The sequence below is a fragment of the Talpa occidentalis genome, unplaced genomic scaffold, assembly GCF_014898055.3.
Source record: "Talpa occidentalis isolate TD23 unplaced genomic scaffold, MPIMG_talOcc4v2.1 talOcc4.2, whole genome shotgun sequence".
Classification (NCBI taxonomy): domain Eukaryota; kingdom Metazoa; phylum Chordata; class Mammalia; order Eulipotyphla; family Talpidae; genus Talpa; species Talpa occidentalis.
This window is the reverse complement of record NW_023602073.1, coordinates 131,799,818-131,871,906: the sequence shown is the minus strand read 5'-3', so window position 1 is coordinate 131,871,906 and position 72,089 is coordinate 131,799,818. Positions and strand designations below refer to the sequence as shown.

At 38.9% G+C, this 72,089-nt stretch overlaps 1 protein-coding gene and 2 long non-coding RNA genes across 6 annotated transcripts; all 3 read left to right on the top strand.

Moving 5' to 3' along the window:
- The first annotated feature begins 25,406 nt into the window (after positions 1-25,406).
- LOC119253464 (RNA polymerase II subunit A C-terminal domain phosphatase SSU72-like) lies at positions 25,407-29,237 on the top strand. The gene is made up of 2 exons (XM_037520996.2): positions 25,407-25,434; positions 26,619-29,237. Exon 2 carries the CDS (start codon positions 26,749-26,751, stop codon positions 27,469-27,471), a length of 723 nt encoding a protein of 240 aa, XP_037376893.1. The 5' UTR covers positions 25,407-25,434; positions 26,619-26,748; the 3' UTR covers positions 27,472-29,237.
- Positions 29,238-44,048: 14,811 nt separating this feature from the next.
- Positions 44,049-63,047, top strand: LOC119253463 (uncharacterized). 4 transcript variants are annotated; one of them, XR_008552787.1, is made up of 6 exons: positions 44,049-44,121; positions 48,255-48,377; positions 49,272-49,349; positions 59,116-59,226; positions 61,550-61,621; positions 62,717-63,047. It is a non-coding gene; the product is annotated as an uncharacterized LOC119253463 (long non-coding RNA). The 4 variants fall into 4 exon arrangements; XR_005127084.2 differs by lacking the exon at positions 59,116-59,226; XR_008552786.1 differs by lacking the exon at positions 59,116-59,226 and having other exon boundaries at positions 44,049-44,125.
- A 3,372-nt stretch (positions 63,048-66,419) lies between these two features.
- LOC129146244 (uncharacterized) lies at positions 66,420-71,639 on the top strand. The gene is made up of 3 exons (XR_008552788.1): positions 66,420-66,459; positions 66,799-66,847; positions 71,309-71,639. It is a non-coding gene; the product is annotated as an uncharacterized LOC129146244 (long non-coding RNA).
- Positions 71,640-72,089: the final 450 nt, after the last annotated feature.

The window sequence follows — 72,089 nt, the reverse complement described above, 5'->3', positions numbered from 1 at the left end:
TTTTATACTGACGATGTGGGGTCAGGGAATCTGTGGGAAGGAGACAGATGAGCTTTCACCTCAAGGGAAAATGTTTAGTCATGATTGTTCTAGGTCCCCATTTGTTCTAATGTATATTTCTTTGAAAAAGCCCTACCATTTTGTTGGTGGACACCCATTTTGACTCCTCCATGCTTGCCCTTTGCCACTTGAAAGTAATCTCAGAAAAGGTAGTGAACTGGTGGAGACCAAAAGCATAAGAAGAGTAAAGAAAAATAAAAGCTGGATTCCATGCCTCTGGATTCCTGAATTACATGAGAAACAAGGACAGTCTCTGTTCTGGCCAGAAGAATGTTGTGAGCTATTTGGGTTTTTTTTTTATTTTTTATTTATTTTTTTTTTTTGACGTTCTGTCAGAGAAAAAAGCCAGTCACAACAAAGTCGTAAGATCTGACATTCAACAGATCTTATGGAGGAATATCTTAAATAAATTGTTCGTTTTTATTAGAAATAAAATAGGCATTGCTGCATTTTAAAAGTTACAAGGAACAAGTATGAGTCATAGTTGACAAATATTAGTTTTGAAGTTCTGCATTTTGTAACAGAGTTGCCCATTTGCAAGATTTTGTCCTTGATGGGCTAAGATCAGCTTTCAATTGTAAATAAGGGATTGCAGCAATATAGGCACAAAGTCTTTCTATTGAGGTGTGTATATATATATATATATATATATCCCACTTATATATAATAATTTATGTATAATTTATATATATATTATATATAATTTTATATACATATAATTTTCTTTCTATATAATATAATAATATACAACAATTTTCTTAAAAGAGATAGAACTAAATTTTGATTCCTTATGATCACACTAACCTGCTGTGACAAAGAGATTCTCCCAGTACAGTGATTCTAAAAAGGTAGTAATTTATCTTTCTATCAGAATAACTGTGAGGTAAGGGGCCCAGGTCTATGAACAGTCCTGCTCCAATCAGGTTCAAACACTCAGCATTTCCCTCCCTTTCCCCCCATTCCCCATCATTCAACACCCCTTGGGCATGCTTATTATGGTTGAAGCTGGGTCACCACTAGAGCATATGGGTATAGCAGCCACTGTCTACAGTTCCAGAGCCAGAGATGGGAGACATCACATTGTTTCACATTCACTGGGGAGAATGTGGTCACATCTAACTGCAAGAGAGCCTTGGAGATGACCAAGAAAAAGAGTGAAGGAATTTGAGGAGATAACCAGAAGTCTGCTTCATGCTGTATTCCTAATCATGGGATTTCATAATTCAGTGTAATATACTTGAAACAGCTTGGGAAAATGAATAGGAAATACCTCTAAGCAGCTATTGAACCACCCAGTTTCCTGATTGCTTCCTACAGAAGAGGTTAATTTCTCTAAATTTAGAAGAATGGATTAAGACCTATGTTAAAATAATTCACCATCTTGAAGCACAATCCTAGACTTAATAACATACTAAATAAATGATATTGAAAACTAACAGTCCTATCTGATAACTTTCAGACCACACTCTGGCATCCTGCAGGTTGAGAGAGAGGCTCCAACGTAGTTCATTAGAATTGCACAATCTATAACTCTTATTGAAAAAAAATGGAAATTTAGACAAAAATACTGTACTGTCATTTCTACCGGCTGGCATTCAACTGAGATAGATGCAAGACTCACCAGTCTCCAGCACAACATCTATCCTATAACCAAACTGCTCTGGCTTGGACTGCAATTACATTTTTTAAGTTCTGGGTTAGACACAAAATAACCAGCCACTAAAATCTAGCTTAACTTTAGTTGCAATGACAAGAAGCTTGCTGTAGGCAAGTGGGGACATTACTCCAATATAATTCACCTTTTCCCAGGCTTGCTGCCACCTTAAATGTGGATTTCTCCTTCATTGAATATTCTAACCAATTTTTACTTTACACATTTAAATTCTATTTACTATAATTTCTACTAAGTATTGGGTTCTCAATTTGCACAAAAACCTAGATTCATTGAGACTGGTACTTTGCATCAACATTAAAGATGACAACTGTTTCTGCTGTAGAATAACATGAAGTCAGACTTCAGGACAAGAAGTAAACTAGGGAAATTGGAGCAATTTTTACCTTCTCTGAAGTCAGTTTTTAGCAGTGTGGTTTTCTTGATTCATTAAAATGAAATTTTGCATGATAAATTCCCATAATATCAGATCATATTTGGAGCTCACATTCAGCTCACTATCAGAGCTAAAACACAAAAGAACACTTTCAAATCAAAGGCAAATCATTTGCACTTCTTAAGTCTCACTGGTCCTTCCATTATCACAGATTGCAATCAATCAATCAGAAGGTAAAATCCCAGGCCTCTCTGGTGGCGCAAGGGGTTAAGTACCACACTATGAAGCAATCAGAAGCCTCTGCAGCACGAGTTCAATCCTTAGCTGGTCAGGAAGCAAACCACATGGCACAGCAGACCTCTCCTGTCTCGCCCGCTGCTCCCCTCAGCAGTGTACTTCAGTCAGTCTGCCTGTTCTGTTCCCCACTCTGTCTCTGGTGAATCCTCTCACCCCCCTGCATCTCTGGCCTGTACCTCAGCTCTTGTATGTATAAATAAATAAATCTTAAAAAAAAAAAGAAGGTAAAATTCCATCACTCTCATGTTCTCATCACCATATTTTTAACATCAAACTAAATAAGGTTTTCAAGAATGATTAAAACTTAATGCAATTAGATGAATCATTAAATAATAAACTATGTATCTGGTGAGTTTAGTGTTATGAACTTGAAGGATTCTTCAGAGACACAGGTGAATTGTTGACAAGGAGGAAAAGGGACCCAATATTTGGAAATACAGTAAAAAAATATTTTTGCTATTAGAAAAAATTCTGGGAGTTTTAAACATTTTTAAAAATAAATTCACTGAAAAAAAATGAATCCATGATGAAATTTGAAGAAAGAAAGAATAGAAATGGAAATCCAGAAAACAAATACTGGAAAGGAGGGGAACAGGCTGATCTATGTGCCTAAAAAGATACATTTTTTTCTTTATTGTTTCTTTTTCTTGATCTTGTTTTATGTAAGCAATTTATTTAATTTTCCTGAGTGAAAAGGCAGACTGAGTTGTAACATAAGTCAATCAGCTGGTCCAAAGAGTAGTATTCTAAGACCAAATCTTTTGCAAATGTACCATATGCACAAATTCTCCAGAGCTCAGTCCAGATCCCACTGGTTAAAAATTATATTGGATGAGGTATCGAATCTCTGCTCTCCCTGCATGGCCAGAATCCATCCTTTGCCCTGATAAATGTGAGTTGGTGTCTGGTTTTATTTGGGAAGAGAAATAAATAACATAACAAAACCCACAAAGGGGAACTCTACCATGGCTATCATTAATGTGCTAAATTATTTCTAATACCTATCAGCCTCCTAACTCCATGACTGCAAATGCTTTGCACAGCAGTAAAACTGTCTTTATCTACTGAGATGGAGCAAAGAGACAAACATTTACATTTAACTTCTGCTGATAAAAATGCAACATTAAGAATGCTATTTGGCAAGTACGCAAAAGCACAGAAGAGCAAAGCCTTATTCTTTTTTAGATGTAGTCCTTTACAGAGTCTTCTTAAGAGTGCTCAGTAGGGTGTGACCATATTGCTCCCCGTGGTCATCATATGGTTTGCCCACGCAGACACCGAATTGTTTGGTGGGTGTGAAATATTGTATGTTCCCCCAGAGCCATGGAGCCAGTGGAGCCAGGAGCTGTTGTTGAGACTGACAGTTACATTGTGTTACTGAATAGTGAATCGGCAGAATCAAAAACACAAATGGACCCAGACAGAATGTCCTGACCTTTAAGAAAAAGACTGATTGGATATGGTGTAAGCTTGCCTTCATCTCCCTCCATAATCCATTACACCTTTCTCAGCCCACTTTCTCAGGGTTGGCGGCTCATAGATGAGCTTCTCTTAGATTCTTTATGTGAAATTATTTATGGGGAGGGGGGGAGAACCCAAGAGCACTGCAGTAAGTAGCTACCTCTCCCCCCATATAATTTATTCTTGATAGGTATTTTGTATTAATGTGGTTCAAAGACAACATTAATCACAAATAGTGTTATTTTCATTAATTTAAGCATATTGATATTTATGACTGTACTTAAATTAAAAAATGAAGACAGATGCCCAGATCTGGGAATGGGTATATAATCAATGCTTCCAAACTAATGTCATTTAAATGTCTTTAATTTCATAAATTATGGTTTGCATCACTACTCGCCATATTGCCAACTTCTTCAAATGATCTACATAGAAAATTGAAAATGCACAGAAGGGTGAAAGTTGTTAATTTCTCATTTCTCTCTCTATAGATTTTTTTCTACTGAATAAAGTTCTTTATGATTAAAGTCATCAACTAATTGCTAAATGGTGACAAAATTATATTAAATATATACTATCTCTTAATATAGTATACATTTTAATACATTTATGTTTCAAGTTTATGTGAAACTATTAATTGTCACATTTAAAGGGTTGATTCTGTTCACATGTGAATATATATTTAATATGTAATTAAATCAACTGTCCTACACTATCTGATACAAGCACCGAACTATGCAAGTTGGGATAAGAGTGTTACAGAACAACTGAGATAATTAGTATAACAAGATATTACAGTTTAAATATATTTATTTCTCTAACTAGAAATGGACAGCAAAATGAAACTTGACCACCAGGAAATGTTGAACTTAAATATTCAAATAAACTAGTCCAGATGTATATTGGTAGCAATAATAATAATAACTCCTCTTTATGCTCACTAGAAGATTGATACATCTTCTTTGCATCTATTTGATAACAATTTTTTCCCTTAGAACAACACCTAATGACACACAGCAACCTTTTTAAGGCTTCTGTCTTTTTCTTTCTCTCTGCTGTTCTCTTCTTGATTTCTTGACTGCCCTTCTGCTAACAAAATCTCTGTACATTTAGAACTAGCAGATTTACAATCAATGATTTAAAATATTTATATAATTACATTTACTGGATAGTTAGTCTGTCTCATCAGATACAGGGACTTCTCATCCTATTTTTAATTCAGAACTTCTGAAAGCCTGATGATTGCACTGGTTATTTCTTGCATCTCTGTTATACAAGAGGAAAGCATCTTCTAACTCAATTAGCATGCTAAAGAATGAGTTTGGTTTTGTGCTCCATTAAAGTCAACTAAATGGAAGCGCTGCATGTCTTTATTTCAAAAATAAAGCTGAACAATTAAATCCCATGTCTCTTTGCTCAGCTTTTGATTCCACACAAAGCTTTCCCACTTGCTGCCTTTGGATGTAATGTTAACAAAGTCACTTAACATCAAGCACTGCAGTAACAGGCATGGCAGAATTCCTTGTTTTTGCTCAATCAGTCTGTGTTCAAACTATCAGTTTGATTTATTTGTCCACATTGACCCTTATTCACCACTTAATTATCCTCGTATAATGTTTCAAGAGGCTCCTGACACAAGGAGAAAGACAATTGCCGATGTTCTGTGAAGCAACTGTTGACCTGATGGGCCCAAAGGAAGACCATGGGTCGAAGGTTGTTTGCTTTTGGAAGAACCCACTTCTCATGCCTGAGAGCCGGGGCCAGAGCCGCTCCCTGTGGGTGCAGAGGGCTGTCCGGTCAAGCTGTTAATCAGGTTCTCAGAGTGTGCGCTGACCATCGCCGCGGGGCGTTGCAGCGTTTCGCTCCATCAGTCCCTCCGCATTCCCAGATTTGGGGTAATATTACAGCTAAGAAGGAAAACAAAACAACACACACACACACACACACACACACACACTGCACTTCATTGTCAGCAACAGCCTTATAACTATGCGGTTACTGTTGTGACTAAAACCAGATTTTCTCACTTTTGCGTGAACGGGAAGGATTTCAGCATCACAGAGGTGATAGGAGAATAGTATTAGAAACCCTGAACTGCTTCATGTTGTGGCTGATCTCCAAGTCCGTGCTAAGAAGTCAGATGAGTTACTGGAACACAAACACTTAACTGACTTTTAACCTGGCCAGCAATGCCAGATATAGCGATACGTTTAATATGAAATTAAAGACAGTCATTCAGTATTTTTGAAATCTGACAATTCTACATTCATAATCATTCCAAATTCAAACATAAAAAAAATGGTAGTTGAAAACACAGACAACAAATATCAAAATTTATAGAAAAATGGCCCATATAAATATAAAAGAATAATTTTATATTTATGAAGTGGTTTTCTATAAAAATTCAAAATTCTTTTCTGGCATGTGGAACCCATGTTTCATCTGGCCCATCACAGTTATATAAATGGTCTTTACAAGACTCTCCCCACCTCTGTTTATTATTTTAATTTTTCACACATTTTCCTCTTTAGTTTGGTGTGTTCTCCATCTTATTAAATTTTGATTTTCATAGTTGCCAGTGTAAGCTGGCAGCATAATCATTTTTCATGATTTAACAATGTCCATAAACACCCTGGAAGCGTAGTACTAGCAGATCACCCTGGATCTCATGATCTGCACAGTCTCCATTTGTCAAGGATGCGCATCCTTTTGTGTCTTGACTTTTCCTTCTCTGTAATGGGCATGTGATGACAAATGTTGCCACACAGAAAGAGTATCATAAGAATTAGATAAGTTATAGGAAATATTTTCAAAGTGAAAAATCTCAAATATTTCTAACATCTTCTTCTTGGAACTTCTAACTGTGATGATTGTTCCCAAAATGCCTGAAGCAGCATCGGAAGCTGGGTATCCAGTGTGAACACCATCAGAATGTAGTCTTACACAGCCCAGAACCCTGAAGCCCTACTCCCTCAGCCAGAGGAAGGCTGAAACGCCAGCAGAGTCTCATGGTCAATGTCCTTCTACCTAATTCTGGACAGAGGAGCCTGAGTGGTCAGGAGGCCAACAGTGTGACCTGGGCATCCCTCTCAGACTTGTTTGCGCTTCAGCCAGCACTTTCTGCCATCTGGGGACATTCCCAGGAGCCCCGCTGGTGCTCACCTGTGCATGTGTCTGAGCAGATGCCCTGGGGTGGGCATGTCAGCAGCAGCTCTGCCCCACTGGCTTTGACCCCAGTGGATCTTCTTTTTTCAGTTCTTGTCTGCATAAGACTTTTCTTCAGAACAAAGGATTCCATGAACTTGAAAGAGTTTTCACAAGGACAAGAAAAGAAACAAACAAACAAAAAACCTCTGAATGCAGAAGACTTCCAGTTCTGGGATTACATCGTTTGGGAAGTAAATCATTGTTAGAGCTGAGAGAATGTAGAGACACCGTAGAGAGGGGGAGGTGAGCGGACCCTCAAGTGGAAAAGTTGACCTGCAGCTTGTCCTTAAGACCACCCCACCATTCTTCTAGTAGTTTCTGTCATGTGCGGCCAGAGAAGGCACTCCAGCTCTTCCTCTAGTCACAGACACAGGAGGCTGAAATCTCAGAATGCCCATGAGAAGGTGGAGATGCAGAAGGTCGGGGACTCCCCCAACATGGAAACACCTGCTCCCAGAGGCCACAGTGCCTTTCCCTCTGCTCTGGACTTGGCCTCTAAACCCTGGAATATTTGTATTGTGTTTCAATAGAAATGACTGAAATAAAAATCTGTGGAAAATGTAGCCACCATAAAAAAAAAAATTGTTTTATCTTTCTCTTCTACCTGGACTTCCTTTCTGAATTTTTTTTTTTAATCTGGAAAAATAAATTGATTTCAACTCTCATAGTTACTTCTGTCTGCTTCTTTCAAAAACACATGTGCCAAAAGTCCGCTTCCAACAGTTGAAGCATTCTCTCACAAATCTAATTTTGCATTTGACTGCCACATGCCGCTCGTGATTACAAACAGAACACAAATGTAAAAGTGAGTAATGGGGGAAGGAGTAGCTAGAAGCCATAGAAACATGCACATGTTTTAGCAAGTGAGCTTAACTTACTCTCATCCACACAACCTCCCCACTAACTGAACTAAGGGTAATTAATATGCACCTAAGCAAGAAGATAAGAAAGAATGGCACTCCAACTATACTTCTAAATTTACCACAGTACTTTGGTTATTATGGATAGGGTTCATTCTTTGTTAATTCATATTTTGATCAAGTAAAACTTCAATAAATTACACACTGGTCCTCCTTGAGACAGGTGGATAAATAATATTTGAAAATTGGCCTTGTTTTGTCACCATGTGCAGTATATTAAGTACCTGGTGACTTAAGCTTAGGTGACTTCTCTAGTTAACACAGGTGCATTCTCTTACAAAAGTTATTTTGTCTTTCAGCACCCCAGTTTCTTTATATGTAAAATGGGTCCTCTGTGTCTGGAGCATTTAGTGAGAAAATCTAAATTCAGTAGCTATCTTATGTCTATCAAAAGGAAAGTGATCTACAAATTATTTTCTTTCACTCCAGCATCTTGTGCAATTCTCCAGCACCTATGAAGCAGGTGCAATCATCCCTTCAAGGTTGTGGGGTGTAATCAGAAACATACCTAAGTCTGCTGCACTTCCCAGCCATATTCTTTATATTGCCCTCTACAATCCTTGTTCCTCCCCCAGAGTCACCATAATAAGATGAGATTTAGCTACAACATGTGTGAATTTATGGAAAAGCCTATAACAAGGGGAGGTGAGGAATTTTAAAATATGGAAAAACACAATTCATAACCATACATCCTAGATTTTCTCTTGGAAGTCATGCAAAATGAAAAGGTCCTGACTGGAGATATTGGAAGAAAAGCAAAGGGCTACACAGCTTATTGGTTTAAAACTATGCGTTTGGTGGGGGCAGGCATGAACTTACTCTTCCAGGGACATTTAGCAGTATCTAGGGACATTTTTGGTTGTAACCAAAGAGGAAGCAGTATTACTGGCATCTGGGAATTAAGGCCAGTAGTTGAGTAGTAAGATAAGTAAGTAGTAGCTAGTAGTTAAGGCTACTGATCATACTACAATGCACAGGACTGTTCCCCACAAATTATCCAGCCCCAAAGGCTGAAGTAGGTAAGACACTGTTGCAAGATAAAAATCCAATTAAAATCACTCTTCTTGGTTTTCAGTGATTCTTTTCCAGTAAATATTCTGGCAGTGACATCAGGTGAAGTTTAGCTTGGTATGCTAATTCTGAATAGTGAGATTAGAGTCATCCTGGGTGAGAAAATTATTCAAATATATGTAACGCTTGTCATGGTGCAAAGAAGGTAGCCCAGAAAATAATTGGTATTCCAATTATTTATAAGTTTTAAATTACAAAAGATACTATGAAACCCAAAATGTTGGACTAAAATAAAATAGTAAATTTTTTATGTTATTTTTCTTCTTTCTGTTACAGTCTGAATTCCTCAGCCTAGATTATTGGAATTCTGGGAAGTTGTAATAAACCCAGCACCCAAAATAGATCACACATCACAGAGAAAGATGTTGGAAAGATAGACATGAGTTTATCTTTTTTATATTTACATAAAAAAGATTTTTATATTTTTTATATTTCTATTTCTATAAATTCTATTTATTTATATAAAATATATGAATTTATATAATTATATAAATTTATATAAATATATATTTATATTTATAATCATTCTAAATCTGTGTGTTGCTTAAACACCTATATTTTGTTCACATTGGTTCCTTCCCTATAAAACACAGATAATGAGTATTAAGAGTACATTTGTTAATGAACTCTACCCTGAAAGCACCACTAACTTATTCCTTGAAAACCAACTACTTGTGAAGAAAAAAAAAAAATAAAGACAATTCATTTTCTTACTTACCCGAGTCTTTCTAATACAAAAAGCATTGAGACTGAGTGTTCAGTAGAGTCTGTAATGTGACCTCAAAGTTCAGGGTTGCATTGTTAGGTTCATTCTCTGATGGCAGAGGGGCTTCTCTCTCCCAGAATCTAATAAGAGAAATGAAGTCGTATTTTCAATGTGGCAATTTCTATAAGCAAAAATTCAAATATACTCTTAATCAAAACATATGGACATGTAATACTTTCTAGTTGGTATGGAGAAATTAAAAAAAACTAGTTTTTATACTTGGAAAATTTATGACCACAAAGTCAGTATGTATCAAAGAGTTTAGCCAAGGCACACCAATAAAGCACTCACCTACTGGGTTATGCTAAACCAGGGCAAGATAAAAGTAAAGTTAGTTCATTTCTTCCCATCCCAACAAAAAGGTTGATAAAGAACATACTTGATATCAAACAGAGCTTCCTGCTGGCTTCAGTTACCTGGGAGTTTGGAGCCTGTGGTTTGAATAATGTCTCCCCTACAATAGGAATGACAGCAGAAGTGTGGAGAGACTGATGGGGCTTCCTGCGGGCTCAGCTTTTAGAGTTCAAACTCATTCTTTATTCTCCAGGAGAAACGATAACAAATGTGTAAATAAACAGTCGCTGATCTTCTGATGTTTCTTTTTTTGGTGCTGGGAATTACATAACAATTCATCCAACAGAGGTGAACTGACTTCATCAAACTACATTCTAGAGTTATCCAAGTTTTCAAAAGAATTAGCAAAGAATCGTTTTTCATAATTTTACTTATGTCTGAATATGAGATTCAGGAAGAAATAGGGTTTAGTCAATGCAAATGGGGCACTGACTAAAGATACTTCCATAATGATAATCTGAAAACTGTAATTTTAATAAACTTTATACACATGCATAAGTTCTCAAATTTATGACTATAGTTTTATCTCCTCAATTCTGGAGAACATTTTTCAAAAAAACATAAAATCTTAATGTAAGAAATTAAATTTTAATATGAAATATTAATATTAGCACTGATAATCTTTTTTTCTAAAAAGGATGCCTAAGTCAATATCAAAGAGAAATATCTATGTGATGGTCAGATACATAAATATAATATGCCTAATTCTCAAGCATATTAATAAAACTACATGCAATGCATTTTATAATTGCTTACATTATCTTCTAATCATTCAATTAAAATGATATTTAATTATTCTGAAATCTCTGAAAATCTCTATGTGTTTCTTTGATTTACAGCCTTTCAAGTGCTCAGAAGAAAATACTTTAACTTCTGGTAAATTAATGTCGAAGTTGTGAAAAGACGGAAACAAAGAAAATTCTAGCATAAATCCAACTCTCTGAGCTACACAGCAGCTGTGAGTTACCACGAGAGGGCAGCATCCTCAAATCGTTGTGGCTGGAGGAGGCAGGAAAGGAAAATGGAATGGAATCTATGTGGAGATTAACGGTAACTACTTGTCCAACTTTGCTTTAAGAGCATCACATGTGTTACTCATTTAGTCCTCATGACAATCCTGTGATGTGCACACTGTAATTACCCCCACGCTTAAGGATGAGGGCACTGAGACACAGGGATCTTCAATCACTTGCTCAAGCCAAGTGGCAGAGCTGAGAATCAAATCAACGCTCTTGGCTCCAGAGTCCAGGCATAAGCTCTCTCTACTAGAATGAGACTTCCCAAATCCTTTTCTACCAGGTCATGAGGCATCTCTAAAAAAAACTAGAAGTCAGATATTGTTTTCTTCTTCTCACCCCGTCTTCTTAAAAGATACAATTCCAGGGCCTACCCTGGTGGCGCAGTGGTTGAGCGCTGGGTTGCGAAGCTGCCGGCAGTCTCTGCAGCGCTGGTTCAATCCCCGGCCTTGGCGACGGTCCCACATGGCACACAGACCTCTCCTGCCATGCCCACTGCTCCCCTCAGCAGTGTATTTTGTCAGTCTGGCTGTTCTGTTCCCCGCTCTGTCTCTGGTGAATCCTCTCACCCTCCCGTGCTTCTGACTGTACCCAGTGCTTGTATAAATAAATAAATCTTCAAAAAAAAAAAGATACAATTCCATTTTTCTTTCATTTTCCATAATTACAGTCAATGTAAACTTTTGAAAGAAATACACTCTGTGTTTCCTTGAAATTTACACTGTTACAGGCTTATCTAGCATATAAAGACTTGTCAGAGAGAATGATTTCCATTTTAGGTTTTGATTTTTCAAAGCAAAAACCAGGGCTTCCCTGGTAGCGCATGAGGGGCTAAGTCTCAACAATATGAAGCTATTGGCAGCCACTGAAGCACAAGTTTGATCCCTGGCCAGGTAGCTAACTAACCCACATGGTGCAGCAGACCTCTCCTATCTCTCCGGCTGCTCCCCTCAACAGAGTATTTCAGGAGATCTGCCTGTTCTGCTCCCCACTCTGTCCTGTCTCTCATTACCCCTTCACCGCCCCCCCAACCCCGCCGCACCTCTGGCCTACACCCCATCTCTTGTATGCATAAATAAATAAAATAGGGGCCTCCCCTGGTGGGCGCAGGCAGTTGAGTGCCGCACTGTGAAGCTGTCCGCAGCCTTTGCAGAGCTGGTTTGATCCCCAGCGGCCGGCGAGAATCCCACATGGCATGGTGAACCTCTTCTCTCTCGCCCGATGCTCCCCTTAGCAGTGTATTCCAGTCAGCCTCCCTGTTCTGTTCCCCACTCTGTCTCTGGTGGATCTTCTCACCCTCCCATGCATCTGGCCTGTACCCCAGCACTTGTATAAATAAAAATAAAAATCTTAAAAAATAAAATAAATCTTTTTTTAAAAAAGAAAGCAAAAACCTAAATGTACAGAAAATATAAAGACTTGAGTCTCAGCTAGCACTGGGGTCAAAAATTAGTTGAACCAAAAGCCCACATATAGGAAAAAATAAAGACTATCTCCAAAGAATAAGTTATCAAAAATTCATCATTAAATTTGAAAAAAAAACTAAAGAATTACTAATCTCAAGTTAAAGTACAAGAAAGACAAATAGAATTAATTTACCCAAAATATTGAATCAAAACAATTTTTTAAATTAATATTGCCATCCTTCTAGAAGAGAGAAACTGCAAATTAATAGAAAATAGATCTGAACAGCCAAGTAAACAATTTATTCATTCATTTACTTGGCAATTATGGAGAGTTAGATGCAGAATTACTGAGCTCTTCACAGAGTTGACCCTTTAAATAGAAGTAGGAATTTCCTAGAAGATAGAAGAGTGCAGGAGTTGGTGGGGAAGCTTCTTTGCAAGGAGTCTACCAAAGCAAAGTCAAGGTCAGGAGGGATATGATTGGAGAATAACAAAAAGCCATAATTAGTTGGGGCTTGTTGTCTGTGGAGGGAAGAGAGGGCTGAGGGACCTGCAAAGTGGGGGGCAATGTGGTATGAAGGGCCTGAAAACCTTAGTAAGGGACTTGACCTTTATATGGTAGAAAAGGGGAAAATGTGGATTAAGTACAAAAACTGGACTGAAGTATACATCTAGTGTGCAACTAATAGGTTGACCTTGGATGTGGTATTAATATTTGAATGAAGAATTAAATAATGAGTTCCATTAAGTTCGCAGATGCTACAGATCAGGAAAGCAGATTAACATTTTAAATGCCTTAATGAGTTGCAGAAGCAACAATTAAAAAGAAATAAATACAAGTGAAGAGAGAAAATAAGTCCTTACTAACAACACTTACAGAAGAGTTAACATAAAGAAGTACTATCTCCAGGACATGAAGTAAAACTTAAATAACAACTGTTTGTCAGTTAATGCCCATCAGTCTCAGACCAGCAGAAAGATCAAGAGGACCCAATTACCTAAATCACAATTTTTTGAAGCATTTTGAATGACTGCTATGTTCAAAGCACTGTGCTAGGTGCTGGGTTATTAAAGATGAAAGAGAAATGATTTTTGCCATCAAGAAGTTCACAGTTATAGGACCAGCAAAAAGAGACATATAAATTGAGACATTTAGATGAAGAACTGTCTGCAATAGTTCTATACTATTAGGGAAATAAGCAACTAATCATTCAGAAGAATGTTCAGATTTCTGTTGCCTGGAACACTCCAGACAACAGTAACCCAGGATGCTCGTCCTTCCCTCCCCTCTTCTAGAACATTCTCTTTCTCACTCAAGACTGGCTTCTCTGAGGTCACTAGTTTTTCCATTATTCCAGCTGTTAATAATCCTGAGGCTACTGAGTAATATGTGATCCTGTTAGTGAGGCAGATAGTGTAAAGGCTAAAAGAGCAACATAACCATAGGCAGGTTGCCTGCAGTGGTAGCTGCATTGCTCATAATTGTTCATTCCATACCTACCCTTGCCACCTTCACCTATGGGCATAATGTATTTCCCACCCCAACAACTTTGAACTTGATCAAGGGACTGACTTTGGGCAATGGAATCTTAGTGGACTTGATATATAACACCCAAAGCAGAAGCTTTAAGTGTGTTTGGTATAGCTGTCTCCCTCTTGGGCTGTTATCCTTAACTATGAATTAAGAAACACCAGAAAGGGGTTATGCTGTATCATGCAGCATCTCAAACTGAGAAGACACCTGGAGCCCAGCCAAGACCAGCCAAACCCGAGGTCAACCTATAGTCCTCATATCATGTGAGCAAGAGTTCAAGCTTTATTAAACAACTAAGATTTGGGGATTACTTGTTGTAGTAATTGTTGACTAGTTGATCAGGCAAAGTGTTGTGATATTTCAGATAAGGAATTATTGTGGCATAAATTGGAGTAGAGACATTGACATTGAGAAAGTCAAGGGCTATTTAGGAAGTAAAACTAAAAACCAGACTTAAGGAGACATAATTAATTGGAGGTGAAAGTTTATGAAAAAAGGAAGAGTGAATGATGATTTTTGGCTCAGCAACTAGAAAAGGGAAGTTAAGACTTAAGTTCAAATTTTAGTGTTGCAATCTTTAGTGAATGCATAGAAAATAATAGAGAATTAGTTAATACTGCAAAATAGTTTAATACGTGTGTGAATGTAATTATTAAAGTGACTATCATTCATCTCTATTAAGCATCTAACAAGTGGAAATAAGCTTAATTTGCATGAAAAGAGGTTATTACACTCAAGAATGACACTTCTGACTAGAAAGGTTGTTAAATATTAGAATGCATTATCCATGGTATTCAAGGAATTTTCTTTTACAGGATATATTTAGTTCCAGATTAGACATGGAATTTTCAAATTAATTATGAAGGAAGATCTTTTCTAGCAGTGTGATTTGGACTCCTCTTTCTCATACTTCAATGAGAAGGATTTGATTTTTTTTTTTAGAAGTTTTATTTTTATTTTTTTAAACTCTTTTTTTTTTAAGATTTTTATTTGTTTATTTATACAAGCACTGGGTACAGTCAGAAGCACTGCACGGGAGGGTGAGAGAATTCACCAGAGCCAGAGCTGGGAACAGAACAGGCAGACTTATGAAACACACTGCTGAGGGGAGCAGTGGGCGAGACAGGAGAGGTCTATCGCGCCATGTGGGACTCTGGCCGGCGACCTAGGATCGAACTGGTGCTGCAGAGGCTGCGGGCAGCTCCAGCGCTCAACCACTGCACCACCAGGGGAGGCCCTGGATTCAATTTTTATCTCTCCGGGCTTTCCTTTCCCCATCTGTAAAACCAAGAAATGGAAGTAAATGATTTTCAAAGTAAATGATTTTAACTATTTGGAAATAGTTAAACAAACTCCAATGTTGCCACCTGCTACTAGAAGATAAACTCACAGCCTGAGCTCCAAAAGTAGCTGAATAAGCTACGGAAAAGATGCCTGCATAGTGGTCTCCCTGGTGGCGCAAGGGGCTAAGACTCAACCTATGAAGCTGTCCACAGCCTCTGCAGCACAAGTTTGATCCCCGGTTGGCAAGGGAACAACCCCCATGGCACAGCAGACCTCTCCTGACTCGCCCACTGCTCCCCTCAGCAGTGTACTTCGGTCAATCTGCCTGTTCTGTTCCCCACTCTGTCTCTGGTGAATCCTCTCACCCCATGCACCTCTAGCCTGTACCCCAGCTCTTGCATGCATAAATAATGAATAGATCTTGAAAAAAAAAAAATGCCTGCATGGAACATTTTATATACTGACATTGACATTGAGGCAGAGATAGGATATACTCTTTTAAACCTCAGATATGCTCATTTCCCTATAAGGAAAATTAAACTAGTCAAATTTCTCTCTTGATATAATTAAAACATGAACAAAAAATGCTTAAGAAATGTAATTTCCTGGGTCTCCCCTGGTGGCACAGCGGTTGAGCGCTGGGCTGCTAAGCTGCCTGCAGCCTCTGCAGCACCGGTTCGATCCCCGGCCGCCCGGGAGGGTCCCACATGGCGAAACAGACCTCTCCTGCCACGCCCACTGCTCCCTTCAGCAGTGTATTTCATCAGTCTGCCTGCTCTGCTCCCTGCTCTGGCTCTGGTGAATTGTCTCACCCTCCTGTGCTTCTGACTGTACCCAGTGCTTGTATAAATAAATAAATCTTAAAAAAAAAAAAAGAAAAGAAATGCAATTTCCTGTGTTTTCCTACAAATTCCAATTAATCCTGGCTTGATGTGCCAACAGAGTTAAACTTTACAGTTTGGCCCACATTGCTACACTTTTCCTTGGGGAAATACTAGGATAAGCTATATCTACATATGACCTTAGACCTAACCCAGCATAAAATGCAACATATATAATACTCATCATTCCTGGATTTAACAATTGAGTTTCTTTTACAACAATTTAAATCCTAATAACTGGCTTCTTTTAGCACAGTTCAATACTATTAAATTTTGTTTACAAAAGGTACAAGGTAAATACGTCTACTTGTTAAAGAGCCATTAGCCTTTTCATGTAAGAACTGTGATGAAGGCTTTATGAATAGGACTAGTTTCAAGTTCAAAATCTGAAATCAAATTATCAGTCTACCAACAACATTTATCATGCAGAGAGTCCTGCAAAACCAGCTACTGTTTCATGCAGAAGGGAAGGAAATGGGTGTGAGAAAACAGACTAGGCCACATGAGACCCAAGAGGAAGCTAGATTGCAAAATGAAAAAAGCAACAAAATAAGGTTTCTGATCTCAGGGTTCCTTAAATACTAAAAATAAGAATATGCTGACTTTAATTCACCAGCGATAAAACAATAGATAGCCTAAAATACAGGGCAGGGCCTCCCCAGTGGCACAATGGGTTGAACACAGCGCTGTGAAGCTGTCCACAACCTCTGCTGCGCGGGTTCGATTCCTGGCCAACCAGGGCGATGCACACATGGCACAGCAGACCTCTCCTGTGTCGCCCGCTGCTCCTCTCAACAGTGTTTTAAAAAAATACAATACAATACAATACAGGGCAATAGGACAAAAAAAAAAAAATAACCCAAACCTGTAGTCAGAATCATAAAATTATAAAATAATACACACCATTAACCCAGTGCTCTTTCTGCCCTTATGGTAGCCTGTAGCTAACAAAGAGTTTAGCAGGGCATTTCTGCTGGATTCTGAGTTAACAGGGAAGCATATTTTTAAATAAAAAGATGTCCCCCTCCAAAAAAAGATGTCCCATATGTAATTTTGTGCATAGGTGCTCAATAAAAATGTGTTGAATAATAAACTATTTGGGTTTAAAGTCCTGAACTCTGTAAAGTAAAACTCTGTCAAGGTTTTTTTTTTTTTTTTTTTAAAGATTTATTTATTTATTTATACAAGCACTGGGTACAGTCAGAAGCACGGGAGGGTGAGAGAATTCACCAGAGCCAGAGCGGGGAGCAGAGCAGGCAGAAGGACCGAAGTACACTGCTGAGGGGAGCAGCGGGCGGCAGGAGAGGTCTGCGCGCCATGTGGGACCCTCCTCCGGCGGCCGGGGAGCAGCCGGGGATCGAACCGGAGCCGCAGAGGCTGTGGGCAGCTTCGGTTTTGTTAGAGTAATGACTATATGCCACAAGATCCGCGCTGGTAATTATTTGTAAGCAAGTTAAAATTTTTTCAGTGGGAGGGAGGAAATCAAGTAACAGTGTTTCAAGTCTTATTCTCATACTTCATATTTCCTACCCGCCTGAGTTTATGCACCAATAATACAAATGTATAAAACAGCAGGGAGCCTGGGATATATGTGCAAGCACTCATCTATGCACAATTATGTAGGGGTGTGTGTACTCAGATAATTCTCACAAAAATCCTATGAGGTAGGTACCGTTACTCCCATCTTACAGGTGAGGAAACTGAGGGATGGAATGTTTAGCTAACTTGCTAAAGACCTCACAACTAGGAGTGTTACAGGGCAGGGAGAGGGTCACCCCAGACCCCACAAAACTGCCTGCTCTAAATAGGTTCTGCCATCTGCCACATCAACACAAAACATATGAGACTTTAATGGGAAGGAACTTTAATACAATTAGGAAACAATACAGAAAAGACAAAGAATATACTTTCTAAATCAAGCACCCAAAGTTACCCATCCCCTTGTGGGTAAAAGTCCACCAAGCGGGATTGGCCCAGAGCAAGGCCCCAAAGCCTGCCACGAGTCTAAAGCATCTTCCAGTGGGACCCACAGAAAAGCATCAGAAACAACCAGACAAGTCTGGAGGGAAAAGAGCAAAATCAAAATCAAGACAAAAGCCGCCATTGCCACCTCCCCACGAGTTTCTCACCCACATCTGTGTCACCCAGTCCACAACCAAAAGGCAAGCGCAGTTTCTTCACGTGTCTCTCAGCTCCATGTGCCTCCTCCAGGTCTCCTTCTGGCTCCATCCTGCTTCCTTCCTTCCTCAGTCTCCTCTGTAGCTTCTTCTCTCCCTGCTCAGCTCCGCCCTCCCTTGGTTGGGGCAGGAAACCTGGAACCTCCCCCTTTCCTGGGGACCACCCTGTTACAGTAGGTAAGTGAAAGAGCCAGAATTCAAATAGAGGCGGTTTATCACCTTTATCCACGCCCTTCTTAAAAATATTTTGATCGGGCCACCCCGGTGTCGCAGCGGGTTGAGCACAGTGCTGTGAAGCTGCCCGCAGCCTCCGCAGCGCCAATTCGATCCCGGCCAGCCGGCGAGGGATCCACATGGCGCTGCAGACCTCTCCTGTCTTGCCAGCTGCTCCCCCGCGCAGTGTACTTCAGTTGATCTGCCTGTTTCATTCTGCTCTGTCTCTGATGAATCCCCTCACTCCCACCACATCTCTGGCCTGTACCCCAGCTCTTGTATGCATAAATAAATAAATCTTTAAAAAAAAATTTTTATTCCCTTCCGATATACTAACTAATGTTTATTTTATTCCAGTGTCTCTTAAGGGTAGGATTTCTCCCAAGGAAAAGTGTAGCAACTGAAGCCAAATCTCGTAAGTTCCAGAGTTGCATGCTTACTTGGTATATTTTAAATGATTTAATGTTAAAGGCAAATCTGCTTTTAACAATCTCCAGCCCACGCTCACTACAATCTATCCTTTCACCTTATAACATGAAAACCAAAATGGCATGTTTACATATATATCTTAAAGACCACCTTATTTATTTGATTTCTTAAACTTTGAGTGGAAATGGATAAAAAAATCTAGAGACTATATCTTTATGTCCTTATGTTTTTAAACTTTTATATACTATATTAAAAAAAAAAACTGGTCCCCTGCATATTATTTCCATGGACAATGATTTTCTAAGTGACCTGCAACTTGTCAGTCTGATTTTCTATGTATATCAGGCAATGGAGACGTCACGTCCATTCAACCCCAACAATGTTTAACTCCAGATGTATGGCTAAAGGCACCCTTCTGATGATTCGGCCTTAAGTTTGAGGCTGTGCCCCAAATATCCTGCCAGTCAAGAACTGTGAAGGGTCTGAAATTTTTACCCTATATGCAAGCTAACAATTTAGTCTACCACAGTTCTATGTATTATGGCAAAAAGCATGAGATGCTGGGTTATAAACAAAGGACTCTATTACTCCCATCACAATAGACATCATGAATTTTTATGCTCATATCAATCCTCTATTTCCCTAAATCTTGCTGGGGTGATGAAGGAGGGCATGGGTACATGCTGCACATGTAATGGGCTTGCATCACAGCTAAAGAATCCCAAGCTTAGGAAACCCATGTTTTCACTGGACTAAAATCTGAACAATCTTTGCCCCAGAGAGATTATTACTGGAGAGCAAATAAATCTGTCCTCTGTTCTGGAGAGAGACACTATTGCCATTTTCCAAGGCTGATCACTATACAAACATTTTAATTTGATAGCTTTCCATAGGGCTTGTGTAGAGCCAGTGGAGAAGAATAAAATTAGGTGGTAAAGCTGAAGGAGGTGGGAGGTGACACAAGAGAGGATTAGCAACTAATTCATACCCTGCAGAAACTCAGGTTTCAACTCTCATGAACATTTGTGTTCCCAATTGACTGTTTGAGCAGTAGGTTTGTGGGAAAGCATGTGGAACTCATTTGTATCTAAAAGTTATTTGTATCTAGAAGAATAAACTAAATTCTGAATGTTCCTGTTGGTTAAAGTCTACAAAGTTCTGCATCATGTTCCTGCTTGGAAACTAGAATCAGTGGATGACACACTGGGCTTCCTTATCAGGCCTCCTGTGGATCAAGGACAAAGGGAATGGCAGGCTTCCACCAAGCACATATATTTGCAAACTGCAGCCAGTCATTTCCCAAGGCCAGGAGCTCCTGCAATTGACAAAGGAGACCGAGCTACTGATTTTCTCTCTCTCTGCCTAGCTGGCCTTGCATCTCAGGAAACTTTAGTTTTCCTTCCTTAGAGAGCCACAAGGCTCAGAGTTAGGAGTATGGACAGGAATTGTAACAGGGTGGTGTCCAGGAAAGGGGGAAGTTCCAGGTTCCCAGCCCCAACCAAGGGAGGGTGGAGCTGAGCAGGGAGAGAAAAGGCTGTAGAGGAGACTGAGGAAGGAAGGAAGCAGGATGGAGAGCCAGAAGGAGACTTGGAGGGAGCGCAAGGAGCAGAGAGACACGTGAAGAAACTGCGCTTGCCTTTTGGTCGTGGACTGGGTGACACAGATGTGGGTGAGAGACCCGTAGGGAAGTGACAATGGCGGTTTTTGTCTTGATTTTGATTTTGTTCTTTTCCCTCCAGACTTGTCTGGTTGTTTCTGATCCTTTCTGTGGGTCCCCACTGGAAGGTGCTTTAGACTTGTGGCAGGCTTTGGGGCCTTGCTCTGGGCCGATCCTGCTTGGGTGGATTTTTACCTACGAGGGAACGGCTAACTTTGGGTGCTCGATTTAAAAACTATATTCTTTGCCTTTCCTGTATTGTTTCTTAATTGTATTAAAGTTCCTTCCCATTAAAGTCTCATATGTTTTGTGTTGATGCGGCAGATGGCAGAACCTATTTAGAGCAGGCAGTTTTGTGGGGTCTGGGGTACCCCTCTCCCTGCCCTGTAACAGATTTGGTGCCCAACGTGATTTAGGTCAGAGCCATCATAGTTAGTCAGCCCCATGGGGAAACTGGGCTTCCCTATGACACTGGCTACCATAAGCGCAAATGTGATTTTTGGTTTCCCTTAGTGTGTTTGTTTCATATGTAGATTTGCTGTTGAAAAACTGGCTTGGGTTTTGTGAATATTCTGTGTGTCTGTCTATAATTTGTTTGTAGTCACTTGCCAAGAGATTTGATTTTGTAAAAATTATTCTGTGCAACAGTTTTACTCAAAAGATTAGGTAGTATGTTGGAACAAGTGGCCAGACCAAAGATGGCGTGTGTGGCCGCTTGATGGGCTCTTGTAAAACTCAGAGGTTCTTGTTGCTAGGACTTTGGACCTTTTTTTTTGTGATCTCTGCTGTCTCATTAGCATTTCTAAAGGCAATAATGATTTTTCAGTAATATGTTCCTTTGTCTTCACAACTTCCTGACCTCTGCCTAAGGGGTTTTGCAAGCCAACTGCAGAATAGCCTTAAACAGTAACTGGTAATTGCTGGTAGCCTTGATGGATTCTTGAAGATAACTTGAATTTTTGCAAAGTCTGGATCAGAAAAATTAAAAAGATTTTGTCTGAGTCTGAAAGGATTTGCTGCTGTGAATTTTGTCTACACAATATGTTTTGGGTATGTTTGCCATTTGAATCCTGGATTTGTTCAAATGCTGGTGTAAGACAAGATTCTAAGTTTCTGCTTCCTACTGTGGAAGGTCTGTTGTGGAAACACTCTTTATGGTGCATCTTGTAACTACCAGGTTTTCATACCTGTGTTGTTGTTGTCCCTCCCTAGTGTGGGGGAGGTGTAGGTCTGTGCTTTGATGTCAAATCTGCTCTTTCAGCTTCTGTCCCAGAGTGGCTAACAAATGTAAGGAGATGAACTTTTTCTCCATAAAATGGTTATAAACTCCTTAAAGACAGTAATCTGGTCATATGTGTGCTTGTTCTGTTAGTGGGCATTAAGGGGCACTAAAACTGGCCAATGACATTTTCACCAGTGCAAATAGTTTACTGTTCACTATCTGAGTTCTTCACCCGAACACAAACTGCAAGACCACTCAGGTTCAGGGAACAACAGTAATGGGATTTATTTAACAAACAAGGGAAAACAGAGTCACAGAGGCCACAAGTGACCAGTTATCTCACTCCAAATATTGTTCAGTGTTTAGAAGTCCTAAACAAAAAGGTGTCCAAGATAGCTTCTTCCCGCCACTGAAGATCTAGAACACATTCCCAATAAAAGGGCTAAGATGGCATCTTCCCGGCACTAACTACCTGAAACATGTATTCTGAACGAAAAGCCAAGAATAGCCTTCTTCTGCAGTATGGGCCTCTCCACATCCTTGGGAGACCTTCAGCAGTCTGGAAGATCAGAGTAGTGGGGGCTGGAATGACCCTGGGGGTTACTTCTGTGGTCCCCTATATTTGCTATCAAAGTGCCCACTCCCACCCATTCCTCCTTCCCTGCATATTCGACCTGGGTCTATTCATCCTCCCTGTAACAGTCTTTGGCTCCAGGCTTGCCCTTCAGGCCCATTAAGGTTCCTTCACTTTTGGGATATCTGTTAATGATTAATGGAGCAAATAACTGAAGGGAAAGGAATTTAAAACTATGAGAACAAAGAAGTTGGAAATTGTCTAAATTCTAAACTCAGTCCACACAAACTACTTATCTTTTCCTCTTCATGAGGGATTCAGGACATTGGATAAAATGAGGAATTCTTTCAGGAACAGTTCAGGGACCTCCCTAACTAGTGTGGACATGTAAATTTTCTCCTGTGTTACCGACAGCTTGGAAGATAAGAACATTTACTCATTTTTGTCTTCTTTCCCCTCACGTTGAACCAAGCACACTCTCCCCATCATTCCATTAAAAAGGCCTATGAAAGTGGTTTGCAATGACCTGAATTAGTGGAGAATTTATACCAAGGAACCATTTACTGAGAAATGAACTCTGGTGCTGGAAATAAATGGTGGAGGGTACATTCTGGCTTGGTTGCTTGGAACCCTGCTTGGGGCCTTTCTTCCTTAAGCAAAGATCTTGCAAGATACCTGATGATAAGGTCAATTTCCTACCATTGCCACAGAAACAAAAGGAGTCTATTTCCTCACACTCAAGACCAAGGGTTCTCCCCAGTGGGGCCCCTTTGATCTGTTCTATAAGCTGCAGTCTCAGTATGGAATACCTTTAGGAAGGCCCATATAGCTTTCTCTGGTCAAACTGTTCTACCACCTAAAGAGCCTGCAAGCCTCTACCCCTGTTTGGGCCAGAAGTAATAGACCTATGACTAATCCGGAAGGTAAATTAACTTTGTTTATTTACTGGGTAGAATTAATGAATACTGCCATATTTTTATGCTATTTGGTGTCTTGCCAATGTCAATTCCATCTGTAATATATCCCTTCCAAGACTCAGACAATCTGTGTGTTTTATCTCTTCTTTCTGCACTTTGTGGTTTTTAATCTCTGGCAAGTAAATTTCTTAGGAATTAAGGAAGTCAAGGAGTTGCATGAATCAGAACAGTTAGCATCATATATTAGAGGACACAGAAATGAGATCCAACAAACATTTATTGTATGTTTACTTTATGCAAGGTGCTACATTGTTTGGACAGAAAGATCAGTAAGATTCCAGTTCTACCCTCAAAGAACTAACAATATGTTGGGGGTATGTGTGTGTCCATATGTTATAGGATAGGGAGAGGGGCAGCCCAAACCCCACAAACCTGCCTATTCTACATGGGTTCTGCCATCCGCCGCATCAACACAAAACATAGGAGACTTTAATGGGAAGGAACTTTAATAAAACTAGGAAACAATACAGGTAAGGCAAAGAGTCTAGTTTCTAAATGAAGCACCCAAAGTTACCCATCCCCTCGTGGGTAAAAGTCCATCCAAATGGGATTGGCCCAGAACAAGGCCCCAAAGCCTGCTAAAAGTCTAAAGCATCTTCCAGTGGGGACCCACAGCAAAGGGTCACAAACAACCGGACAAGCCCGGAAGGAAAAGAGCAAAATCAACATCAAGATAAAAGCTGCCATGGTCACCTCCCCACGGGTCTCACCCACATCTGTGTCACCCAGTCCACGACCAAAAGACAAGCGCAGTTTCTTTACGTGTCTCTAGGCTCCATGCGCCTCCTCCAGGTCTCCTGGCTCCATCCTGCTTCCTTCCTCAGTCTCTTCTGCAGCTTCTCCTCTTCCTGCTCAGCTCCACCCTCCCTTGGGAGGGGCAGGGAACCTCCCCCTTTCCTGGGGACCACCCTGTTACACATACACATGTGCACACACAACACATACTCACATCCCTAATACTTACCAGAGTATGCCACATGATTCAATAGAGGGTTAAAGCAAGGGCTGAGAGAAGGAAAAAGGAAAAATTCATTCTCACTATGGATATTAGAAACATCCTAGTTAAGTTGACATCTCAGATACAATCTAAGACAAATCATGTTTCAATAGGCAAAGATGATGTGGCTGTTACATAGAAAGAAAAACTGACAATTGGTGGATTTGGTTTTAGACCAAAAATTTATTTTGTATTTTCATACCATAAAGTTTCATACCATAAAATAATAAAATGTTAGTTTGGGTATTTCAGTGTACATTCTTATATATATTTGTATATACACAGAATAGCAAGCATTCTGTTATAAATAAGACTTTTCAAGTCTTATCTGTATATTCTATTAGTAACAATTATTAAAAGATTTTAGTTCAGATCAAGGAAACATGTGCATACAAAACAGGAATTACCTTTATTCATGCTTCCAGTGAGCTACAGAACCATGTATAATTTAGGTTAAAAAATACCTTAGTGATTATGTAAGTTAGACTTCTTACCTTACACATCAGTAAATGGTTAGTTAGCAATAGAATTTGTTACAGAGCAATGGTTTCACTGCCTGATATGCACAGAAGGGGATACCGTGACACCAGGTTTTGAGAAAAGAAAAACGCTGTATTGCAAATCAATTGGCAAATCAAGGAGATGGGAGAAAAACTCAAATCTGCCTAGCCACATAAGAAAGGGAATGAAGTAATATGGGTTTGGGGTACCAGGCATTCAATTTATTAGCTAACAAGTGGACTAAGGGAAAAGAAGATTTGACTGAAGCTCATTGGCTAGGTATAGAATAGTTCATACATGGAGAAGACAGAAAAGGCTTTTTTCCAGCTAAATTGGAGCCAGAGACATCACATTCAACAAGGTTCACTGTATTTCTTTGCATGTAAGTAATTCAGTTTATGGTATTTTGTTATAGCATCCTAATAGAATATGCAGGTTCCTTTCAAATAGCCACATTAACACAAATGAAGCAACAAACATTTCTGTATAGGTCTCTAGAGCCTTTGTCTCTCCAGTGTATATACCTAGAAGTCAAAAGATGACTCAAAGCAGAGTCAAAAGATATGCACTTCAAGCTTACTGTATTCCAAAGTGTTTATACTGATTGTGTGCCTACCATTTGTGACGGGTGTCATTTCCCCACCTTGACAAAACTAGCTTTGTCCGATACATTTGTTTTTAATCAATCCGAGGCTTATTAAATTGTTTCTCACCTGAGGTTTGTAGGTTGTTTTGCTGTTTTCCAGTAAAAATTGAACACCTTTTTGTTGGTTTACTAAATATTTGGGTTGGATACCTGCTTTTTTCACACAAAACAATTCAAGTGGATTGAAGATTTAATATGACAAGCAAATTTTTAAACATTTAGAGCTCTTTATAGTACCCAGGTAAGAAAAATTTCTTAAAGGCTAATAATAAGGCTTTTATTAGCCTTTGATCTTATAAGCCAATCAGTATTTTTCTTACTGAATCAATCAATATTTAAATAAGTCAATATTTTTCTTACCATGAACCCTTTGGATTATTGTTATGGCCAAAGTTTTTAAGTGTTAGCTGTGCATTAAAGTGTACAAAACAGTTGAACAGCAAATAAGATTCTAATTTCAAATTAAACAAAACTGATTTGTACTATTAGCTACCATCCTAAGTTCTCTTTTAAAAATTCACTGGTGGGGTCTCCCTGATTGTGCAAGGAGTTAAGACGCAACCTATCCGCAGCCTCTGCAGCAGGAGTTCAATTCCTGACCAAGGAGCTACCCACATGGCACAGCAGACCTCTCCTGTCTCTCCCGCTGCTCCCCTCAGCAGTGTATTACATTACATCTGCCTGTTCTGTTCCCCGCTCTCTCTGGTGAATCCTCTCACCCTCCCCGCATCTCTGGCCTGTAACCCAGCCCTTTTATGCATAAATACATAAATCTTCAAAAAAATAAATAAAGATTCACTCAGACAACCAATTAAACTTGATAAATGCACTCCAACACGGGCAAAGGGAAATATAGGACTCATCGCAAATGATAAAGACACATATTACAGTCTTTTATTAGAATTATGCTTTACAAACAGCTGCTGTTAGGAACAGCAACGGTTCCAGGCTGCAGAACGACTCTTCGTGGTACCCACGCTGCAACTTCTCCAACCAGCCTGACACCCAGGACACTGGTGCTTCCCTCCGCAGGTGCCCAGCACTCTGCACATGCGCAGTGGGAACCCGTGCTCGCCCACGCACTACGTCGCTGGCGTCATAACTTCCAGCCGCCAACTGCCGCCATCTTGTTGGCCGGAAGCTTCCCTGCCTGCTGAGATCCCTGAGGAGGCGTGGGCCGAAGTGAGTGCCATGTCGGCGCTGCTGCGGGTGGCCGTGGTGTGCTCGAGCAATCAGAACCGGAGCATGGAGGCGCACAACATCCTCAGCAAACGGGGCTTCAATGTCCGGTCCTTCGGAACAGGGACTCACGTGAAGCTGCCGGGACCCGCCCCTGACAAGCCCAATGTTTACGATTTCAAAACCACGTACGAGCAGATGTACAATGATCTCCTGAGGAAGGACAAAGAACTCTATACGCAGAATGGCATCTTACATATGTTGGACAGAAATAAGAGAATCAAACCCCGGCCAGAAAGGTTCCAGAACTGTAAGGATCAGTTCGATCTGATCCTCACCTGCGAGGAGAGAGTGTACGACCAGGTGGTGGAAGACCTCACCTCCAGAGAGCAGGAGACCTGCCAGCCGGTGCATGTGGTCAATGTCGACATCCAGGACAACCACGAGGAGGCCACCCTGGGCGCCTTCCTCCTCTGCGAGCTCTGTCAGTGCCTGCAGCACATGGAGGACATGGAGAACGAGATGGACGAGCTGCTGCAGGAGTTCGAGGAGAAAAGCGGCCGCCCCTTCCTGCACACCGTCTGCTTCTACTGACCAGCCTGCCCGAGGCCATCTTTTGTTAATACGTTTTGTTAATACTTTTCTTTTGTTAATACTTCCTTTTGTTAATACTTTTTCCTTCGGGATACTTGCTTCCACTTTTAGGTATTCTGCCTGTGGATGGTAGTATCCAAATAAACTGAATATATCAAATGAGAACAGATACATAAATGCCAGAGTACAAACAATCAGGTTTTCTAGCCCACATTTTTATGAGTAGGATATTGTTTGTAGTTTTTTTCCCCTTTAACCAAGACAGAAATTGGTTTAGTGTGCATTTCCCCCATCCATGTGTGCCTGTCACTGTGCCCTCCCTCCCCTCACCACGCACACCTCCCCCCAAACTGGCTGTAATATACAGATCCCCAATAAACAACAGGCTGTACCTTATTAGGAGAGAACCTGCAATTGTCGAATAAATTGCTGCTGCTGCTGCACTAAGAATTAGTTGCTTTTTTTTTTTTAAACTAAGATGTAATTGATATAAACCATTCTGTTAGTTCAGGTGTAAGAATTACAATCATTCAGCTGAACTTGATGAATAAGAAAGATTTTTTTGTTATATTCAGATAAACTAAGAGCTGTTTGTTACAAATCAGTAGCTCCATGATACATTACCCAGAATTAAAACAGAGTTTGATAGGTATTTGAGATAAGCACCAACTGTTTTTCTCTACATAAGAGCATTTCTATTTTCCCTTTTTTTGGCTATTGTAGTCATGTAGTTGTGATAGGGCATCTAATTTCAATGTACTCCTGAGGGACTTGTATTGGCACATGACCATTCTGGGTATGTAATAATCTTCATTTCACATGGCCATAGTGATTTGTCCAAGGTCAAATGGATGACTCAAGTAAAGCTCATCATAATGCTTCCAAAGGAATGTATTCTTTCAGCTACAAAAGGAAGGAGCCCAATCTTCTTTCATATATATATATTCTGAGAAACGATGCTGGTCATGTCTCCTCCCAGCAGAGAAGGCTGGAGAAGTGAAACCACCGTGCAGAGAAAAGCAGAGTCCTCAGGATGATAGCTGATATTGACCCCAACCTTCCAGACCACCTCACCCTTCTACCACCCCTACTTCATTCTGAACTTAGTAAAGAAGGCACTATGAGCAAATAATGACTTTTAGGGGGGAAAGTTTTGAGAGTAAAGACAAAGGGAATTGGTTTTCTTTAGTCTACCAAAATATGGCAGAATAATGGTTGCCACCCTGCATTTTGTTTATCCCCAATTGTCCATTTACTTAGCTGAAAGGTGCCTGCCTTTCCTGCTTCCTGGAAAGGGTGACATAACCTATGGGTCTTAGAAACTCAGTTCCTCTACAGAGACTCTAGGAAGATTTCTGAATGGAGAAAAGGGAGCCCAAGGACAGAAGATCAGGCCCTGGAATTCTTGTGACCAGAAAGGTTCAGAAGCAGAAGAAAGATCTGCGTGGTGGGACTAGAAAGCAGCCCACAAACTGCCTTGTTACCCAAGTCCAGCATGGCATAAATGGCATAAATGGGGGAATAGAAAGGCAAGGAAGGATTTCCTGCTCCCAAGATGCTGTAGAAGTGAAGAGTAACTGCTCTGTACCCTGAGGAAAATCACAATGTGCATATCACTAAAAGAAGCTGGGGAAACCCAAAGTTGAGTCCAGTTTGTAAGGAATGGGTTACTTTCAATAAAATCTGTTTGTATTACACATAAATTTTCGACATGCTTGCTGCAGAATGAGATTCATAACCACACTTTCCTTTCCTCCAAATATTAACTAAGAAACACTTCCTTAATTACAACCTTTTTGGTGTTGGAGGGAAATAATATGAGTAATCTGAATTAATAGTTGATTTTCACTTGGAACCAGACAATAATAACTAGCTAAAAATGAAATAGGACTCCAATTGGACTCGAAGGAGATTTTCTGGCATATAAAGACTACACACATGGGTATACATGTGCATGTGCTCACTCACCTGTGTGTGTGTGTGCGTCCACACACAAATAATTATGTTGTTATTAAAAAAGAAGATAGGCCTATAGTCTTCCTGAAGTTGTAGTTCATATTTTCGTTCACAGCAAGTTAAATAAATCAAGCTAGTATATAATGTGTACTTAACCCAAGAAAAGGAAGATTGAACCAACAAACTTGTTTTAAACAAAGATTTTATTTTCTTTCTTCTCCATTTCAAGAAAGCAGAGCAAAATTGTCACTGTTTTAACCACTAGATTTCAGAATGTTCAAGATTTAATGGAGTTGTAAGGTGCAGTGAATAGAGAGAAAATCCAAGTATATTCACACATGGGCATGCACACAGATTTTATGAGAGGTGGTGTTTACCAGGGGTAGTATTTATAGCCTAGTAGAATTTATAGCTTTTAAATGTAATGTTATAGTGCAGACAAAGTTTTTTCCTCCCCAGTGATGAGCTCATGAATAAACCTGAAAAGAATGCTAGGCTGCAGAGAGATGGGAAGAGGCTGAGACTGACTCAGTGTGCTCCTGCTTTCTCCCGCCAACTGTCACTGCAACCATGGGATCACTTCAGTGCTCAGCATGAGGACTCTGGTCACAGCTATGTGTGACATGATGCTGAACAATTCCCATCCGAGGCAACAGAGCAGGAATGCTGCTCAGCCCACCATGCAACAAAAATGTATGAAATCGCATTAGCAGAAAAACAAGATTTCTGGGTCTTATCAGAGAAAGGCTTTTTTCCTCTCCTAGATGAATGTTCACCTCTAATTGAACAACTGTTACCCTCTTTATTTCTACCTGAAAATGGCCTTAACAGCTTATAATTAAGGACAGGATCCTTGTAATCCCATCTTGATAGAATGTCTTTTTAGTGCCTATGTGCAGTTCATTAACAGGACAGTTAGGGCTTTTTTTTTTTTTTTTTTAAATGCTTAATTGAACTACAATTCATTTGCATGTCCTGAATATGCATTTTAAATGTACACAAGAAGAACTCCATTTAGCAACTTTCTAAAACACATTCTGGAAGACTGGAGTCCACAATCCTTATAAAACAAACACTATATGAGATATGATTTATGTGTGAGAGAGAGATTATAGGAGGAAAAAAAGCTAAATCCCAATGAGGCATTCTCTAAATACAATAAAATTGTTTTCAGGAGGGAAAAAAAAACACAACATAAGAATTTCCAAAAACTGATGCATCTTTACTAAAAACAACAATGGTGTAAAAATTCTGAAGGAGCTTAAATTTAGAGTTTTTGCCAGGACACTGTGGGTAATATTGTTTAGTGTTCACAACGAACTTTGGGGACTATGGAGATTTAAGGGTTAATTTGTTTAAAATTCATGGCTGAGTTTATGGAGAGACAGTGTTTATTCTATTGATAGGCTGCTACATTTGGGAGACTAAAGAGAAAAATTAATGATTCCCAACCCTAACTCTTCTGCTACTAAAACACATCTATCCAGAAAGTTTCAAGTCATAGAAAGTTGCAATATCAGCAAAGTTTTCAATCTAAAAGGGCATTTGAGTTTTAGATACCCTTACTTCTCTGAATTGCTACTCACTTAACACCAGCAATCCCAGTCAGATCTGCTTCCTAGATGGAATTAGCGTTATTTGTTTCCCTCTCCACCACCACGAAAATTCTGTAACATCTTTTGGATCAGTTCTTGATTATATGGACACTAAACAAGCAAGTTAGTCCTGAGGCTAGCATAGCATTATTAATCCTTTCCTCCTATATTTCCTTCACAGTAACTCTCAAGTCCCCAGCGAATCCTTCAGTCCGTGGATAATTCCGGGGCTTTAGGAACTTTGATAGAATAGGTTGATAAGATGGATTTGTGGCAGGTCTCCCATACATATATATGTTCCATTAATACTTACATACTCAAGTTCAGATTAACTAATTTATCCAGTCTCTCAGCCAATGTAGAACTCAGATCTGTTGTGTTCTGAAGGTCAAGCTTTTTCTACACTTCTCTGAAACTGATCTTTTTTAATTAAAAATTTAAATGTTATCTATTGTAATAAACTGCTAGGTAGAGTTCACTACATTTCTAATAACTTCTTGAATAAAAACTACTTATAAATGTATAAAAAAACACAAAAAAACAAGAAACAGAACTATATAATGTGGGTCTAAATGGATATACAAAAACAAAGTTTTTAAAGAATTATTTTTAGATTTTTGTGTCAAATTAGAATGTTAATTTGAAAATATTTTACTTAAGTTTTTACTTCATCACAACTCATTATGAATATAATTAGCTGTAAAAACTTTTCATAGTAATTTGAACCTCTTGAAAAAATATCTTAAATATAGAAGCATACATTTAAATCCACGAAGTGATTCTAAATTTCATGCTATGAATTTAATATCCATGATACAACTTTACATGTAATTAGACAAATTTTTATGCTTGTTCTCACTGATTAGATGTATTTTTTAATAAGAACTCTATTACGGTTTTTATTTACTTTAGTTATTTATATGTGAAGATAAATTTTATAAATCTCTATCATTATTTTTATGTGTGATATGATCTATATAAAATATATATTAATGTGTAGACACTATCCATAATGAAAATCCCTTGCAACTACAAATTATATGCTGACAATAATTGCTAAAACTATTTAGTGTAAAATGTAGCACCACTATGGTTATTATTTATGAAACTTAAAGTATTGTGAAGTATCTTCAAATTGAGCTCAAACTAATCGACTCTGTGTCTTTGTGCAGATAATCACATAACTATTTTGTTGAGAGGATGACAAATGCACTATATTTTTGCTAAGTTTTATTTTAGTTCTACTAAATTAATAGAGATCTCACTGGCAAAAAAATTAAAAATCCTTTCAGATATTTTATCAGATATGCAAAAATACATATTTTATATAAGTAACATAGAGATATATATTTTATTTTAAATAACATTTTACTGACAGTTTACATGAAAAATATTAGGGTAATTTATGTCAAAGCATATTTTGCTGCAAAAAGTTTAATTATCAGCAGTCAGAAAAATCAAATCCAGTTTTATCATTTTTATATTGTTGAAACATGCAGACATCTTTAATTCTGAAGTTAACTTCATGAATTGATTAAAATTTATTCCTTTATAAATGCATCTAGATTTATTTTTATTTTGTCATTTTGTTAGAGCTCTTTAAGCTTACAAATTCATGAAGATTTACTAATAAATTCCCTTTTGCAGAGATTTAATTAAGAATCTGAATATTGTTCATTCAGTTTTCTTTTAATGCTTGAAAAATTTATTCTTAATGAACTTCAATAATCTGCCCTTAGGATAACATTAACTAAATGTAGAACTTAGTATTTTATCATTTTGGCAGCAAATCTCAATTTTACATTATAATAATTTTATAATAATTTTTTCAAGTATGAATATGCATTAAAAAGGAAGTAGCAATGGATCTAGAAAATAGTCTATAATGAAATATGTCAAAATACTATGTTATAAAGCAAATTTAATGCAAAAATTACCTGGAAGTATGTTATCAAAAAATCTCCTTGAAGTAAATTTATCAGCACAAATTTTTTCCACATACTTCTACAATAAAAATAACTACTCTGCAATAAACAGATTACCTGCTTCTCCTCTTAAAAATTTAATTGGATTATTTTAGCTCGAAAAGCATTAGCACTACTAGAGGGCGAGGAAGGATGGGTTTGGAACAAAGTAAGAGGGGGGCATCCAGTAGTCTGTGCTAAAGAACAATGGGTGCTGTGGTGGTGAGTGTGTATGGAGTCAAATATCTGAGGAGGTGTGAACATTCCCATAAATCATATACAGTGTTGTCTACCCTTTTTATCTCAATTAAAAAAACACATTATTAGTGTCTGTAGCGTGGGCAGGATTAAGTCCATGTTTACACTATTAAGAATTCTTCTGCCCAGTGCATAAACCATGTTGCCAAAGGTTTTCTATGAAAAAAAAATTGTTTCTTATCTTGAATAATTAACTAGTTAACAAAGATCTTTTTTTTTTTTTTAAGATTTATTTATTTTTATACAAGAGCTGGGATACAGGCCAGAGGCGCTGGAGGGTGAGAGGATTCACCAGAGACAGAGCAGGGAGCAGAAGAGGCAGACTGACGAAATACACTGCTGAGGGGAGCAGCGGGTGCAATACCAGAGGTCTGCCACGCCATGTGGGTTCTCGCTGGCCATCTGGAAAACCGGGATAGAACCCGCACTGCAGAGGCTGCAGACAGCTTCACAGTGCAGTGCTCAACCCGCTGCGCCACCAGAGAGGCCCAACAAAGATAATCTTAACTAAAAGCAGAATCAATTTATATTTTTTATAGATCATGATAATGTAGTCATGATTGATTTTATTTGTAATTATAGTCTTACTATGTTAAATATAACATTTAGTACACCATTTCTAATATTTTCAGTACTATGCAAAAAAAAAAAAAATGTAGCTACATTTTACTTTTTAAAAGCTCCAAATTTCAGGCCTCCCTGGTGGCACTGTGGAGCTGTCTACAGACTCTGCAGCACGAGTTCCATCCCTGGCCGGCCAAGGAGATACCCACATGGCACAACAAACCTCTCCTATTTTGCCAGCTGCTCCCTCAACAGTGTATTTCAGTCTGTCTGCCTATTCTGTTCCCTACTCTGTTTCTGGTGAATCCTCTCACCCTCCCACACCTCTGACTGGTACCCCAGTTCTTGCATGCATAAATAAATCTTTAAAAAAACCTCCATATTTCTTAATCCACTTAAATGAATATTCAAGGAAAAAATATATATATAAGAATAAAATTATTAGATTTGAATGTGGAAACTGGGAAAAACTTAAGTGAAGAAGTTTAAATCATGTTTTGATTATATTATCAACATCTACCTTAATAGGTCTTAATAATCTACATAGATGATCATCATTTTTGTATATGATATGATTATATATCCATATTATCCTCCCCAAATCAAATAACAATCTTTAGAGTCCCATGGAGTGAAAGGATATACAATAAACAAACAAAAATCCACAGCCATGGGATGATATTGTATGCCTAGAAATAACTTTACAAGATATGGACAGGACCTATTTACATAAAACTATAAATTTTTACAAAGCAATAATAAAAGGTAAACTGAAAATATTAGAAAAACTTCATATTTAGGGATAAAACAATACAAACAAGTAGATTGTAAATAATACAAATATTACTGTCAGTTTACATAGACTTGATACTATGCTTGGCTCCATTGTAATTTTCATTTTATTTTATTTTATTTTTAAAAGATTTATTTATTTATTTATACAAGCACTGGGTACAGTCAGAAGCATGGGAGGGTGAGAGAATTCACCAGAGCCAGAGCGGGGAGCAGAGCAGGTAGAAGGACCGAAGTACACTGCTGAGGGGAGCAGCGGGCGGCAGGAGAGGTCTGTGTGCCATGTGGGACCCTCCTCCGGTGGCGTGGGAGCAGCCGGGGATCGAACCGGTGCCACAGAGGCCGCGGGCAGTTTCAACCACTGCGCCACCGGGGAGGCCGTGTAATTTTCATTTTAAATACACTTTTATCAGGCTGACTTGGTCCTCAAACTTGGTAGCTGATTGCAGCTACACTAGAAATTATAAGAAACATTCAGTGACTCCAAGCTGGTCTGTTAGGCTGTTTTATCCCCAAATTGTCACCTTTCAGGGCATGGAAAAGGTTTTGTAAGTCATTCCTGGGAGGAGGAGGGATTTGCTGCAGAAGGAACTCACTAAAGCACACGAATCTTGCCTTCCTGTGTGGGGACAAGATTATCAAAACCACATACCTGTTAGCGTGTTCAAAGTGAATTTAAGGTAAATATAAAATTAAATAGCAATCACATTCTTTTAAGAAAAAGCCTAGACCTTTCAGTCTATAAATGATAAGTGCAAAAAAATGCAAAATTCCCAAGATTGTTATGTTATTGTTTCATTTGTCACGAAGAATAGATGTCTACAACATGATGGCTACCTAAGAAATGAATCTATCTATTAAATAAAGTTCAAGCCACAATGTCACTCCATAGAAAATGTCATTTTTTTAAACTGGTGGCTATTTTAATAATAATTTCACAAGGAATAGTATGTAAAATACAGGTTTAGATTTATTGAAGCATGTAGAAAATTCTGACCTTGGGCCTCCCTGGTGGCACAGGCGTTTGAGCGCCGCACTGTGAAGCTGTCCGTGGCCTCTGCAGCGTGGGTTCGATGCCCGCCAGCCGGTGAGAATCCCACATGGCACAGCAAACCTCTCCTGTCGCGCCTGTCGCTCCCCTCAGCAGTGTATTTCATCAGTCTGCCTGTTCTGTTTCCCACTCTGTCTCTGGTGAATCCTCTCACCCTCCCGCGCATCTGGCCAGTACCCTGGTTCTTGTATTAATAAATAAATCTTTAAAAAAAAAAAAAAGAAAATTCTGACCTTGATTAGAAATAATTCTGATCTTAACTGGAAATAAATAATTATATATTAAGACTTATCAGCAATTTACAGTTGAGATTGCAACATAAAAACAAATAGTTAATGCAAAAATACAAATACAATAATAATAAATAATAAAATAATACAAATAAAAGCAATAGTTAATGCAAGATGAATCCTTCATTGCAATTACCTACAGTTGCCCCCATTTGTCTGTCTCACCTTTTTTGCAATCCTAATTATTGCTGTTCTACAAAACTGAGAATGATTAATATTTCCAATGTTGTATTTTTTCTGGTTTTCACTAGGGAAAGAGAAAGAGTGTTCAAAATTCAAACATGTTAACCACATTATTTATAATGGTGCACAAGCCAGAAGTAGAATTTTTAGAAACAAAATAACTGAAACACCAGTATTTTTCTTATTCTGCTATACTTGAAGTTAATGAAAAAATAGTAGCTACTTTTTTCAGCATTCTGATTTGAACATGACCATCATTCTGAAATATTGAAAATAATTTTTATTATCCCTTTTATCAAGGAAACAGTAAAGTATATCTTTATATGCAGAATTTATCATAAGAATTAAAATCTGTCATGAAGATTATTAATTTAATAATTTAATAAACAACTTCACATTTAATATGTAAATTAACTCTTAACATACCATTTTGGCAAGAACATTATCTCTGGTTATATTTAACATTTCTCCTGAAAAATTAAATTGTAGGATGTCATTTAGTGACTGAATAATATATTTTCAAGTTTTTGTGCCTTGGTTATCTAATAGGCAGTAATCTACAAGTATTGATTTTAGAAGAGGACCTGAATTTTTAAATGTACACAATGGAAAGATGGTATCCTTGAAAAATATTAAGTCTAGTAGAGCTATGCTTATAGACTTTGAAGTAGAACAGGTTTATTTATTGTCGTTGTTTAACCAGAGTATTTGATATTTTGATCTTTTAACAAAAAATAAATAACACAAATAAAACACCATTACTATTATTCTCCTCATTTTCAATCTAGAATCTAAGAGGTTTAAATAACCAAAAATGTGTTGCTATGTTGTATTGACATCTGGTGGATTAAAGCAGTTATTGCAAGATTGAAAATAGCTTTCAATTTTCAGAACAATGTTCAAGTTGAAGGATAATGGAAAGATTATCTCTAGTCTAATCCACTAATTTTTCAGATATGAAAACTGAGGCAAAGAAAAATCAAATTTGGCAGAAATATATCAAGAGCTATGAAACTACATGAACTAAATATAGCATTGGTCATGGTAAATAGAAATTCAATTTAAGAAGCAGAAAACAAATACTACTGTAGAATATCCTATACCATATATTTTAACTTATGCTATATGTTATATCCTACGCTATTTATATACTACATACTATATATATATTGTACAGGATATTCTATATTATATTATTATAGGATTAATATACAAAGTTGTAAAGTAGATGGTATTTCCTCTTTGGGACAGGAACTTGGGGTTTCATTTCTCTGCTATGCATATTTGACATAAAAGGATTTTTAAAGGAAATGTAAACATCTTTGTAAATTGCTGCTCTTCTGATGAACTTTGTGTTTTTTATTTTACTGGAATGTGAAGAGATGAGAAAATCAAGACTAACATGACTTCTGCTCTTCACATATTTTAGCAGTTCTCTGATGTGATACTTATTAACGAGGAAATTGATCCATGTCAAAGGCATTTCCTTCTCAAGCTCTGTCAGCCATTTTGCCTCTTAAACTAATTCCTTCCTCAAAGAAACTTAAACACAGCACCACCGATAAGAACGATCTCTTGTGTATTTTTTAAAGATACAAATCATTGTCCACCTTCCCTTCTCCAGAAATGCACATTCCAGACACCTAAGCTTCTCAGATTCCCTTTTGCCCCAAATCTGATTCATTCTTAGAAACTCCTGAAGAGGCTTCCTTGTTCTCGCAGCCAGTGGCTGATTCTTACCTCTCTTTAGTTTTCTTCCATAGTCTTTCTACAGCAACACAAACATATAATCAGGAATGTATTGTATGGGTTTCCTTCCCTAAACTGTGAGCTTCAATCTGGCAGGCAGCCAGCCTGCCAGAGTGTAACTGTTTGTCAAACTATTAAGGTATCCCTGAGATAAATTCCATTTGGTGTTTGGATATGATTATTCTAATGCATTGTGTCTGCTCATCAGGGAAATTTTTTTTTGTAGGTCTATTCTTTCTATCTATTCTGTAGGAAAGAAAGGAGAGAGAGAGAGAGAGAGAGAGAGAGAGAGAGAGAGAGAGAGGAAGGAGTTTTTTATTTAAAACTTTTTAACCCCCACCAAACCACCCATGCTCATCCGAACCCCATCTGCCTCCCCTGCACCCTCTTGCCTTTGCCCCTGCTCCCCTGGTAATCATCATCCTTTTTTGGCCATGATTTCTTTTATTCACATATTTTCTGTCTATTAAGATTTTTCAAAAAAATCTCCCACCAGGTGCCTGATATGTGTTTTGATCGTGACCACTCTATCCTTAAACTTTTAGTAAAAACCAGGAAGTCTGGTGATTCTGTGTGTCTTTTATGGCTGAATTTTCTTGTGTCTTTTCATTAATATTTTATTTAATAATAGCCTTACTGACATATAATTCAGATGAAATAAAATCCACCCTGTTAAAACATAAAACGCAGGGGTTTTTAGCAGATTCACTGTGTTACACAATCATCTGATTCCAGAATGTCTAATTTCACAACATTTTCATAACCAGCAAAATAAAGTGTACCCAGCTACTTGCTATGATTCATTTTGTCTCTTGAGAAATCTTAAAACTCTTTCAGACATGGTCAATTATTTGCAAAAAATAAAAAGGCTTCATTTCCCATTTAAAGCACAAGATTTTCCTTTCTTTTAGATTACCCGGGCTACATTGCAAACATATACATACTTGAATATTTAAATTTAAATGAACAGGTAAATGAAGCTTTTGGGGGGCAGGGAAAATTGGACTTTCTGGCTCTATATTCTCTTTGCTGAGCTCTTCCTTTTACATAAGAATTGCATTAATAAATGATTTCCAAAAACACTGTGAGAAAAATTAGTAAAAACAATTTAAGTGACATGTATCCATATTGAAGTCTACATCGATGGACATGCAAACTCAATTTGCAAACACTACTTCGAACTTTGTTGTAAAAATTTGCTCAGTTATATTAGTGGAAGCTTTGCCAAGAACAAAACAATGTGTTCCAACTTAAAGAATGTCCCACTCTTTATTTCCAAAACCATCAGAAATGTTTTGCTTCTCTCTTTTTTTAATTGCACTAATGTTGTTTTACATCGTTTGCATTTTTCAAGTATAAGATTCCCCTTTTTAGGTGTTGTTAGCATAGCGCACCCACTGCCAAAGCACCCATAGTCCACCACAGGAAACCATTGTTCTTCCTTCCAACTTTGTTGGAATTCCACTGTTATCTTAAACGCTTAAAAAACAAGCCAAGTGTGTAGTGTGTGAACCACAGCTTTCTCATCTATACTTGTAACCTGATTTCTTGTTATTTCATGTTAACAGAACCCACACATGCAGATGAGGTTATATTAACAAAAATGCCACACAACACACTTCCTTGACAATTGCCTCCTCCACCTCCTGCCAGATCTCCATGTAAAGCAAATTTCCCCTTCAATCATCCAAGTGTGTTTCACATGAGGTCACTTGAAAACACAATGAGTTCCACTTACACATCTAGGACACTGCTCCTACTCCCCAACACTGCCCTGAAGTGTCAGATTTCTGCTTCCTCTGATGTTGCTTTTCTGGAGTATCACCACGTACTGGAAATTATCTCACTACTTGATTCTTAAATCTCTGGCCCGATCTGAGTTTCTCTTTGATTCTAAGGGCAGGAAGTCTATGCAACACATTTCTAGAGATGAGGTTTCCAAACCCAGGGGGCATGAGATTCACCTGGTGAGTTGAAAATGCAGACAGACTTCTGAACCCACCCAGGTCTCTAAATTGAATTTCTGATGCCATTTGGAAAATACCTTTATGCTGTATTGATGATTTGGATAGTGTCATGTTGTCTGAAGCTTCTACAACATGTCTTCGAAGTCTTTCTGGACCTCCCGTCTGTTAAAAAATAAGAGTAAATAGAAGGGCTAAAATGGAGTCAATTATGCCAAGTCCTTAGGTCTTCAGCCCTGGCCTCCTCAGCACATACCCCTTTGGCATGTCAGTTATCTCAAGCCAAGGTCAAGTGAGGCTCCTAATCAGAGAAGTGTCACGTTTGTTTGATTACCTAGAACAAAGATTGGAGTTTTATTATCCAGATGTGGAATTATCTGTAGAAATGACTTCTCGAGGGCCTCCCTGGTGTCGCAAGGGGTAAAGCACTGCACTATGAGGCAATCCGAGGCCTCTGCAGCAAGAGTTCAATTCCTGGCCCACCAGGGAGCAACCCATATGGCGCAGCAGACATCTCCTGTCTCACCTGCTGTGCCCCTCAGCAGTATATTTCAGTGGCTCCGCCTGTTCTGCTCCCCACTCTGTCTCTGGTGAGTCCTCTCACTGCCCCCCGCCTTCCTGGCCTGTGTCCCAGCTCTTGTATACATAAATAAATAACTCCTTTAAAAGAAAAAGGCTTTTCAATCTGAGAAACATATCCATATTTGCAGATAAACATGAGTCATCCCTTCATTTTGTTGAAATTATCTTTCTTCTCCTTGATACCCAGGGTTTCTGTTTCATTCATTAGCTCATGTTGAAATAAAAGCTCTTTGTCTGGCCCTTTCACTCTGGAACTTACAGCCATACATAAACATAATTGAGTTTGCTCCTTTTCTCCTACTAATCTGAATCAATTTTATTTGTTTACCTTACCAGCCCAAGAGGAAAGTCAGATGGACAATGTACATTTCTCCTGTGCCCTCATAGCCCCCGTCAAGTCTTTTTATCTAACTTAGCTGTAGTTTCAGCCTCTCCCTAAAAGTGGAATTTTAAACCAATCAATCTGGAATTTCCAAGTCAGCACTAGTGAGGCAATCTGCATAAGAAAAATTATTTCCCTTTTCTGCTTGCTGGAGGGGATGTGACCTGACTCATGAATCACATAATAAACTCAGTAAGATCTCTAAATCTATTCAGATGAATTTTGTTTTTAACAACTCTTAAAGCAGGCTTCTGCTGAGGAACTGCTTTTGAGTCACATAGACTCCATCTTGCCTCTAAGCTGCCATGTTGAGATTTCTGGGTGAAATGTAAAGAGTCTAGAGGCCTCCCCTGGTGGCGCAGGCAGTTGAGCACAGCACTGTGAAGCTGTCCGCAGCCTCTGCAGCACTGGTTCGATCCCGGCCGGCCCGTGAAGGTCCCACATGGTGCGGCAGACCTCTCCTGTTTCCTCCGCTGCTTCCCTCAGCAGTGTATTTCGTCAGTCTGCCTATTCTGTTCCCTGCTCTAACTCTGGTGAATCATCTCACCCTCCCATGCATCTGGCCTATACCCCGGTTCTTGCATAAATAAATAAATAAATCTTAAAAAAAAAAACAGTCTGTCTCAGCCCTTTGCTGACTGTGGAAGAAAGAGAGATTATTTGCTGATCCTGACAGCAAATAATCATCCTGTCTTCAGCCTTTTGCCCACTAATCATAGACACATGGCATTGGGAACTAATACAAACACTTCACCACAAATGATCCAACCTCAAACCTCAGATTATGTCCCTGCCTGATCCTTTAAAATCCCCTACACCCTGATCCTGATGAAATACACCTTGGATTCTCCCATGGTGGTGGACCCATTCATGATTCCTATTCCCAAAAAAATGTGTTTCCTGATTATATTACTGCCTGATTGTTTCTTGGTTGACCTTGTTCCAGTTCAGCCTGTGAAGGGTCGGTCTGTAATCAGTACACCTGGCTCAGGTTCTCAGTCTTGAAACTATGATGAAAATGTCTTCAGGTAGTGAGTAGTCTGCTACAGAAAATGGATAGGGTCCTAGATTATCATCATTTTAGTTCTTTTAATTTTTTCCCTCTTGTATTCCCTGGACATGACCATTCATTCATTCATCCTCCTGTAGCTGAAACTTAGCGTGAACAGGAATTCTTTTCTCCTTCTTATCCCCAATATACAAATATTCATCAAGGCCAATCTAATCTCCCTCTTCAATGTCTTCTAAGTTTGCCCCTATTTGCCACAGGAAATAGTTCAGGCAAGCTCATCTCTTCTCCAGACTATTAAGACCAACTTCTGATTCTTCTCTCTGCTCTCAGTCCCTTCTTTACAGCCAGCGTTGAGCTCAATCCCACAAAGACCAATGCAACGAGCCCTGCCACCATGCAGGACTCTACCGTGCAACGAGCCCTGCCTCTTCTCTGCCCATAAGTTAGCAATTAGCTAATTCTAACTACCTTTTTTTTTAGTCTGACAAGTTAAATCACATAAATAGTGATCCCCTTTAGCAGAAGTCACTTGTTCTTTCCTACTAATTCTGTTTTTCCAGATAAAGAAAACCTAGCAACCTGTCCAGGCACGTCCAGGAAGTGTCTATGTATCAATAGGACCTGACCACTAGCCCACACATGGAAAGAGCCTACTGGTATCAATGTTTAGGCAACTTTGTGCGCCTCTGTCCCTCTGTCTATTTCTCCCAAGACCTGCCAAAACCACATTTCTGTGCCCCCAGCCTGTTCCTTAGTAAATGAAAGTCAACTCTGGTTCTCCCTGCTTCCCAAAATGTGTTTCAAGTCTATACTCCCACTGTTTGGTGAGCCTTATCTTGGTTGGGGGGCTCCGTCTCCCCTAGCTTTGCAATAGTCTTTTCCTTTTCCAAAAATCCTGGTGGAATATCATTGGAATCTCTGCATTCCAAGTAAATGACCCCTTAAGTGCTTAGTAAGAGAGTGATCCATCAGCCATGCAAAACCATCAGGGAATGGAGGATGTGATGGGCAGCATAATGCCCCTCCCCAAGACATCTATATCCTGGTAATATCTTCCCTATGTGGGGAAAGGGAGTTTGTAGATGTTGATAAAGTTAAGGACTTGAAAATGGGGAAATTATTATGGTGATACAGGTGGGCCAATGTAATCACAATGTAAATTTTAAAAGTGGAAGAGGGAGGCAGAAGAGATGATCAGAGTAACACAGTGTGCATAGGAATCAACCTGCATTGCTAAATTTAAGAGAAGGAAGAAAGACATGAGCGAAGAATATGGGTGGTCTCTGCAAGTTGAAAAGGCAAGGAAACAGATTCTTCCCTAGAGTTTCCGGAAAGTACCATAGCCTCCCAACCCTTTGAGGCCCATTTCAAACTTCTAAACTCCAGAATTGTAATATAATAACCATGTGCTGTTTTAAGCTGCTATGTTTGTAGTCATTTGTCAGAACACCAAAAGGAAATGAATATTATGGTGTCAGGAAGGAAAAGGTGTTAATAGAGAAAGAAAATAAGAAAACTTCTCAGTCTTGGAACCCTGGGGCCTAATGAGGGGAGAGAGGGAGAAGACCCCACTGTACCAGAACAAGGACATCATCAGTAACCCCAAAGTGAGAGGATGCATCCTGGGCTAAGGATCATAGTCAGGAGAGAGGAGAGGTATCACAGGGCCCTGGAACTGGTGTTTTTAATGAAGGTAACAGGTCCAATGTCTAACACCTTGTCTAGATCTTATCCTCTTTGAGAGCATAAAATATGACCACATACTTTTTAAAAGCTCAAAAGTTTCTAGACCATTGTATGAATTAAACCAATCTTTATAATATGACACATATAAAAGACAATGTATATCATGATGGAAATTTTCTAGGGTGTACAGTGTAAGCAGATTAAGTTGCGTTATAACTATGTCTGTGCATGCAATGGAGAACCTCCTATTCACAGAAACTATAAATATTTACTACCTATTTCCCAATCAGAGTTTCAATATGAATTGAATGGTTTGCAGCAATTTTTATTTTATTTTATTTGGTAAAAAGATTTAGTCTAACAAAAATTTATTCCAGGAATCTTTTCTTTAGAAGCAGAGAGGAAAGACCTGATCATCACCTACCAATGAGAACAGAGCTCAACAACAGGGCTAGCAGCATTTTGATAGAATGATGAGGGCATAATGGTATCCATGGTTTTGCCTACCCCTACAGAAAGGCTCACAAGAGTAACTAAAGATCTAAAGAATAAGAAGCTATCTGTGAGGAGCAGACAGTTGGGGAGAGGTGTCTCTGTGAACATAAAGGAGGAACATAGCGTTGTGGGTAGATATTAATCTGAGCCAAGATTTTAGGCATGTCTGATAGTTTAATAAATTGTTCATGAAACTATTTATTCCACTTGATGGGGTCACAGGAAAGAGAGGGGAGGGATGTGAGGAGAGTGGACTAAAAGGAAGGCAATGGACAAATTAGAGAGGGTTTCTAGATTCCAAACTGCAATCAGGACTTCTCTAAAAGTTTTTAAGCAAGGAGGCAACAGTGGATTTGTACCTTGGAAAGGACTGGCTGACAGTCATGCTCCCAAGGGTGGTAAAATGTAGAGACTACGTCTGTGTGGAGACAATGACTAAGTTTAGAGTGCTTGTTGCCTCGTGGGGCAGCAATCTTGAGAGCTGAAATTCACAACAGATAGAGATAATTCACAGATGCTGAAATTCATAACAGATAGATATAAGGAGTGACATGCTAGAAATGTTAATAAGGCATAGTTAGATGGATAAAAGCCCAAGAATGTGGTTATCCGTTTACTTAGGAAGAGTGAGGGTAAGGTTTTGATTGAATGACAGGTAGAGATGGATGCCACCAATGAGATAGGAAAAGCTCCATGTGGACAGATAGAGCCACAGAGATATCTGTGAACCCTGGCAGAATGTCCCATTGGCAATAGGATGAAACTCAGCAGACAGTTCTGGATTAGAGTTATTGGCTAAGGAGGTGCCAATAAATAGACATCATTGAAGCTATACATATATGGTGAAAATGCATTTTTAAACAAGGGGATGATTAATGTAAAGGCTAGGCTTCCCTAAGATGTTCAGAATAAATCTTCCTAAAATGTGTCACTTTGGCATTGCTTAGAGCTGAGGTGAATCGAGTTCCTGCTCACAGAAAATTTTATCACTCCCTTAACTGTCTGGCAGAATGAAAATTGGGGGGTTTTTGCCTAGAATTAGAGTAAGGGTGAACATCTAATTATAGAGCTACTGGTCTCTGCCATGTGAGTTACTCTCTCTTTGTCATGGAGCCCCATCCTCTCTCTTCTTAAAACTCCGGGCTTCATTCCTTCACTCGGGATATATGATTTGGGAATTCATGTCTATGTAAAAACAAATAATTAAATTTCCCCCCCCTACTAATCTATCTGATGTTAATTTGATTGCATGACCATCCCAAGAAGAATCTAGAGGGATAGGCTTTCCTCTCCTCCCTAACAATCACAAAGTTTACAATGGTACATGTCTCTACAGTGGATCATGCCGGGGGAGGGTGCTTTCTGGGAAGCTGGTTGGGTTCTTGAAGGAAACAGATGATACAGTTGAATTAGTGGGAGGGAAGTTATAAAGGGATTACTTACAAAGGTGAGGCAGTGTGGGGGGGAAGGGAAAAAGCTAATGCAGTGCTCCATTGGCCAAAGTCAACTGGAAGTTAGAAGGTAAAGGAGTTGTAAATGGAGACCGTGCAGATCAGCTCTCTGGAGCACAGAACTCAAGGGACAGAGTAAGGCAAGCACACCAAGACAAAGGGCAAATGACTTTCTCTACACAATGAGCTCATTTCGTTCTCTTTTTAAATCAGCAAGTGTATGCCCTTTATACTAGTTTAAATGCGTGCTGTGTTTACAGCTTAAAACTGGAGGAAAACAGAACAAAAATAATACCTCCCCCCCACCTCATTCAGAGGTTACTTTAAAGATGTTTCAAAAGTAGAAATGAGGGGGGAAAAAAAGTAGAAATGAGGAGTAAGAAGCATTAACATGGCTGGCTAATAGCAGGCATTATTTTCTTACCCTGTGTTTCATTGAAAGCTCTGAAATCATAGGCACATCCCTATACATATGTGTCACCTACATGTCCCAGATGTCCTTGAGTATAAAATCAAGTTACCCTTTAATGTGCAATAGTCTGAGTTCCCATATGATTTGACAGAATTCCAGTTTTTCCAGCTGCTTGGCAAAAGGTATATAGGAAATTCCAGGTGAGCTTATATGTGACACAGATTATTCTGGTTGAGACTTGCCACATCAGAAAAGATCTATAAATCTTCTCTTGTCATTTTACAAGGATAAATTGACTACTGGAATTCTTATCTTGAAACGGTAGGGCCTCGATTAACCTCAGTTTGAAATAATACACAAATTAAAGTAAGCCATCTGAGGAGGCCTGCGTATTAGAATAACACTGCAAAACTTTTGTTAAAGTAACAGACTTTGAGATCAATCAGATCTAGGTTTGAATTCTGTGCCAAGCACTTACTTTCTGCAGAGAGCAGTGTAAGTCGGCTTTGTTGCCTCATCTTTAAAGGGAGGATTATAACATCCACTTAGCAAGATTATAGTTAGAGTTAAATTCGTTCAAGGATGTGCCTGGAACATATAGCATACTCTCTGAATTGTAGGTTTTGCTAGCTATTAATCTTTACAACAGCGACTTCTACAAAAGTGCAAAAACCTTAATTCCACAGGATCATTTCTTATATTGACATTCAAGAATGCCAAAGACAGCAATATTAAGTTCTTTAGTAACTGCAATTTTACAAAGAGCTACACTAATTCAGACCAATAGTTTAATTTATGGGCTATAATTTGATAAAGGGTTAGAACTGAAATCTTACAAACGGTTGTAGGAGCAAGGAGGTAATTTGCCCCTCTGTTCTCAGGCTGGTCCAGTAATCAAATTAACATCAGAAAGAATAGTAGGAGAAAGGAACAAATTTAGTTACTTATTTAGGAAAATAGATATGGCTATAAATTTTAAAGTCAATAGGATAACACAAGGATATTTATCCTGTGCTAAGAAATGGAACAGAGGCCTAGGCTATTCAAGGAGAGAGGAGGGGATGTGTATGTGAAGAGAGAGACAGAGACCAGAAACTCTGGATGTTTCCCCTACCATTTAGATAGATTTCTCTGATAAAGGTTATTTCTGGAAAAAAACCTAAATCTGGGTAATACTCCCAATTTTTATTCTTTTAGGTAGTTAGGAGTGTGACTAAAAAGTTTCTTCTAAACCACAGGGTATTGATTGACCCCAGCTCAAAATAATACATATGCCAAAGTTATGCATCTTGGGCAAGCTGGCCTTCAGGGTGTTTGTTAATACTGTACTTAAACTGTTTTCAAAATTCGGTTTCTCAATTTCACGTTTTGCTTATGTTAATTAGATCAACTCAGAACTGAGCATTCTGATGAGTTTACCAAATATATAAATTTCATTTGGATAGAAATACTCTTTGCTGTTAACCAAAAGTACAGATGTAGGTACCAGATGTGTACCTGGCAAACTTCTCTCGTTACTTGGAAGTAAGGGTATGTTTTGCTTGCCAAATAAATGGTGACTTGTTCCACTCATGCCAAGAAATGGAAAACAAAGGTAGTAAAAATTTGCTCTCAGAGAGAGCTTCTCTTTTTCTTTCTAGAATTCACTAAAAAGGGCATGTAACTTTTCCTTAAAACAGGGTGGTAAAGTTTTTGTCTTATGATCGAAACTTCTGCATTCAATTTTGCGAAGTCACAAACTGAGAAACTAAAATGTTTTTGAAATGTCAAATCCAGTCCTGAGACTACAGAGAAACAGAATCATCATGTTACCACACTTTAAACAATACAACAGTAATTAAAACAACATGGTATTGGCATAAAAATAGACATGTGGATCAACTGAATAGATCAAAAGCCCAGAAATAAACCCACATGTATATCACTACTTAATTCATGATAAAGGAGTCACAACGATACAATGGAGAAGGGACAGTCTCTTTAACAAATGGAGCTGGGAAAACTAGATGCCACATGTAAAAGAATGAAGTCCGATCACTCCACAACCCCCGGAATAAAAATAAGCTCTAAATCATATATATAGGTTAGCTTTACATGTTTTTAAAACCTGAGTATGAAAGGAAATGGTAAAGGTAACGAGGAAAAAAAGTAGGATAACATTTTTGTAGACTCAAGGTGTGAAGGAATATTTATTTTTAAAATATTTTATTTTATATAATTCTTACATCATTTTTCATTTTTGCACAATGTGTACTTTTTTGCAACCCCCCCCTTATTTTGACCCTAGTCCTTCTCTCCCTACCCTGCCCTCCCCCAGTGTGTCTCTGGTTTATAGTTGCTTGTTGATTTTGATTTTTACTTTGTATTAATTAGTCTTTTTCCTGGTCCCTTATTTAGGTTTTCTAAATTCCTGCTATGAGTGAGACCATCCGGTATTTTTCTTTTTCTTTCTGACTCACTTCGCTGAGCATGATCCGGGAAGGGATATGTAAATGAGAACCAAATACTACAAGTCCAAAGGTAAATGATAAAACTGATAGATTAGCTTCTATTGAAATTAAGGATTTGTCTCCAAGAAATACACAGATAAGATAAACACACTGGTGGCAGATTGGGAAAAATATCACAACACCTAAAATCTAAAGGTGATTATGTTGTTGTAGAGACTCCCCCTAGACACAGACCCGAGTCTGAATCAGATTTCGAAAAAGCTTTTATTAGCTGGCCAGCGACTGTCCCTCTCCAAGGGAGCAGCCCCGAGCAAGGGGTGATAAGGAATTTCAAAGCCAAAAACTGCACCTGAGAGTGTGCAGTTGCCAGAGAAAGTGGGAGTACAGAAGACAAACTGTGCTGTTATAAGCAGCAGAGCATTTCACCACATCCCAGGTCCCAGACCCAAAGGGTACATACATCTTATTTTTCTGACAAGAACCCGGCCTCTATTGTTTTGGACTGGAATTTTCCCACAGTCCTAACTTATCCTCCTGAGATAGCTCAAGCTTAGGCCTCGTGTGGTCTCCTACGTTTCACATTGCTCCCATTTCACAATGTCAAGAAGAAAGAAGAATAAAAATCAACAAAAGATAGGGAATGTAACAGAAAAAAAGTCCAAAGGATATGAAGCAATGTTCAGAAGAGGAAATACGAAAGACTAACCAGTGTGTAAATAGATGTGCAGCCTTGTTATTAATTAAACACAAACTAAAGATTAAACTTTAGGTACATTAGATAGACAAATTAAGCATCAGATAGGTAAAAAATTAAGTAATCAGAAAATGTTAAATTATAATTAAAATTACAAAAACAGAGGGAAATGGTAATGATTATGCACAACGGGTGGGAATGTGGCATTTTAGCCATGCAGGAAAGCAATGGGTAGTCCTCAGGTCCATAACCAAGAAATTTTTCACCTAGGTATGGTCCTCACAAAGCCTCGACCACACAAGTCCACAGACATGGGATCTGCCTGCAGGAGCACCTTCACAGCTAAAGGTATTACATGTGTGCAGCCAAGTATTACAGATGAGCCAAGTCTAGGAAAGGAATCTTAAGCAGCAATCAGAAGGAATACCAATATAATCTTAAAAACAGAGTATTGTGTTTGAAAAGGCCAGAGAAAAAGAGCACTAGTACAATACTGCTTAAGTAAATTTAAAACAAGCTTATATATAATCAGCAAGGTATTTCTTATGAGATACATGTATCTACACATCTAGACAGACAGATAGATGGATGCATGTATAGCTATATTTTAAACTTTAAGAGTAGTACACAGGAACCATGAGCCACTACACTGATGAATCATGGTCTCTCAACCATTTCCCACATAGGAGTCAGTTCTGGAGCAGAGTCCCTTCAATGAAGAAGTGACAGTGTTCTTTGAGGAAGGCACTTCATCACTATCACAATTATGAACTTTATTTTGTTCCTGAATCTCTAAGGAAGAAATACGTGACCCTTTACCAGAGTGACTAAGCACTGGTTAAGTGGTAACCCCCAGTCTTTGGGGATGTCATTAGACACTGAATTTGGGCTGACCCTAATCTATATTGAACCAGATCCCACTTGGATCTATCTGACAGAGTGAGGGGGCAGATGAAATCAAGACATGGTTTGAATTTGCCTCAAATGTTTGTCAGTAAACTCACAAGATTTCTCTAGTGCCTGAGTATGCAGTTGAAAGATTTGAATTGAAAACCCTACAACTATGAAGTAAAGGATATTATTGTATTAAAGACTAAGTGGCAATCGTTTGGACTGTCTTCCTTTTAAACGTGTCAATCCAAAATAATAGCTCATGCCTACAGGAATCTCAGCAATCAACGCCACCCACCACCAAAGACTTAGAGAATGTGGTAATTGAAGGGTAACGACTATCACATCCCTATTTAAGTCACTTGTTGGGCCTGTGAGCAAGACACTTGGATCTTGGGAATGGTAGTTTTAATCTTAAATATAATCACATGTGGGATAACTCCAAGTTAAGATATTTATACAAATGTGGTCTATTTCTTGAAGCAAATCGACTCAATTCAGCCCTGAAAAATCACTGCGACAAGGGAACACAAATGGGTAGATGCATAAGTAGCAACTAGCTTGTGATAATTTGCAGAAATAAGTACTAAACTACTTAGCATAGCTGGGGAGGAAGTTGTCATCTTTGAGCATCAGTTACAAAGTCTGTAGCGTGTAAGCTGAGGATAATCATACCTACTGTGCAAGGTTGCCCTGTGGATTATAATGAATACATGAGTCCTTTGACATTTACCAGGTATTCACTGTGCGGTGGTCATCTTTTAGAGAGGTGGCAGTCTCTAAAGGAAAATTGTTAAGAGCAGAGATTTTGGAGTCATATTAAATGTTGGAATTTCAGTGTTTACAGACTTTTAGGGCTTGTTGGTTATGTTCTCAAAGTTTTGTTTCCTCTTTTGTAAAATGGAGTTAAATATACTTATTTATTGATTTTCTTTAAAACATTCAATTAGATAGACTATAACACTTGAAAGTACTTAAGAGGTAATAGCACTTAATTTTATGATGTAGTGTCCAGGGGAGTGTCATAGATGTTTAATTGATGACCGGGATGAATTGGGAACATGGCAAAAATCAAGGTAATGGAGATACCTAATCTAATCTGATCGATGCTGTTAACAGAATTAAGTCCAGAAAGGTAAAAGTAAATTTGTGGTCCCAGACATAGTTAAGGAGAGAGCTGGGACCTAAATTCAACATTTCTAAATCTTGCGTCAATTTTTTTTATTTATAATAATTAAAATATTATACTTGTATGAGCTATAAAATTATCATGCCTATTTAGTTTCCCAATGCACAATTCTCTGAAGATAAGATGTGTCTATTACAGAATTATATACTTGGTGATAGCTGTAATATACCACCCTTGTGTGTGGAACCTTTATTCAAACCCATCTTTTAAACATAATACAATATGGTAGTTGTGAGGCCCCCAGCCCCTTTCTTCTGGGGATTTTACTTGGAGCCCAAAGTTGCTGCTGGTTAAGCTAAATGTAGAGTCAGGCAGGGAGCCTCTCATCAGAACAAAAGTCTTGGTATGAAGATATCTGCTGAAAACCACAGGCAGAATTATGCCAGATTAGCATAGCCAGCTAGAGCACCTTGACAGGATGTTAAGTGTAAACAGGGACTAGAGAGAGGATGTTCTGATCAGCAGCAACAATGGAGGCCCCCAAGAAAGAGCTCCTATTCACTACCCTCTAGCTCGTGGCAGACTATAATGCATCTCCAAACACATCCCCACCACACACATGCCTCTACACATTCCTCCACATACTTACCCACTTTCCCTGAATCTGACCCCCAAATAAATGTGAGACTTGCTGTGCGGGAAGGTTCTACATCTCCAGAGATGAAGCCCCGGTAGGTGTCTCTCTCTCTTTCTCTCTCTACTTGGACTTTGAGTTGTTTTTCCTCCATCCCACACCGCTCCCAAGGTTGCCACCCCATGGGGAGACAGGTAGCGCCCTTAATATCTGTAACAACTACAAAAGGAAAAAAAAAGACATGAATTCATTTACTCAATATTTTAAAGTTTTTTATGTCCCAGGCAATATTCTAGGGGCTGGGAACATAAGGGTAATAAAAAACAAACAGCACTTTAGAGGAGAAAGGCAATAATAAATGTAAAAGTAACATATACTGCATTGCATCTGCCTTTATGGCACTTATGATAAAATGGCCCAGTGTAAGGGTATCTCTTACAGATGTTTTCAAAGTCTGTTGTTTTAAAAGAAGTGCTAAAATACACTATTTGAAGTGACAACTTGCCTAATGACTATATCTTCTGTACATCCAACCTCTGCGAAAAGTGCCTATGAAAGACCATTTCATACACATCAAGGAAAGAAAAAAGCGGAGCTGACCTTAAGAGAAAAAAAGTATCACCTTATGAGTTCAACAGTATCTACAGGGTTTTAGCCAGGTACTGGGAAGTCCTTCGTAGGCAGATACAAGCCAGGTACTGGGAAGTCCTTCGTAGGCAGATACAATCTATCGTATGGATGGGGAAAGGAAAGGGGGAGAAATTTCAAAGAAAGAGGATGACAGACTTTGAGAATTACCTTAAGAAAAAGGATTGGAATAAGCAAAAAAATTTTTCTTATTCAGCAGCTAGAAAGCTACAAGAGAAATGTGATGAGGGCCTCCCTGGTGGTGCAGCAGTTGAGTGCTGGGTTGTGAAGCTGCCCACAGCCTCTGCAGCCCCGGTTCAATCCCCGGCCAACAGGCGAGGGTCCCAGATGGCGCGCAGACCTCTCCTGCCGCCCGCTGCTCCCCTCAGCAGTGTGCTTCGGTCCTTCTGCCTGCTCTGCTCCCTGCTCTGGCTCTGGTGAATTCTCTCACTCTCCCGCACTTCTGACTGTACCCAGTGCTTGTATAAATAAATAAATAAATCTTTTTAAAAAAAAGCTGATTTAAAAAAAGAAAAATGTGAGGAATTTTGCACCATTATTAAAAAGAGTTTTCAAATTCCTGAAATTATGCACCACATGTAAGAGACTGGGCCTGGAATATGGGGATTTTGAGATAAATTAGAAAAGTTTTCTTTTTTTTTAATGAAGAAATAAAGAGTGGATGAAGTATTCATATTTGTGAAATGGGAAAGAGAATGAATTATTTTAAAGTCTGTTTGCCCCCTTTCCTAGTTATACTTTTCTATCATAGTGACCAATAATCATGACCAATTTATTTAAAGCTTGTGATTTCCTTCAAAACACATGATGGGAAGAAGGTGGAACTCTTAACTGAATCTAAGCTCTCCTGTGGTGACTATCTGGACAATGAACCAAGACACAGTTGGTTCTGACATGTCTTCATTTCAATATACAAATGCCTCCAGCACTGAGCAAGTAAATTCCAGCAAACGTAGCAATAGCAACTGTCACAGTCTGTCAGAACAACCCCCAAGCAAATTGAACTTCCAAGAAGCCAGCATAGTTCCGTAATCTGTTCCCTAAAATATATGACTAATGCACATGAACACTGTAATAAACACAGTTCTACCTTGTTATCACCTGCTATATATGGAGCTGTTTCATTGTCAGTTAACTTCACTTTCAGTGGCTACAGTTTCTGGCCCACATCCTCAGCCTCTTTTTTTTTCTTTTAAAGATTTATTTTACTTATTTATGTATACAAGAAATGAGGTAGAGGCCAGAGGTGTGGGGGTGGTGAGAGGATTCACCAGAGACAGAGTGGGGAACAGAACAGGCAGATTTACTGAAATATGGTGCTGAGGGGAGCAGCAGGGAGCAGGGAGACAGAAGAGGTCTGCTGCACCATGTGGGTTAGCTCCCTGGAAGAAATAGAATTCTGGCAGCAGTGGCCGGGGATAGCTTGATAGCACTGAAACTTTAACCCCTGTGCAACCAGTAAGGCCCTTGATCAGCCTCTTCTAAAAGCCAGTCAGCTTTGACATAGAGTACTGAGAGAAAGTTTGGGTTAGTGAGGTTTTTTTCCCCACAGAATACATCGTTTTGTTAATAAAAAAGCATATCTAATCAACAAAAGCATTGCTCAAAATAACAAACATGTTTAACAAGATTACAGGATAAAAGAAAAAGTTCAGTTAAAAAAAAACAACTTTCTATACTCTAATAATGAATAATTAGAAAATGCATTTTTAAAAACACTGCTGTTTAAAATAGTATAAAAACCCCAAATATCTAAGAATAAATCTAGTAAATGCGTACAAAATTCTTATGACAAATTTTAAAAGACTTAAATGAATGCAACAAGGCTAAAAACTTGGTATTTTTATGTCATTTCTCCCTAAAATAACCTATAGATTCATTTTATTTATTTTTAAATTAATTTATTTATTTATATTAATAAAATACCACGGTTTTACATCCTTGTTAACTTTTGTATAGTACAGGATTTCTCCCCTCTGGTGTGGTCACTATAATTCTCCCCCCACCAAAGCACCCACAGTCATCCACTATAGTCAGTTGTGTCCCCCCAACTTCTCTCCTCCCCTCTGCCCCCTCCCCTCTCCTCCCTCCTCTCTACTGCTCCCATCCTTCCTGGATGAACATTTTTTAAAATCAAGACCAGAAAAACAGTCCATGTCCTAGGGATAATGATTTAAGAATAAAAACTTCAATTGCCAACACAAAATTTATTTGGGATAAAGGGGAACAGACTACGCTACCCCAAAATATGGTACTTGGGCATACTGATTATTATGAATTAAAGATACTTGAGAAACAGCAGGTGCACTCTGATCCTTCCTTGTTCCCCCTAAAACAAGAGATAAATCTCCCATGAAAAGCTACCCTAGCTGTAACCAGGAAGGTGGAAAGCATCCTTACTATTGATATAGGAAAATTAAGGGACCATATAAACAAACTAGCTATTTTATCAATTTACTACCCTAAGACCAAACTCCTTTGTCTTGTTAATTTTACACAAATATGTTGCTTCTTTGTAGTAAAGATATAAAATCTTCCTGCTTTGGTCACTTCTTTAAGTCTCATTTTTATGGGGTTCCCATATATGCAAAATTTAATTTTGTTTTTCTTTTATTAATGTATTTATGTCAATTCAATCATTAGACCAGCAAAGCACAGGGGAAAAGGGAAATATTTCCCCTGCATGGTCGTTCTTCCAAAATCTAACTCTCTTATCTTCTGGAATGAAGACATCGAGGCTGTTGGAATAAGAGCATTTATAGTTTCTCCTTCTCAATAACTGATTAAAAAAAGTTCCCCTAAATAGGTCTCTCTGTCAAATAAAGATAATAAAGAGTTCTCGAGTTTTTAATAAAAGAATGCCTATTATAAGAACTAGGCACTTTAATATAGAGGCAAAATAAAGGAGATAAATACTTCTTGTTCTAGGCTCCACAATCAGAATAATGGGCTAACAATCTAAAGTATTTCCTGGGGCCTCCCTGGTAGTACAAGGGGTTAAGCACAGAACTATGAAGCAATCCGAAGCCTCTGCAGCACGAGTTCAATCCCCAGCCAGACAGGGAGCAACCCACATGGCGCAGAAGACCTCTCCTGTCTCACCCGCTGCTTCCCTCAGCAGTGTTTTTCATTCAGTCTGCCTGTTCTGTTCCCTGTCACTCTGTCTCTGGTGAATCCTCTCACCCCCCACATCTCTGGCCTGTACCCCAGCTCTTGTATGCATAAATAATTAAATCTTAAAAAAAAATGAAGTATTTCCTCATCTATTCTCAACAGAAAAAAAAAACAGCTGAACAATTATTCAAAAACAGTACCCAGAAATTCCCACTTTTAAACATTATATTTCATTAGTCAGAAATGTTCAACTCCTTGTGACAACAGAAACATTTCTTAAATGGTCAGCATAAATAAAGTAAATTGAGCAACTTCCCCCTCAACTAAACTATGAGCAATCATAACATAAACACTCATATCCTTAAAAGAGAGCAACTGAAAATAATGGAGCCAATGTTGGGGCTATGGAAAAGGAACAACTTTTTTTAAAAGTAGCTTTTGATTTTTTCTGATATGGAACACTTATTTCTGTGAGATATAGAAATAATAACTAACACACAGTAATTACTGTGTGCACAATGCTGTACTGTTTTACATGAGTTATTTCATTTATTCCTCATACAATTACGAAAAATTATTACTACCCCCTTTTTAAAAGATTAAAGAATAAGTGACTCAATCCACGGTGGTAGTAAGAGAAGCAGAAAGAGTCATATTCTGGGCAAATTTTGATGGTAAAGTCTAAAGCCTATGTAGATTGATATGATACAGATGAGAAAAGGAGACCATTGGAGATGGTCTCAAGGTTTGGGTTCTGAGCATTTGGAAGAAGAGAGAAAAACTGCAGGAAACACAGGGATATTGGAGAAGACCAGGAGTTTGGTTGCAGATAAATTAAGTTTGAGATGCCTCTTATAAATCAGAGTGGAGCTTTTGGGAGATAGTTAGCTATGCAAGTCTGGGGGTTCAAGTAAAAGATTCAAGCTAGAGATAAAGTATATTCAGAGGTGGAAGAACAAACAAAGGAGAATGAGAAGGAATAGACAGTGCGAGAGAAAGTTACCCAAGAGGGGTAGCATACTAAGTAAGGTTAAGAGAAGAAAGGAGTCTGTGGTGTCAATTGCTGCTAAGTCAAGTAAAATGCAGCTGGAGAACTTCCTTATGTTGTAGTTAGCAAGAATGGGTATTTTGTAAACAGCCGTTTCACTTTACTACAAGGATCCTTTTTATCATTTAAATGTGAAACTTCAAGCATATCAACTCCTAATAACCCTCACATTATTATTCAGCTACTAATTTAAATTATCCTTTAACATGTCCATTCTTTTTTCTTAAAATAAATATCTTATCCAGTGCTTACCAATGCCACCACTCTTTCAGGCCTCTGTTACTGCAGGACTGGATTGCCTAGTATTGTCTGAAGCTAATTTCTGGTTTCTACTCTCCCCACCATTCCCCAGTTCCGAGTAGTCATCTTGGAACAATTTTTCCTCAGGGATTCCCCTAAGCTATTTGACTCTCCTCAGAAGCATACTAGCAATTTTTCTCACCCATTTCCCAACTCCAGCATGCAAACATGTCCTCCAGATACACAGCACACCCCTATGTACTTGCAAGCTGCCATGGTTTGCCTGAACTCCACAGAAAAGAACCCACAACTGGAGTGACTCAGCAGGATGCATGGACCCCTCTTCTGGTCAGAACTTGACAGAATGTGTCAGGCTTTCATCATCCAGGAGAAAGTGGGGCGCGTTGAAAAACACCCACCCAATTAACTGGTCAAAGGACTGTTGTTTTCTCATAATTATATGCCTGCACATTTGTTAGGAATGGTTAAAGTAAAATTAAAAAACAAAAAGCTTATAGTTCCAAATACTGGCAAGGATGAGCAGCAGGAGGAACGCTCAGTCTCTATGGTGGGAATGCAAAAACAGTTTGGTCACTTTGAAAAATAGTTTGGCAGTTTCCTGTAAAGTTAACATGTGACCCAGCAGTCCTACTCTTAGGTTTTTACCCTAGAAACATTTGAATCAGTGTTTGCAGCAGCTTTATTCAAAATTACAAAACTGGACACTTTACTCCTAACCATAAAAGTGGCCATCAAATGGTGAAACAGACCAGCAAACTGTTGCACATTTCAGTCCTACAACAAACTCCTGCTGCATATAAGAACATGGGTGAATCTCAAAAGCATTATAGTAAGTGAAAAAAAAAACAAGACATCAGGTTACACAGTGAATGATTCCACTACATGGCATTCAGGAAAAGGAGGGACTATAGAGACAGAAAACAGGGTGTCGATCAGGGGCTGGAGGTGTGTGGAGGGTATGATTATAAGGAGGCCTGTGAAACTTGTTTCAGTCATGGAAAATATAACTATACGGTGGTATTGGCTTGTCAAAATCAGAATAGTACATCTAAAATGGGTGAACTTTACTGTGTGTAAATAATATCCAAGAAATCTAATTTTAGAAAGAAGGTTTTGTTTTGTTTTTTTTTTAAAGAGGCATGTATTTTATTTATTTATTTGTTTGTTTTGTTTGTTTATACAAGCACTGGGTACAGTCAGAAGCGCGGGAGGGTGAGAGAATTCACCAGAGCCAGAGCAGGGAGCAGAGAAGGCAGAAGGACCTAAGTACACTGCTGAGGGGAGCAGCGGGCGGCAGGAGAGGTCTGCGCGCCATGTGGGACCCTCCTCTGGTGGCCGGGGAGCAGCCGGGGATCGAACCGGCGCTGCAGAGACTGCGGGCAGCTTCACAATCCAGCGCTCAACCGCTGCGCCACCGGGGAGGCCCTAGAAAGAAGGTTTTATGAAGGCAAGCATTCTGTTTTATTCAGAGCTTTCTTCCTAACAACTAAAGCAGTAATTGGCACAATAAGGAAAAGGAAAAAGGGAAAGGAAGAGGGAAATGCAGGAAGGAAAAGCACAAAGAAGGGCAGACAGGAAAAAGGAAGGGAGGGAGGGAGAAGAAAGAACAGAGGGGAGGGGAAGGGACATTAATTCTAGATTTTAGTCTGAACGTTATTTAGATTCTTTAACCCAAAAATTTTCAAAATTTATGTAGCTCATTCTAAAACCCCAATTTATGAAACATTTCAAATTTCTTTTACATACTGGAGCAGAGAGTAAAAGTTTACATCTTAGAGTTTGTGTCCCATATACTCTTCTCAATTTTTATTTTTATTTTTTTAAAGATTTATTTATTTATGCATACAAGAACTGGGGTACAGGTCACAGATGTGGTGGGGTAAGAGGATTCACCAGAGACAGAATAGGGAACAGAATAGGCGGATTGACTGAAACACACTGCTGAAGGGAGCAGCAGGTGACCCAGGAGAGGTCTGTTGCACCATGTGGGTTGCTCCCTGGCTGGGGATCGAACTAGTGCTGCAGTGACTGTGGATAGTTTCATAGGTTGCGTCTCAACCCCTTGCGCCACCAGGGAGGCCACTTCTTCCCAATTTTTAAAACACAAATACAGATTAGGAAACTTTATTTCTTGTTGAGAAAGAAGAAAATTCACAATACAATATATTTTTTAATTGATTGAGAGTCTAAAAGAACATATAACTATTTATCTTTGCATATTATTATTGAAATTTCTATTCAGATTGCTTAAACTGGAAGTCAAGACAGGTCAGGCCAAGTTAGATTTCTCTATATAAACTCATTAATGCAGGGTTAAGGTTAGGGTTAGGGTTAAAAAAAATTAAGTAAAATAAATAAACTCATTAATGCAAATGTTTGTGAGTTCCAGTGGCAAGCAATAAAATGTTAAAGAGGACTGCCTTCAGTTAATCAGCATGCTAAGTGTCAACCTTCTGTTCCATGAAGTTCAAGTGCAAAAATGGCTCCGTGTTGATCCAAGGTACATTGTATGGAGGATGTCACAATGACTAGCAAGCTTGAAAAGTAACAATAACCAAGATAGCTCAGATAAGAAAAAGAGCACACAAGAGTTGCTCAATACTTTAAATATCAATAAATGATTTTGGAAATAGTACCTCCACGATATGGCTGGTAATATCATTATAAATTAAACCTTTGGTTAAAAACAGTGCTCACTTCCTTTGATTCACTTATCTTTCACATGCTTTGAATAGGTTGGAATTTCTGAATGCCCAATTTTTTTTTTAGATTTATTTATTTATTTATTTATGCATACAGAAACTGGGGTACAGGCCAGAGGTGTGGGGAGGGTGAGAGGACTCACCAGAGACAGAGTGGGGAACAGAACAGGCAGACTGAATGAAATGCACTGCTGAGGGGAGCAGCGGGCAAGTCAGGAGAGGTCAGCTGCACCATGTGGGTAGCTCCCTGGCTGGGGATCAAACTCGTGCTGCAGTGGCTGCAGATAGCTTCATAGGTTGCTTCTTAACCTCTTGTGCCACCAGGGAGGCCCATGAATGCCCAGTGTTGATGAAGATAAGAAGCCTTCGTCTTTAAAGGTCAATTATAGATTGTCACTGTACAGTAAAGCCCTCTGTGTTCCCTGGGAGTTACTCACTCTCTCCTGTGCCAGACACGTTTCCTTAATCTCTGGCTGGAGACATCAACCTCTACCTTCCTAAGACGTAGTAATAAGAAATAATGCCAATACTATAAATCACATTTAAAACCTCATACAATGGTGGGCCTCCCTGATGGCGCAGGGGGTTAAGACTCAGCCTATGAAGCTATCCACAGCCACTGCAGCATGAGTTCAATCCCTGGACAGGGAGCTACTCACATGGCGCAGCAGACCTCTCCTGACTTGCCCGCTGCTTCCCTTCAGCAGTGTATTTCAGTCAGTCTGCCTGTTCTGCTCCCCACTCTGTCTCTGGTGGATCCTCTCACCCCCCACACCTCTGGTCTGTGCCCCAGTTCTTATATGCATAAATAAATAAATCTTTAAAAAAAACCACACACACAAAACCTCATATAATGGAACAAAGGAAATGAGCTGATTTTTACAAAGAAAAGTTACAGATGGCAGTAAAGAGGTGAGAAAGTATTCAACCTCACTGGATGGTAGAATGGATTCCATTTTTTCCTGTGAAACCAGAAACCATTTTTAGTGATATAAGAGTTAGTACTAATAAGGATGCCATGGTAGACCATTTTACATGTTGCTTTTGGGAGTATAAACAGGAACAAGATTACTGAAATATTTTGCAAGCAGATCTAAAATGGCCAGAATCTTTGACAGTAACTTTAAATCTAGATACCTGCCAAGTAAATAATTAGGAGTGCATGAAAAAATGTCTGTATTAAAAGGCCAAACATTACATTATATGCCCAGCCCTGGTTCATTTGTAGAATGACCCCATCCAAACTTTAAATAAGATGTTTATGAAGAGTCATTAAAGAAACAGAAAATGTTAAGTGTATACTTAGCCAAAGTCAGATAAGCTGTGTGGTCAACATAGCTGTGTAATCATTTAAGAGATGATATATACAAAGAATTAGAGAAAAATAGCCAAAAATCCTAATAGGAGTTCTCTACAGGTGGTGAGATCATACTTACTATTTTTCTTGTTTCTTTACACATCTCCATATATTTCATACTTTCTACCTGAGAATGTATTGAAAAAGCTAAAAAAAAAAAGTTTTAAAAGTTAGAGATGATTAGTAACAGAAGCTAGATACAAAGGGTACAAAGTACAATATATAAACACAGGAAAAAGCAATCTGTGTCAAAAGTGGTTAGTCATGAGCCAGAGGGCAGAGAGATCCGGAATATAAGGGGAATTTGGGGTGCTGGCAACATTCTATTTCTTCTGAGTGCTGGTTTCTTAGTATATTCAGTTTTTGAAAATGAATAATTATTTTTTATAAGTACACTTTTCTGTAAGTATATTTAATTTACTAAAAAAATTTTAAAGAAAAAGTTTTATAGTTCCTCCCCAGAAATATGCAAAATTGGTTATGTTAAAGACCCTAGATGTCATTATAAACATCACATTATCCAACGATCTATTTTCTCAGTAGAGAATGTAATTCATCCCACTACAGCAAGCAATCAAGTGAAAAAAAAAAAATAGCAGTTCAGACCTAGTCTTCAGATCCTCACAGGTAATACTAAATGCTCTCTAAAGTTAATAAAGGCTGTCAAGCAAATGTCTGAGGGGCGTGCAGAGAAGTGTTACACTAGAACCATGACTCATCTGTGTATTTCATTGATGAGAAAGTGCATTGCCTTTTCCTTCCAGGCAAGGAGATAAGGAGACTTTTCACACACGGTTCTTGTAAGTGGGTGGAATCCTGGAGGTGAATGAAAACAGGTAAGCAGAAAGAAAGTGAAGGAAGATGAGGTTTATCGAGTTAAGGCCACACCTGGAGATTGGTAAGAAAGGGTACCTGAAAAAAGATCTTGCAAATAATACCTATCTGTGCCTACACAGAGGCAGTCAATTAAAGCAAAGTATAGAAAGCAAACTACAATGTTGGGAAAGAAATATAATTTTAAACTGATGAACATTTTTAAACAAAAAGTTGTTAAATTAATGAAAAATGAGGCAAGTGGAAAATGTATTAGGAAGACTATGCAGTCAAAGGAAGAAGGAAAAATAAAGCCTTAGAATCTATTTTCCTTCCTCCACTTACTTATTTTTAACATCAAGAATTTTCTCACGAGTGTCCTGAAATCCCCTAAGATACAAATCTTTGCTTCCTCAATCTTAAAACAATGAGTCATCTATTTAGCACAATGGAACACCTGCCTTTTCCCAGATTCAAAGTGCCTTTTCTAGAAAGCAAAATGGGTTTTTGATAGCTTTCAGTAAAAGGTAGAAGATTTATGCCATTTGAAGAGAAACCAGAAAATCGTTTGGCTTAAAGAGACACTTTCTTTCAGGCTAGAGTTCAGCGAGTTTTGCCCAGGAAAACAGGGGCAGGCAGTCGGCAAGGGCAGGATTGACTCTGGTTCTTGGTCAGAGCCAACCTCAGGACGCATCAACTAAGGTGGCCAGTTAGTTGGTCAGTGCTTAAGTCACCATATGTACAAAATGCCGACAAACAAAATTGGCGCTGCCCACAGGTTTCAGTTGTGGGAATTCAATAATATAATGGCTGTCTGAAAGGACTTCTTAAGCAATAAAACAAACAAGAAGTTCCTGTTACTACTAGATCTGTCAGTTAGAACTGAGAGAAGGCCCAGATGCTCTGGCCAACCACAACGTAAAAGATGAAAAGACATACTAAGGAGAGTTACTAGGCCATGGCCCCAAGCTAGATGTCTGTGCTTGAGAGGCAGACAGGTACTATTCCCTACTTGTGGCTGAAATGGATTTATGGGTACAAGTCAGAAGCCATCCAGCTGCTTCTTTAAACAGAAAAACAATGAAATACCTTTCTATGTCTCTGCTTCCTTTCCTAAGCTCCTGTCTTTGAACTCTCTGAGGTACACCAGTATCCACCCAACAAATTCCATTATTTTTTACTAAAACAATATGGCAAGAAAGGCCAGCAAAAGAACTTGAAGCCTCACACTTAGTGCCATGGAGACATTGTGAATCTTAAGCACAGCCATGATGAAAGAGAAGAGATTTCCCCTCCTCCCTGACACCAGCAGGAGCGGATGATAGAGAGAGGAGACAATCACATGGTGACAGACTATGTTGCTGCAGTGACCAGGTAAAAGGGGCTGAGACCAACATGGTGACTGTGTAGTCATATGTAGAGAAAATGACAGAAATAAAGAACATTTTCTAGACCAGTCGATATTCCTTCAAGTCACATATGTAATTCAAAATTCTCCTGTAACCACATTAAATAAGTATGAAAAAGGACAAAGAATGATAAAATTAATTTTGATAATATTTTATTTAACCATCTCAAAAAATATTAATGACATGTTTTATTCTTTTCTTTTGTGCTAAGTCTTCCAGATCCAGAATGTATTTTGCAGTTACAGCCCACGTCTGTTGGGACTAATCTCATTAAAAATATACTCAGAGACCACACGGAGCGAGTAGCAAGTCTAGACTCTTAAAATGTCTTTAGATGTTTTACCCTTTCTTGTCTTCTAGCCTCCAGTCCAGACTAGGTTTACAGAATTCTTAATCCAAATCTTCATTTTATTAAAAAATAAATGTATGCCCAATATATTTTTTTGTTTCAAAATCTTCCATTTAAAAGAGGAGTCTGTTCACATAAAATGGAACTAAAGCAAGGTTTTCACCGTGAGTGTTCTAGCTCAAAACTACAATCCTAGCAAATTGTCTAACACCCCTTTATGGGACCAGTCTCCCCTAAAGGGTCTGAGGGGATTTTCTCAATGTGTACAGAGTAGGGCTCTTGCATTAAGTGTCACCTTGGCATGAGAACTAGAGGTCAACTGAGGCCTGTGAGCCTCAGCATTCTATTGCTGTTCTTTTTTTTTTTTTTTTAAGATTATTTATTTATATAAGAGCTGGGGTACAGGTCAGAGACACAGAGGGTGAGAGGATGAGAGGATTCACCAGAGACAGAGCAGGGAGCAGAACAGGCATAGTGACTGAAATACTCTGCTGAGGGGAGCAGTGGGCACCTTGGCATGAGAACTAGAGGTCAACTGAGGCCTGTGAGCCTCAGCAGTCTATTGCTGTTCTTTTTTTTTTTTTTTAAAGATTATTTATTTATACAAGAGCTGGGGTACAGGTCAGAGACACGGAGGGTGAGAGGATTCACCAGAGACAGAGCAGGGAGCAGAACAGGCATAGTGACTGAAATACTCTGCTGAGGGGAGCAGTGGGCACGACAGGAGAGGTGTGCTGCGCCATGTGGGCATCTCCCTGACTGGCTGTGAATCGAACTCGCGCTCCGAGGCTGCGGACGGCTTCATAGCACTGTGCTCAACCCGCTACGCCACTGGGAAGGCCCGGTCTATTGCTATTCTTAAAGAATGCAGATTATTTATGTTCCACAAACAGGTGAAAGCATCCAGTGTCACCCCACGAGAGTTTCATTGAGGTGTGAAGCATGTGCACCTATAAAGTGTAAAAATGTACCCCTAAAGTTGGATATGCAAAGATTAATAAAATTTGAAGAAAAAAAAAAAACGAAGAAGAAACACAGATTGTTTTGAGCTGGGAGCAGTGGAGACTTTGGAAACTAAGAGAAGCTTTTTCCTTATTTCACTTTCTTGCCTTTTTTCCTAATCAAAAAAGCAATCATTGCTCTCCCTTTTTATGACTAGAAGGATGTAGTTTGGAGAGTACCTGCAGGTGTAACCTGTTTGGAGAGTACCTGCAGGTGTATCTGTAAACATGTCTTATCTTAGAACTTGGTTCTTACTCTCAGAGTTAAATCAGCCCATCCTTGTTTGTTATGTGAAGTCTCCCTGTCTCTATACTTGATGCTCAGGACCTTACACACAGAATAAGCATCCCTGGTCTGCTCTCTTTCAAATTTACAGCTATCAGTCTGCCTGTTCTGTTCCCTACTCTGTCTCTGGTGAATCCTCTCACACACCGCCGACCCCTTGCCTCTGGCCTATACCCCAGTTCTTGTATGCATAAATAAATAAGTCTTTACCAAAAAAAATTACAACCATCCAATTTCTCCAATCATATGTTATTAAATTGATTTTATTTTTGCTGACCTGATTGATGCATTTTTGATTTCTAAACTAAAGGGATAGGGGATTTTCCCCTGTGCCCTGACTACTGCTGACATATTAACACACACATACCAAACCACAGAGTTGAAAAAAAAAAACATTCTTTTGAAGTGATAATGAAGTAATGATTAGAATTTAACACCTTCTAAAAAGGAAATTCATCGATATAGCTCTTTAAACTTTGAGGCTCTAATTCAAAACTTCCCCACTGTTTTTCAACAGACTCAGTGAGCACAATTTTACCGTCAAAAGTTGATTACTTTTGTCATTTTATTCCTTTTCCTGGAGGGGGTGGGCTTTAGGTGATTGTTTAAGGAATTGTACATGTGTTTATGGAAGCTGGCCAGTCTACAATTTGCAGAGTGGGCCCACAGGCTGAAGATTCAGGGAAGAGTCCAGGATGCAGTCTGTGTCCAAGGCTGTCTGCTGGAGAATTCCTTGCTGAAGGGAGAGTACGACTTTCAATTAACTGAGGGAGGCCTTCACTATTCCTGACCCAGCCACCTAGCCTTCTCGCTCATGGTGAATCACTCTCAAGTATGTGCTGCTCCAGCCTGCAGTCCCTCATGTCAAGCCTCTGTTTCTGAGTTCCAATTGCATCAAGGTCATCTCAAGAGGTCCACAGTCTTATTTAAATCAGAGGCTTTGACTCTGCATCTGTTCAGTGGTTCTTGCACATTGCATATTTGCAATTTGCTATGAGAGTAGATCTTAAGAATCCTTATCACAAGAAAAAAAATGTAGCTGACGATGAACGTTAACTGAATTTATTGGGGTGATAATTTCACAAAATATACAAGTAATGACTCATGTTGTACGTATGAAACGAATAGAAGTTCAATCATACCTCAATAAAAAGAACTGAACTTTGACATGAATGACTAAGGAATGGAGCGTGATGGGTACAGAGCATGTGATATGTTAATGAAGGAACCATAAAAGACAAAAACCAGGGGAAAACAAGCTGACAATGCTTATATATATATTTTTTTTTACTTCCAACCACTGAATTCTAAGTAGTCAATGTTTTTTGTGTCAAAGATATAGCAAGTCTTATTAGTAAAAAGGAAAACATGTACTGTCAAAAATTTCTACTTTATTTTCTCCACCACTAGTTGGTGATTGCTAGGAGCCCAAGGTGAGAGTTGAAGCTGACTTAAAGGTTAGTTCACATGTCCCCACCTTTTGTAAAGAATTTCCTCATGATTTTCCAACCTCTTTAAATAAAAGTGACCACTCCCGGCTATCTTCTCACCAGAGCTGGTACAAACTCCTAATCCAAGATAAGTAAAACTCAAAAGCCAATTTTAGTTTCTCTCTTTCTCTTTCTTTGCCTCTCATAGAATAAATTCCTTCAAAAAAGAAATAATTATTTAGTCTTCTTTAAATCATTTGTGGGGGTCGGGAGATAGAACTTAGCAAATAATAATTCACAGCTAACATCTTTCTCTTTCCCTGTCCAGCATGGGGCTAACTACTATTCGCAATCATCTCATATAACCTTCACAGGGATACTATATGGTATGTATTACTCTATCTCTACTTTATAGGTAATGAAACTGAGGCTCAGAGAAGTTAAGTAACTTTCCCAAGATCACACAGACCAGCTTCAGAGGCTTCATGCTTGGTCATTGCACTATAATGTCTCTCTCCTAGAATGTCTGATGATGTGAGGACTAAAGAAAAATTGTCTGCTCACTTCTGATCAGGAGCTAGGATTCTATGACACTTTTCCACATAAATTTCCATTAAAATAAAATTGTTCTCGTAATTTGTAGTAGTGTCTAGTCTGTTCAGGTTGCTATCACAGAATACCATAGACTGAATGACTTGTAAATGACAGAAATTCATTTCTTACAGTTTGGAGACTGGAAGTCCAAGATCAAAGTACTGGCAAATTCAGTGACAGGTGAGCACCAGCTTCCTGGTTCACAGACAATCATCTGTTCACTGTGTTCTCCCATGACAGAAAGGGATAAATGAGTTCTCTGGGTTCTTTTTTATAAGGGCACTAATCCTCCCATGAAGGCCCCACTCTCATGACCTAATCATCTTCCAAAGACTCCACCTTTATTTTTTTTTATTTTTTTATTTTTTAAAGATTTATTTATTTTTTTAATACAAGAATTGGGGTACAGGCCAGAGATGTCGGGGGGCGAGAGGATTCACCAGAGACAGAGTGGGGAACAGAACAGGCAGACGGACCAAAGACACTGCTGAGGGGAGCAGCAGGCGAGACAGGAGAGGTCTGTCCCTCCATGTGGGTTTCTCCCTGGCCAGCTGGGAACCGAACTCGTGCTGTAGTGGCTGCGGATCACTTCATAGTTTGCGTCTTAACCCCTGCGCCACCAGGGAGGCCCCAAAGGCTCCACCTTTAAATTCCATCACATTGAATGTTAGAATTAGCAAAAGAATTTGGGAAAGGACACAGCCATTCAATTTGTAGCAAGTAGTAAGAAATTATCTACCCATTCTGGCTTGTTTTTTAGTGCAAAAAAAAATCATATTATACATTCTTCACTCATACAAACTTTAAATATCCCAATTTTCTTTTTAGGGGTCTGGATATTAGCATATATACATTTTTTGTTCAAAATTTTGATCATGATAACTTGGTAGTGTTACAGGGCAACCCCAATGTGAAATGGGTTGGCCTGACTGTGGGTTCTCACCCAAGCGCTTATAAGGGACTTATAATGAGGCTTAAGTGTAAGCACACCCAAAAAAGGTTAATAGAGGATTTATTTATAAAAAGGGGAAATGAAGAAATTAATAACTCAGGGAGAAAGAGAGAGATATAAATTGGTGAATATGTCTTACCAGTTTTTCTGAGCTGGAACCCCACTAGTGTGCTGAGAGCCAGCAAAAAAAATCAAAGGGACCCCCAAGGCCCACATGTCTGGTTATATAATAAGCTTGGCTGCTTAACTCCACCCTTGGTTTTCAGCAGTCCTTTCTTCAGGGGTGATGAAATTATGGGATTTTTAGTTCTTGGTGTCTTGGATCTTTTTGGTCTGGGGTGGGGGTGGAGTCCATAAAAACTGTGTTTGTGGAGTTCCTGTAGGACATCCTCTCCCTGCAACAGTAACAAGCTATCAGTGATAATTTAAATTAAGGTGTTATATGAGGTGAAGTTTCTAAACTCAAATGCCTATAGGAACCAAAAATGTAACATAAATCAAATAGTGTGAGAGTTTATTGAGATACTGGGCTTATCGCTCAAGCAGGAAACTCAAGCAGGGCTGAAAAGAAAAATTTTGTGTTTCTATACAGTTACAATTTACTGAGCAAATTTCAGGAATCTGAGCTAAAAGAACAAGCATGATTCTATGGATGATTAAAAGGGAATTTATGAATGACTACCTAATAAGAATTCCAGAGAGATTTACCTCCACAAAGCTAAGTGTGCTGATGTAATGACTCCCACCCAACCCTATAGGACCATAGAAATATCTCCTAGGAAGTGAAGCTGCAATTTTTAGTTTTATCTTCCCTATGGAGAAATTCATTTACATCCCAAAGGTAATAACCTAAGATCCTGCTCCTTTGTGCCCTTACAGAGAGTTTGTTTACAGTAGGGAACAAAAGAGTTCTCATAAGGGGAGAGAGATATCAATGTGTAGTTTCATGGGATGGAGAGAAGCCATTCACCTACCATAGACACTATTATGTGTAAGATGATGACATCTGATGGCCTTGCCCCAAAGGCAAGAACTGGGACAAAGGAGAGATGAGATGATTATTTACTATGAATAAATAATAACTTGTTCTCCTCTTGTGCCTCAGTGTTAGCATACAAGATAATATTAATAAATATAGATATTAACACTCTGCTTAGAACCAATTAAAATGAAACTCTCAGTTGACCAAACTAAACATGTCTACTGGCTGAATCAGTCCATGATTTTCTAGTTTGCAGTATGAGTATCAGGTGTGCCCTGTGTTTTAGAAAATGGGTTGATGAATCATGATTTGAAGGGTACCCAAAATATCCCTTTTCTGAGGACAAAATTACTCTACGTTCTGTTCAGGACCTTCAATGGCTACTGCTAGTGTTTTGCTAGTTAAGAGCTTTTATCATGTTGCAAATAACTAGGAGGAGTGATAACCCTACAATGGCTATCAAATTTTGCTACCTCTAAACTGATCTGTTTACACATTGTTACCCGGTCAGCTAAGAACTTCTGCCTGCAGAGTATAGACCCATTTACCTAAATGATCCTAGATCAAGATGAAGAGAAAGAAACCTTTAGCTGAAGCCTGTGAACCAGAATAGTTCTAGATATTCTCAAAGCAGGAAGATTCTCACTATTGGAAAAAGCAGTGAAATGGTATGGACCTTCATTTTGTAGGGAAACAAAAATCTGCCACCCCAAAATACGTCTTTTTGGCAAGAGGCTGATTTCATGGTAGGAACTCTGAAGTTGGGTGGAAGTTGCTTTTGAAAAAGAGTTACATGTAAACTCTCTGTAAAGGTGTCTCCTTCATTGTACTAGGAAGAGAGAATCTCATCTGTTTTCAGTGGAGAAGGTAGAATTTGAATCTGCATTTCTTTGTTAACTGTTCCTTCCTTAGTAAACCCCCTATCGGACCTTCTCCCTTTCTCTATCCAGACACCCCCACCTCCACCTTTCCTCTTAACTAAGCTATCTGAGATGGCATCTGAAGCCATGTGGTAAGTTACTCGGCTTTTCTTGGTCTCATGTATACAAGAGCTAGAGATGTTATTATTAATGTTCTTTGGCTTTTTTCGCTTATCAAATTTTCTGATGTGTCTGATTATTGCCAGCCTGAATGAACCTACAGGGGTATGGAGATGATTTCCTTTGTGACCCAACAGTGTGGTGAGGGAAAGCAGTCAGATGAGGAGAGGGCACTGAAAGAGGAAGTGTGAGGCACTGAGCACTGATCACATGCTTCTTGAAGTTTCTTGATGCTTTTCAGCAATGGTTTATCTAGGTCAGATTTTTGTGTGATGTTGAGAAATATTATCTGAAAGAATACAGTAGCTGAGTTTCAGAGACTGATAACAGATAGCTAGAAATTATTTTAGGTAGATGCTCTTAGTTGCAAGGGATAGAGACACTCAGATTACCGTCAGTGACAAGGAATTTGGGTGAAGATGGGAAAGTCAGAAGAGAAAATAGTCACCAGTGAGTGGTCCTCAGGGGATAGTGAGAAAACTCAGTTCAGGGTGTACAGCGGAACCACCAAGTCTCTGGCTGTTCATGCAGCTATGAAACCAGACCTCTTTTTTCCCCTCAACAAGGAATCTAATTTGCTTATTATTAAGGTGTTCTATTTTCTGTCCTTGTGTGTTGCTGCTTCTCTTTTTCTATTCCCTTCCCCCACACCTTCCATTATGGTTTACATTCTTGCTTTCTTTTTTTTTTTTTTTAAAGATTTATTTATTTATGCATACAAGAGCTGGGGTACAGGCCAGAGATGCAGGGGGTGAGAGGATTCACCGGAGACAGAGCGGGGAACAGAACAGGCAGACTGACTGAAACACTGCTGAGGAGAGCAGCGGGTGTCAGGAGAGGTCTGCTGCACCATGTGGTTTGCTGCCTGGCCGCCTGGGGATCGAACTCATGCTGCAGAGGCTGCGAATTGCTTCATAGTGCAGCGCTCAACTCCTTTGTGACACCAGGGAGGACCTACATTCCATCTTTCTGAAAGACAATTTATTTAGGTTGAGTGTCCCAGGTGTAATCTGAAGCCAGCCCCATATATGGAGGGCAAGGAGAGACCTGAGAAAAAAGCAGAACACTACATACTGGTGGGTGGCAGTTTTAATCATCTAGGGATTTAATGGCAAGGCTTTGATGACCACAAGAGGAGTATTTTCCATAGCCAGCCCTCCAAATCTTATTATATAACAGGACTTTACAGGGTTTAATCACATGCACCATCTAGATGGTCTCAATAATGTATTTTATCTCAGGGATATGCCTTTGGGCAGCTTCTGGGAGTGAGGAAGTAAACAAAATGCACAGGATGGGTGATGATTGGAGCCTCTAATTGCCTGGGTCCAGCACACAGACTGTCATGTTCTTTTAATGGCCTTCCCCAATAACCTAACCTTGACTGAGAATTTAGCTCTTTAACTTTTTTCTTTTTGAAAGAAAAAAAAAATCAAAATTAAATACCCACCTCCATCCCATATATCCGATTCATACTTTCCTCCCAACCTCTCCCCTTTACTTTTGGTAACCTCAGTCATTATCAATATCCAGTATTTGTTTTCAAAACTCTATTTTTTCTCCTATAACAAGAGATAGTTGCAGGTATTGGCTCAGCTGCTCAGTGTAAACACAGAATTTCATTCATTCTATTCTTTCACTTTAAGCTTTTTGTTTTTCATCTTCAGTTACCTCACCTCAAGGTTGCAAGACAACTGCTGCAGATCTAATCATCATTGTGTCTACATACAAGGCAGGAAGACTGGAGAAGTGCTGAGACTGCAAGATTTTCTGTTGCTTCTGCTGCATACACACACACAGAAACACACACAATACACACTCACTTCTGTTTATGTCAGATTGCCCAGAACTGTGCCATATAACTACATTTAACTTCCATAAAGGCTGGGAAAGTGAATATTGAGTTTTCACCATCTGTAATGGGAAGACAGAAAGGTAAAAAGATATTGAGAAAAGCTTTTAGGCTAAAGGCTAATGAACAATGTTTGCCACAGTCACCTTCCCAACACGTGGTATCTAAGCAAAACTCAAAGACAAGTCATCCACTAGAAGACTTTGCCATCTATGGATAACAGCTATTGTGCCAGGAGTTGATCTGATTTGAGCAGAAGTCAGCATGACAGCTTTCTGTGGAAGGGGTCTGTGTACAGGACAAAAACTGATGCACTTTGTTTGGTACAGTTTGTTTTTCTGATAGCCAGATATATCTAAATTCTCATCTGTGACCCTATGACAATAGTATCAATAGGGAGTATGTCCCCAGGCCCTAGTAGGTACCTGAAATCTTGGTTAGTACTGAGCCCTCTGTAATACTATGCTTTTTCCTATATATACACACTTATGATTAAATTTAATTTATAAATGGGCACAGTAAGAGATTAACAATAATAATAAAATAGAACAATTATAACAATTACTGAAGTAAAAGTTACTGTAGTAAAAGATGAC

What these genes read in the sequence shown, in the direction of transcription:
- LOC119253464 (XM_037520996.2), top strand. Translation starts at nt 26,749, where the DNA reads ATGCGCAGTGGGAACCCGTGCTCGCCCACGCACTACGTCGCTGGCGTC.